General features: G+C 38.4%; 1 protein-coding gene across 1 annotated transcript; it reads left to right on the plus strand.

Annotated features, from left to right (window-relative positions):
* The first annotated feature begins 1703 nt into the window (after positions 1 to 1703).
* IPO8 (importin 8) lies at positions 1704 to 52836 on the plus strand. Its single transcript, XM_080578828.1, has 25 exons — positions 1704 to 1945; positions 9785 to 9866; positions 12053 to 12209; positions 14438 to 14596; positions 15531 to 15687; positions 16754 to 16843; positions 17672 to 17766; positions 18403 to 18487; positions 21114 to 21248; positions 22065 to 22164; positions 23811 to 23887; positions 24754 to 24870; positions 27777 to 27866; positions 28468 to 28633; positions 29246 to 29406; positions 29818 to 29943; positions 31810 to 31876; positions 32462 to 32587; positions 33065 to 33162; positions 34200 to 34295; positions 35564 to 35784; positions 43346 to 43551; positions 45017 to 45259; positions 45739 to 45855; positions 46553 to 52836. The coding sequence occupies exons 1-25, from the start codon at positions 1862 to 1864 to the stop codon at positions 46645 to 46647; spliced, it is 3150 nt and encodes a 1049-aa protein (XP_080434954.1). The 5' UTR covers positions 1704 to 1861; the 3' UTR covers positions 46648 to 52836.
* The last annotated feature ends 327 nt before the right edge of the window (positions 52837 to 53163 follow it).

The following is a 53163-nucleotide window of genomic DNA, read 5'->3' on the forward strand; positions in this document are numbered from 1 at the left end:
TTTAAATAGCTTATAAGCAGTAAGTGTAAAAAAAAATCTGAAAAATATTTTCAGATAATGTTAAAATAACGTTTGAGTATATTTTGTTCATTGGTATGTTTTACATTACCAGCTCCACAAGACTGAAGTCCTTTAAACATTTAAGTTCTTGTACCATGGACGAATACACAGAAACAGAATAAATCAGAACTACTTTTAAACTATTCATAACATGCCTATTTTGGAAAAGGAAGTAGAGCTGTAACATTCTAGTATTTCTTTTATTTTTTTTAGGATGATAAATGATTCAAGATCTCTAAAAGGAGCAGTTTTCATTGTAGTCTTATTTACTATCTTAAACAAAATGCCAAAATGATGAATAATTCCCATAGTTAATAATACATACTTTTTACAATCACATTGTTTTTGTTTGATATATTTTGTAATTACTGATCACACTCTCTCCTGCTTTGAAGAGGAAATGAGAAGCTTGAAAGTACCTACAATTTCTTGTTAGATGCTGTAGTTAGATGCATTACTGGAGAACAGAAAGTTCTTGAGCAACACCGATCAGGTGTTCTACACCACTTCACGTGAAGACTATCACAAGAGCACAGTGTCTGATGTCTATGAATGCTTGCTTAGTGTAACTCATTCTTACAGGTAGCTTCTTTTTTGATTCTAAGCAGATACTTTATGAAACTTTTTTTTTTCCTTTGAAATCCTTATAGTGTCAGATGTTTCAGCATTTTCCTTGTAACTAGTTTAGAACTTAAGTTATTTAGGGGCAGTAAAAGTGTTTTGGCAACTATTACCATATGGTAGACTTTGTTAGAGATTGGTATCTCCACTTTAACCAGCACTCCTGTGTATTCACCACTGTTAAGAGTGTTCTTTAGTGTGGGTCAGGTAGTACTTCCCCAACTGAGGGATGTACTGCTGCTTTCGTAACTGAGGAACAGTAATAAGAAATGACATTTTATGCTGTAATTGCAATGAACGAATGACATGCTGTCAAATTGTGTTCTTAAGGCATCTCTATGCTGCTATGGCAGGATCTTGTAATTGCCCTAGCATTTGACTCTTCCAAACCACAGGAAGCAGCCTTTCTGTTCTTTCCACCAGGTAACAGCACATCTCTGTCTTGTAAATGCCATGTAAAACTTCACCTGCAGAAGAAACTGAACGACTTGACTCAGTAAGACTGGATTAGTCATGAGGCTTGTTCAGCATGCTGTGGGGCTGGGAACTGCCCCTTCAGGAGCTATCTTACACCCGCCCAGATGTTTGCATCTTCCTTGGCTTCACCTGTTCTACGATTTAGGGGGAGAAACAGGAGGACAGAGGTGAAGAACCACAGAGGGCAAATGCTCCTAGTTAGTGTGGTTTGTATATTCCTGAGCGGTTTTACACACAAACCGCAGTAACACATGGCAAGCTGGGGCTCACCCGCTGACACAATGAGGACAGGGGCCAGAAGCACATAGCCGGGGGCACGGTTTGTACCCCAGCCGCACATTTTGGGAAGCCCCTTGCAGCAAACTGCCCCTGCAGAGGCTTTCCCGTGCAGCACCACGCACCTCGGCGACCGCACCGCAACATGGCCGCCCCTTGCGGGCTCCGCATCTGGCTTCCGTCCGTACAACAACATGGCGGCCCCCGCGCGAAGCCAGAAGGCGGCGCGGCGGCCGTAAAGCAGCGCCCGCTTCCCGATGCCCAGCTGTCGCAAACCGGTGAATGGCTGTGAGCGGCGGCGGGGGGCGGGGGACGCTAGCTCGGTCGCGGTCGCGGTCGCGGTGCGGGGGGGGCGGCGGCGGCGGCCCCGCTCCCTCCTCCCGCCCGCGGAGAAAGGGGCCGGGGGGGGGGCGAGCAGCGCGCCGACATGGACCCCAACAGGATCATCCAGGCGCTCAAGGGCACCATAGACCCCAAGCTGCGCATCGCGGCCGAGAACGAGCTCAACCAGGTGAGGGAGGGGCGGGCGGCACGGCTCGGCACGGCACGGCACGGCTCGGCTCGGTACCGCACGGCTCGGCACGGCACGGCACGGCCCCGGCCCGCCCCCGCCGCCGCCCCCCGGCCGCGGCTCCGCACGGGGCCGCCCGGCCCCGCCGCCAGGGGCAGGGACTGAGGGGGTCGGGGGCGCCCCCTCCTCGGCGGCCGGGGCCATCCCCGGGGTCCCTTCTCGGCTCCCCCCCCGGCCCGACCGCTGCCCCCCGGGGGCTGGCTCGGCCGGGGGAGGGAGGGCAAGCCCCCCGGAGGCGGTGGGGGTGGGTTTGGGCGGCGGTGCGGCCGTGCCGGGGGCTGTGGGTGCCCCCCGTGAGGTGCCTCAGCAGGACAGCGGGGGGCGGCTGGCAGGGCTGGCTGCTGCGGCACGGCGGCTCTCCTGGCTGAGGTCAGGGTTTGGGCAGCTGAGTGCAGGGTTTGGGCAACTCCGGGCTCCTCGGGAAGCCGCCAGTCCTCCCCGCAGCCCTAGGGCAGCTCGGTTAGCTGGTCAACGGGCGTCGGGGACGCTCGTGCCCGCAGCTAGATAAAACTGCAAAACTTCTTTCTTACTCGCCTGGTGGAGTTGCTGTAAAAAGCCCACAGCGCTTACTTTTGTCCCTACCGTAGAGGACTGGCAGGGGAATTAATGTCTGCCAGCAGCCTGTTGCACGGGGATCAAAACTAGGGGAATAAACCCCTGCGTGGCTGGCAGAGGTAGGACAAAGGAGCAGCTGTCTGCGTGCCTGGGTCCTGCTCCTAACGTTGCTGCTTTGCCATCGCTGTTTCCCACCGTGAAGCTCATCAAAAGTTAGAAAGTGTTCGTAGATTGCGATCCATAAAACCTTTCAATTACAAGCGATGGATAATGCAGTTCTCATGAAACACCCAGGTTTTACTTTTAGAGTTTATCAAGAATGGGTTGAAGTACAGATTTTCATTTAAAACAGCTGACACATTTCCTCTCTTCTGTTATAAAGAACAAGTCCTGAAATTCAGATGTGCCTATTGCTGCACAGGCTTCCTGTTGCTAAATGAAGCGTGATGTATGTGACTGATAAAGCGCACCGATGCGGTGTTGGGGTTGATACGACTCTTGGAGGAGTGGAACAAAAGTGCACCTGAGGAATGTTGCTAACGTGGGCCTTTGGCATCTTGAACCCTTTCAGTGCTTTTGAAGCAAGACTTCAAAGTGATCTGTCAGACTTCCACGTATATAATGATAGTGCTGACACGTAGCTGTGTTCCTGCGTGTACGGGAATCCAGGTGCTGGTCTAGTTTTTCTCTTGTTCTAGCAAAGAAACTAACCAACTAGCCAACCAAAAAACCCTCCCTCCAACAATAAGCACTCGAAGTAGTAATACAATGCTTGTCCAAAGAGAACAGGGGTCACCTTCATTCTGTGCAATAACGTGATGCTGCTCCTGATAAACGCTAAAGGATACTGAAGTAAACATCTTGTGCCACCCTGTCTGCAGTGTGCATTTGCCTTCAAGCTTGAGTCAAGGTAGTGACTGGAGTTTCCCACAGAACTGAAACCCTTCTGTTACTCTTCCACCAAAATAGTGTCTCAGTGTAGATGCTTCATTGCTTGTACTGATAGAGAGCCCTTTAGCAACGATCTCCTAATGGTCCTGACTCTGTAATTCACTTACGTGCAGAATGGAGTTAAAATGAATGAAAACTTGCGTACCTGTCAAAAGCCCTGGGATGCCTGAAAGTGCTTCTTTCTCTTCTGTGTGTTCCTGCACCTGTATAAAGACAGAGCTAAATCAATGAAGTTGCTCTCTGCCTTCTGGATTATCATCTAATTGCATTTAGAAATGAAATCAAGGCTACATTTAAAAGTTACTATTTTTTTTTGGCCTTTATTATTTTTACTGGAAGGCTGTTTGTGAGCTTTCTACCTCCAGGAGCTAGAAACAAATGTCAGTTTCCAGCCTAAACTAATTATGGCCCATTTAAGATCGATTTGTGTCAATGTTGGTTCTTAACTAGAACAGGTTTCTTGGTACCTACTCTGACATGTTTGTCAGTGCCTGACCCCTACCAGCTTGTTTTCCTTTGCCTCAACAAGCTGTATTTCCTTTGCCTTATCATAAAACTGGATTTTTGAAGTCTAATAACAAGAGAGCACAGCTCTTCTCTGTACTTCCCTTTGAAGTAATCTTTCTTGTGTAATCTGGTCATCTGTGTTTGCAGCGTGCCAGAAAGTCTCATGCTCAATGCCATTAATACCTCATTTTATACATCCTAAAGCTACAATTATCTTCATGATCAACACTTAACATCCCTCTTATCATGTAATATACCAAGGCCCTTTTATCCTGTGGTTGTTCCTCACTAACAAGCCTCAAGCTTTTAGGAGAAATTCCTATTATGCCTTAGTGCATGGCCGTGTACTTTGTCCTATTACTCCATTGCGTTTTTGTTGCAGCAGTTGTAAAGATAATTCAGTTCTTTGTAGGATTTTTCTGATCTTTCTCCTCTATTGATGTATGCTACTTCTGTGTCATCAGCAAATTCCATTTCTCTCGGTGCCCTGAGCGCAAATCTAAGTGTGAGACTGGTCTAAAATGTGATTCTGGATAAACTGGAGCAGTAATTTCCTGCCAGGTCAGTCATGTCTATCAAGTACCTACTGTCACTTCCCTGTTAACCTGTTATTTCCCTTAGTGTACACATCTCTCCAGCTCACTCTTTTTCTTTCTTTTTTATTTTCCATTTTTTTTTCCTTCAGCTCTGTCACGGCATAATTGGCCTGCACTTTAGGATCATATTTTTCAATCACCCTGTCAATTTTCACAGCAAAGAAAGATACTCAATTTCTACACACCATCTTGTTTGCAATGAGATTTTTTCATATCAGTTTTAGGCTCTTATTCTTTCTAGGTCTGTCTCATGAACTTTAGGGACTTTAATGACTAAATACTGCTTTCATGTGCCAGTTCTTGGTATAGCTACCTACAGGGGGCCTACAAGAAAGCTGGAGAGGGACTTCTTACCAGGGAATGTAGTGATAGGACAACTAAAAGAGGGGAGACTGAGACTAGATGTTAAGAGGAAATGCTTCACTCAGAGGATGGTGGGGCAGTGGCACAGGCTGCCCAGAGAAGCTGTGGCTGCCCCATCCCTGGAGGTGCTCAAGGCCAGGCTGGATGGGGCTTTGGGCAGCCTGGGCTGGTGGGAGGTGTCCCTGCCCGTGGCAGGGGGGTGGGACTGGGTGGGTTTTAAGGTCCCTTCCAACCCAAATCCTTCAGTGACTCTGATTCTATGTTGTGGAATAATGTTGTCTGGTTATATGAGCATGCAGTATCATTTCTGACTGATTCCTGTTTATATAAGATCACCAGTACAATTCTTATGCATTAAGCTTAATTGGCTCAATTTGCCGTAATACATTTATTTGGTCTGTGACAAAGTGGACAACATGAATAGAACTGCAGGCGTGCAAGTGCTTGTTTAAATATTGAGGAAGAGTTGCAGAATTTGACTTTGACAGGAACTGAGAAGCGGTGCAGGGGGAAGAGAAAGAAATGTGAGAAGATTGCCCAAAAGCAGAGGAGTCCTGACTAATGTTGGGCTTCCTTTTATTTCTTCCCTATCTTTGGTGAGTTGGCTGTCAAAGTATGCAGGGATCTTAAGGCAGTTGGCATTGAGTGCCGTGTTATCGAGGGAGGAATCTCAGGTATTTTTATTGAGGAGCAATTTGATGAGGAAGTTGACTTGCATGAAGGCACGAGCCTTTCTGTGGAAAGTGGCGTGTGGTTGACCCTGGATGAATTTGGCAGTGGGACCAGCAGAGGAAAGCAGCTCGGGTAGGTGTTCTTGTACGCGTTTATTTTCAATTTGTGTGGAGAACACTGTGTTTTCCCTTCCCTAAATGAGGGCTTTGCATGTAGGCAAGGAAAGAAGAAAGTGTCTTTTGAAGTTCTAGTTTGTTTTAACAACCTGTGACTGCCAGCATAAAAAAAAAACAAAAAGAAAGTACTGTTAGCAACAGCAAAAATATGCCCAAGTGTGACAAATACTGATGGAGTTTCTAAGTAACGCATTTTAAGTGCAGAGCAAACAAAAAATAAAGCTTAGATAACTGAGCATTCAAATCAGATGCGTGGAAGCCTTAAAATAATCTTTGCAAACAGTTAATTGCATACATATTCAAGCTACAATTTTTTTTCTGTGTGTTTATCTTGCGAACAAAGATGTAGTGCCTTGATTTCTCAGTTGAAGGGATGAAAAGCGATTATTTTGTGCCATACTTGCATTCAGAGGAGCTGAGAAGGACGTGCTGTTTGCCACTGGTGGAGTAGGACGGCTCGCCTTGCAGAACCCGAGGGAAGGCTTGGTTTCTCCATGTCTGTTGTTCCAGAGCATCCCCCTGTTGTTCTGCAGAGGAAGAAATACCTTCCCATGCCACTCTGCACTCAGCCACTCTGGCTGCTCTCAGTGCAGCAGGAAGATTTACTGAAAAATGTGGCTATTTCAAGCAAGACACAAGGGTGATGCTTATTGTAGTAAGTTTAATAACATGTAATGCACGATAACCTGGGGTCCCACGTGAAAGCTAGGTGTGAAGAGTACTTGCTTCAGTAGGATCCATTTGGGGAAATCTTAATGCATTTTTCCTGCTTATCTCTCCTTGTATTCTGGTTCTGTGAATGTAACTGTATTCATCTTGCTGTTTCTCAGTGGCTTTTCTGAGGCTTTCTTGGGTGCCTTCTGTTCTATACCTAATCAAAGGGATGAGGAAATAGGCAAGAAAGGATGTGTCCTCTGATGGTTTGAGGAGTGGAGCAGTGATGCTGAGGTGGGGAAGAAATGCATGTTAGGGCAAAGGAGAAAGGACAAACGGGGCAGGTGGATGTACAGTTGCAGCGCGTGGATCCCGAGACTGGGCTCAGGTGGAGCGAGGCACATGGGGACGTGCACATCTCCTTCCTTGGTCACTGCTGGAAGTTTACCCAGCTGTATCTTACCAGTGCTTAGCTGTATGCCTCTTCTGGTTGAGCTGCTAGCCCTGCACATCATTGTATCCTATCTTCTTAATCCCAATGGAAATGAAATGTGGGTAGCTGTTTGTGGTTTTTTTTTTTTTTTTTTATGGTGACCTGGGATTAATGCAAGGGCTGTCAGTATGTTTTACACAGCTTTAAAATAATCGTTGTTCTTTGTATTTAGTGAAAGTTTACTTTTCAAAAACTTCCTTTTACTTTACTCAGTTTGTAAAAGTTCACGTGCAGCTCTCACAAGTGTCTTGCTGAACCCGTCCAGCTCTGCGGACTCTTCATCTCCTTCCATTTACACGGAGCCCATCTAACAGTAGCTCTGCCCCAGCACACAGAGCACCTGCAGCTTTTCCTGCTGCTTCCAGGGGCCTGCTGGATGGTTTTCCAGAGCAAGGGAGCGAAAAGGATCGATCCCAAGATCACAATTAGCATGACAACGAAACCAATGGGAATGTGCTGGTATAGGAAAAATGTTGCTGTGTGCGGCTTTTTCAACAGTCCTCTGTTCCCAAAACTGCAAGCAGAGCATTGTTTTCCTGACCGGTTTGCTGCTGCGCAAGTGAGCAGCGTGGTATTTGAGCCTCACAAATGTAACACAAGCAGGTGCCTTGTTTCTAAAAGGGACACACAATCTCTGTTCATCTCTAACATGTTCGTGTCTCTGATACCAAAGAGAAGACGAAGCTGTGTAAAAATGTGAATTGTGGGGTGCAGTGAGGAAACGAGCGTTTTTAATAGTCGCAATATAAAGGTAATAGTATAGAACAGACGGATTTGGTGGGGACTGGATGCTGTGCTCCTGTGATCTCTGGGGGGTGTCAGTATTTTGGGCGGCAGGAAGCCCCACAGCATTGTGCCGGTGGGAGTGGGGCCTCCTCGGAGACCCTGCGCGGCCCGTCTGCGTAACGCGCCTCGTGTCACGCCCGGCGCTGCAGGCCGCTTGCCGCGCAGGCCAAATGACCCTATTTGTGGATATCCTGGCCCCGTTTCAAGGCTAGCGGTTGTGTGCCAGCATAAGTGGTACCAATAAAGCTTCCTGGAGTAGCTGCGACTTCGGTGTAAATTCAGCAAAAGCTGTTTATGCAGGGAAAGAGAAATAATTTGTGCTGTTATCACTGCGTCCATCCCAAATGTGATACCAGTGGGATTACTGCCGGAAAATGCAGCAACGACAACAAAACAACCCCCCAGAAGGCTGCATTCCTAGTCAATGTATTTTTAGTGGTACAAGCTGCATGTAGACTCCCTCTGAGGACAACATATCAGCACTATTTAGAGGAAAAAAGCCTCTCGGAGCTCGCACACGTTCTTGGTTTTCTGTGCTGCCGCGAGGCCTCGTGCTCTCCTCACATCCCTGGAGCCTCCCTCAGCCCCGCGGTCAGAGCTCCCCGGCGCTGTGAGGGGCTGTCTGCTGGCAGTTAAAGGCCAGCCTTTGGCCTCCGGTACACTTGATACAAAAGGTGATTTTTGGAATCTGGCGTGCTTCAACCAGTTGGCATTGAAAGCTGGCGTTTCAGCATGCCTGTAGGTAAATGGAGCTCCTGTGCTGCCTGTTAACAGCTTTTGCTTTACTTCGAGCGTTGCTTATGGGTAATTAAAGTTTACAGAGAAGGCGACTGCAGCAGAGTATGTTTCTGATTTGCCATTACTGCTTTTATCTGAGTGCTCAGATTGCTCTATAAACATCAAATGAGGCTCTGAACACAGAGTGGGTTAGAATTACGCTACAATTACAATAAGTAAAACGAGGGCCACAAAGTTAAGTGATTTGGCAAAATTGTTGAGTTGTGCTGCCGCTGTTACACTTAGGCATCGTGAAAGCACTGTAGTTTTACCTCATTATGGAGATGTTAGATCAAGAAATTGGGTACATGCACTGCAGAACGTACCACTTACTTCACAGCTTTCGAATGAGGCAAAGTTTCTGGGAGGTTGTAGTATACTTGCACTGAAAGCACTGCTCTGGAAATAACCACAGGACTGCCAGACATAATCTGGTTGGAAAGAAATACTATAAAAGGTAAAATAAGAAAGTGTATGTCATCTAGCCCCCAAGAAACATCTCTCTTTGAACATCAAACATGGATCTGAGTGATGAAAGATCAGACCTGCCAGTAACTACTGATGTTGCCAAGGCTTAGTGGTAACTGCACCATGCTGAGTCAACGATTCTTCACGTTGGAGGACCCCTGTCGAATGACAGCAATATAATGCTATCAGATTTTCACATCTTTTAAATCTGACGTGCTTTGCTCAGAAGTGCAGTGAGCATTGTTTTCTCTTTGAATTTTTTCAGCTGTGTGGCTGATGTAGTGTTTGAAAAGTTCCCGGGAAAGCTGTGGGTTTTGAAATGTTATCTGTCTACACTTGATTTTAATTAAAAATGGTTATTCCACCGTTTATCCTCAGTTGGTATTTTTCTGTTATGATGCACTATGCATCTAGTCTGTTAAAATATAGCTGTATAATAGATGGCTTGTTTGACTTATGAGTTAAGTTAAATAATTCACTAGATGTATAGAGATTCTCATGCATTCTCAGAATGATTTAAATATTCATTATCACTAATATCTGTTAGAGAGCCTTGTCACATTACTTATTCCTCCCATGTGCCATTATTTGCTCAGCTTTTTCAAGTAATTCTGTAGAACACTGCTGATTTGGGTAAATCCATGTGCTAAAACCTTTCATACTTCACGAGGAGAGTCAAAGATTTCTACAAAAACCTTGGTTTCTGTTCTTATTCAGCTTTCGGTAATACAGTCTTCTTTAAACATAGTGACTTGCTAACTGTGTTTTATATGTATTTCAGTCCTATAAGATCATCAATTTTGCTCCAAGTCTACTGCAAATCATAGTATCAGATCAAGTTGAATTTCCGGTGCGTCAAGCAGGTGAGATAAAATCCTTGTTTCATTTTCTTTCAATAGAAAGTTAGTCTGTTAGTTAGTCTGTTAGTTATTTCAACAGAGTATTGAGCTGCTGGTAAGTAAGAAAGTTCACATTTGTTCTGAACATGGAGATGGAAAAGTGCAGCAGGGAAACCTTTCTGTCTTTGCCACCTCTCTCCTGTATGAAGATCAGATAAAAGCATGGGTATAGGGTTGAGTCCTACTGTGGCTTCCCTGTGTTTATAGTGATCCCTACTGGAATGCTGGAATACTGATACTGAAAGAGAATGACTTTTGCTCAAAACTGAGTACCCAGGGAGCCTTAGATATTCTTTCTTCTGGTGGTGAAGAGATATCGAAGCCAAGACATGAAGATATTTGAACAAAAAAGGGGATCTCATTTGAGTAGTAGATTTGAATCCCTTTTCCTGGAAAAGTCAAAGTTTCTGAAAATGAAAACAGTTTGTAGGTCAAAGGTAGCCACATATGCTTATTTGGTATCTATGGTGTCCACTCACAAAAATAAATGTGAAGGAAGGTCACGTTACTGCTAAGTTATAAATTTGTAGTCTGAGCATGTCTAGAAGGATTGCTTAACTATATATGTAATTTTGGGTGCGGTGATGCAGTTAACTTTAGGGTATACATTTGTGTAAGATCAGTTTCTAAATTCTCATAATCTATTTTAACTACTCCTATACAATGTTTTCTTTTTTCTTTTTTTTTTTACAGAGTTGTAAAATACTCAGCTTTTTCCATAAATTGATGATTACTGTTTCATTCACTGCTCTGTTTCTATCGTATGGAACAGCATTTCCCATTGAAGCACAGTGGTGGTTTTTTTTTTTTTTTGTACAGATCCTATTAATCCCCTGAGTGTGTTGAAGCATGCTGACATATGCTGTTTGTCATGCTGGCGTGTATATTTTCAAAGATAATCCAACTTTGAATGGCATTGTTAAACCATTCTATGGTAAAGTTTGATGCTTAATCTAGGCTCCATAAGGTCATTTTCATAAATTAATCTCTCATTTTATTATCATTCAGGGAAAACAAAACAAAACAACAAAAAACCACAAGTATGTAGAGGTTTTTTTGGTTGTTGTTCCAGAATGGAGTTATAAAATAGAAAACATTTGAATTTAGTTTCTAAATCAACAGATTTCCCTGAAATTTCCCTGAGAATTTGTACACTCTTAAGACCTATGGACAAAGTAAATTGAAGTGTTTGGTCTTTCTGGACCTGTATTATATTTGAATGTTCTGGCGTTTCATAGTCAAATAATTGTTTTTCCTCTTGTTCCTATAAAATATTTTACAAACTGCATGTTTTCCTACTTTGTAACTTGTTATGACAAAAAAATTGTACCCAAGAATATCTTATTTATACTTTAAAACCCTAGTCAGTAATCAACCTAAATAATAAAGGGATAAGAGTCTATTAAGAACATTACTTTAACGTGTTACACCATATTTCCTATGTTTTCTAAAGAATGCCTACAGGCATTTCAATACTGAGGCATAAATGCTGCTTATTTTCAGTGGAAGATTAACTTTATTTTTCATGTTTTTCCGTGTGAGACAGAAGGGAACAATTCTGAGGGATTATGCGAAATCCTAGTAGTGAGATAAAGCTTAGGGAATTCACAACACACATTTCTGTCTGAATAGAAGGAAGGCCATATGCCAGTTTCATACTGGGCATTTCCCCAAGCAGAGGATTCTCTCTGCGTGCACAATGATTTGTTTACATGAGCCTTACAAAACTTCCCTTACTGAGCTTGAGTTGTTATTTTAGAGATGAGTAAAAATGAAGATAAGATGATGTTTGTTTGCTTGTTTAGAATGATAGCGTATTATGCCCATACACAAGACTGTTGTAGTAAAGAATGTACTCCAGTAGAAGTTGACTGAAATACTGTCCTGCTCGGTTTGGGACCAGACACTTGAGCCCAGTCTCGTCTGTTATGATTAAAAAAAATATATATATATATATATATATAAAAAAATGTTTTTTTGTTTCACCTGTGCTTAGTGCTTAAAATTGTTACAAACCCATGCAGGAGGTTTTAAGTTGTCCTTTCTGCTCTTCGTTGTGCTTTCAATTGTACTACATATTGAGCACAGAGTAATGTGAGGATACTTCAAAATTAAATTGAATTTATTATTTCCACATGGCTTATTCACAGCTGCCATTTACCTGAAGAACATGGTGACACAGTACTGGCCAGACCGTGAACCACCTCCGGGAGAAGCAGTATTTCCATTCAACATTCATGAAAATGATCGTCAGCAGATTCGTGATAACATTGTAGAAGGAATAATTCGCTCTCCTGACTTAGTGAGGTATTTTTCTGCTATGTAGAGATATTTCTATAGCTCACGTTTTTAGGTTTACCAGTCCAGATGTGTGAGAATCTCAGTTTCTTGGGAAATGAAGTGAGTACTTCTTTTGAAAATGTGATAATAATCAATTTTACCATATGTATGTGTACTTGTTTCTCAGAAATGTATTTACCTGGCTAAGAGCACTGTGATGTGATTTATTCTCTTACAGTGTAGTTTAAAGCATCTTCTAAAACTTGCTATAGTGACAGCCTGTCTATATGGCCGATTCAGGGCAGATATTATAGAGGGCTGTCTATAACACCGAATTACCTGTTGAGGCAAATACTTCCCCAAATCCATTTTTTTCTAATACCTCTTTTCTCAGTTACTTTTCCAATTTTTGTGCGTCATTCCAGCATTTAAATGCGTGTTGTTATTCTTGGTTGTAAGATGTTAAAAGAATGAAAAATGTTCTCTGTTTTTCTGGAAGAATAATTAAGTTTCACAGATTTATTACAATCTGTCATTGTTCATGGCTTTAATTAAAATGAATCTGGTAAGAGTAGGTTATGCTGTGGCGTATAGATGTGCATCTTTGAAAAACAGATGAAATTCTTCCTCTCCTCTCCTCCTTCTTTCAACTGGCTAGGTGCCCGAAGATGTGTTTTTGGCCAGTCATCCTACCAAGAAGAGTAGTGATTGACTATAGATTGAAATTATGGTTAGGGAAAACATTTGATTAAAACAAACAAATAAACACTCGAATACAGTAGGATGCTCTAGCATTGCTCTCAGTGAATATCTTGATGCATAGATCAGACAAACACTTGACAGGTATCCTAGTATCTTGTATCCTGCACCAGTACAAGCGAATGAACTAAAGCATTGTTTCCAGTTCAGCTTTTCTAAGTCTCTGACTTAGGTGATTAGAATCCCTCCTTAGAGAGCTCCTTGCAAGGGTTGTGCCACAGTGTAAGGAAGCTTATGTTGATTCTGTGATAGTGTAATAAGGGCGTGTAGTTGCCCACCTCATCATGTTGTAATTACCAAGGCTAGGTTTATACAAAAGAGCACAAAATAATGGAGCTTTGAGGAGTTTTTTTGCAAACTAGTTCAGGCATCTTTTCATAACATGATATTCAAAATATCTTGTCATTACAATGACCATGTACATCTAAAAGGACTGTTGAAAATCCTCAGTAAAACACCTCGAATAACATAGAGGGTTTCTAAATACTGACTAAGAACTTGTCTTTGACATTTTTAACCTTTGACAAATTTACATTTACTGGAACTTTACAGACTTTACTGGAACTAGTCTGATGCTGTGATACTGGTATTTTTCACTGTTTGCTTGTGAGAATAAGGGAGGAGAAGGAACCAAATCAGCAGCAAGGACAAACTTCAAGGGCTTGAGGGGGAAGGTAAATTTGTACAAAGGTCAAAATATCGAAGGATTGACAGCACCTTATTGAACTACTTGGTGATAGTGGCTCCTTAAGTATTGGACTGCAAGGAGCACCAAATATAAAAAGAAACAATATTTACTGCAGACTTTTTCTTTCATTCCTTAGCAGAGCCAAGAGCAATTACAGTTTCTAGTTTAGTGCCTCTCAATCTTTTTAGTCACACCTCACATCAGTCAGTTAACAATCCTGTCTTGCCACACCATTGTGAGTGGCTTCAAAGACTCTGTGGAGGGAGAGGAATGATACAACATTTTACCTCATTTGCTTTGCCATATGCTTCAGAGGTTGTGAAGTGCTGTTTGGGAAGATACCAGGAAAATTATCATGTGATGAGGACCCTCTGGCTTGGATCATAACACAAACCAGTTTTGTTTAATAAAAATGTACAAATTTGTTCTTTTGTGGTTGCTTTCAACCTTGTAAGTATTTAGAAGTATAACCACTCATTTTCAAAGTACAAAGCTAGCTGGTTTCATGAATAATTAATTGCTTTCAAATATTGTCTGATGGCTGTAGAGAGTGAGGAGGAGCAGAGGAAAGTAGTTAAAATATTCTGAAATTAGTTTCTTCCTTAAATACCATGAGATTTTTTTTCCTTGCTTTTCTTCTATCATCTTCCAGAACTCTTTCAATGTTACCAAAATATGTATGAAAGTTATGATGCAATATGCATATTGTAGCCATTAAACCAAGATTTGGGATCTGTCCTTTAATATTAAAGACCGTGCCATGACCTTATTTACTTTCTAAGGTGTTTCTTTTTCTCTCCTGCTATAGAGCCCAGCTGACGATGTGCCTCCGCGCTATCATTAAACATGACTTTCCTGGCCATTGGACAGCTGTTGTAGACAAGATAGGCTACTACTTGCAGTCTCAGAACAGTGGGAGTTGGCTCGGGAGCCTCCTGTGCCTATATCAGCTGGTGAAGACTTACGAGTAAGTCGACATCCAGAAGTAGACAAGGACTCAGTACTTTAGTTCTCAGTTGATTACTGAGAATGACCTTCTTAAGAGCACTGGCAGTTCTACAAGGAATTCAGCTAGAGGATGAGAATTAATAATTGTCGTATGCTTCCTTTGCTGTAAATAATTGAAAACTATTCATCATCTTTATATAATCAGTGAATTGAAAGCAGAGATTTCAGCAATAAATTGTATGAGTTTACTGATATTTTTTTTTGAGGCTTTGTACTTCTGATCTGATTTAACCCATCTGTGGAAAAAGTGCTTAGATGCTTGTAACTTCTTTTGTTTGAACATTCCCCAAATGCTGGAAATATGAATGTAAATTACTTTCTACTTTTATGTCATAATACAGTACCCTCTGTCACATACTCCTATTGCATATTGTTATCTGTACCGTCCTCCTGATCATCTAAATCCAGAAAGCATAAATTAGCAGAAGTGTAGTGAACTGTCTCATTTAGAAAAAAGTATCTGGTGTTAGGAATATATTTATAAACCACACAAAAGAAATGTAAATAGAAAAAGAGAGAATCTTACCAAAAGAATGGAGTTGCCTTTCCCTTTCAATGGCTGTTCACTCCTGTTTGTTCAGCATCCAACTTGGGTTTGGCATTGATACAAACGTCAGAGAAATCCAAGTCCCTGCTGTTGTGACCTTACAACTCAGTAGCAAAGAACATTTCTGTAAGATTCTATAACATTTGTTGTTTTTCACTTCTCTATTTATATATGTTAGAGATTTTCTGTAAATTATTGGAACTACAAGATGGGTGCTGGAGTAGGGACAGTGAATGAGTGAGTGCTGGATATTTTTCAGAGTACAGTAATTAAATCGCTGGTGAGGAGAAGGCATTAGAATCTCTAGTGTGTAGATCCTTGACCCACATTTTTGTTTCCTTTGCAGATACAAAAAAGCAGAGGAGCGAGATCCCCTCATAGCAGCAATGCAGATATTTTTGCCCCGGATTCAGCAGCAAATGATCCAGCTTCTGCCTGATAATTCCCATTACTCTGTACTTCTTCAGAAACAAATCTTAAAAATCTTCTATGCTCTTGTTCAGGTTGGCATTTGTGTACAAGAAAAACAGAATTTTTACATTGCTCAGCACAGCAGTCCCCTTCAGTGCACTCATGGGTGTAAACTCATTGAGTAAAAATACTAATTTGGTTGTGAAAAGTCATTTTCAATAAATAGCTTTTATAAAAATGTGATTTTTATAATCACATTAAGTAGATTTGTCTGCTTAAAAACTGGTCACATGATCCCCAGGATTACATTTTTAATGAACCTAAGTACTTCTGTGCATCCTGTATGTAAGCATGTTGGAGAAATATTTCTGTATTTATAAAGTCACACGTAGTTGATATAAACTGAGTATCCTAACTGTGCTGTTTAGCCTCTGAAAGTGGCAGTAGTGCATATTGTGGTATGGCTATCAAATAGTGCACTTCAGGTGGTGTTTCTCACTTTCTTTCTTCATCATTTGGCAGAAATTATTTGCATTTATTATGCATTTTCAGAGAATATGAGTTTGGTGAAGAAGTACTTTCAGAGAACGAGAAACAACTAAGATCCTACATTGTTACAGCCTGAAAGATCTTACTGAGCATTAAAAAGCTTGTTATTTTGTTATTAGACTGGGGGGGGAGAAGGAAAGGATAAAAAATGATCCCAAGATCCTATTTTATTTTTCAAAAAAGTGCCTGAATATTGTCACTTTGCTTTGGATTTTATAGAGAGGTAGGATTTACTAGATAGTTATTAAAAGTACATTTCTCTTACTAAAATGCTCTTGGTTTCCCCACATCCTCCAATATAGCCATTGTTGTGGTCTGTAAAACTCAGCTGGACTATTTTGAAAGAACAGGAGGAAACAAAAAGAATTAGCAAGTTCTCGAGCCAAGGAACTTTCCTCAAATAGTGTCCAATCAGAAGTTTCTCTGTCAATGATACCAAGAAGGTTGCAGTTTTAGTAGTAACGATATCTAACCTAATTTAAATTTTACTTAGAACCTCATCTTCCTGGGAGTGTAACAACTATAGAAACATCTTCTGCCTTCTTCAGGAAAAAAAAATAAATCAGTATTTAATGACCATGATGTTGTTGTTTTTTTTCCTTATTTCAGTACGCATTGCCACTCCAGTTGGTGAATAACCAGACTATGACCCAGTGGATGGAGGTCTTCCGTACCATCATTGATAGAAACGTGCCTCCTGTAAGGTTTACTAGTGTAAAGACCTCTGATATTTGTGTGTTGGCATCTGAGGAACAGTCAGCGTAAAGATTTTTCTCAGTGGTCTTTTTTTTTTTTTAATATGTCATCTCATCTATTTGAGATTCTTATCCTTAGAATAGGTGTTGTTCTGACAGAAATGCAGGAGAGTCTTGTAAGCTATCAGAGTTTTGCTGTCTGAGGTAGTATTAATATGTGAACTCCGATCTGAGATATTTTGGAAGTTTCCAAATATTTTAGCCATTTTCTCTCAAGAAGAAAAAGCTCATCACAAATCTATCATTTGTTTCCGTTTCTCTTTTTCTTTCTTCCATCTTCCACATCTCATGAAGAAAAGATGAAAAAAGTAATTAAGTATGTTTGCATGCATGGGTGTCTGTACAACAACAACTGGCATTTCTAAAATTTTTTGATATTTATTTCACAAGTGTAACATTGCAATGCAAAAGCTATTAAAAAATATGGTTATGTTATATAAATTTGGAGGCGTAGTGTTAATTTTGCTTAATTTTTAAGCAAAAGTGCACAGTACTGTGTGTTATCCAAGTATATATGGGAGTTTCATTTTTTTTAACATGCATAATTTTGAAAATTAAAGTACAGGCATAATACAGCTATTGCACATACACAGTTTATATTGACCAATTAAGGTATTTTTAAGTTTCTGATTGTTATATAACTGTTAACAGAACCAAAGCTTTAGTCAATGCTGTGAATTTGTATTAGCTTACTGGGTGAGGAATGTGTAAAACATTATTTTTCTCTCAACACTACACAGAGCTAATTCAAAATACATGTATTTATTTATAGGAGACTTTGCAAATTGATGAAGATGATAGACCAGAGTTGGTGTGGTGGAAATGCAAGAAGTGGGCATTACATATTGTAGCTCGTCTTTTTGAACGGTAACAAACTAATTAAAAATGGAGTTGGGTTTACAAATCTTGTTAACATTGCTTATGGTACTGTTAGACAAGACAGTGGAGTTGATTTAGCAATTGATTTAATGTGTTCACCAAAGAGATGTTTCTGCTGCTGTTCTCCACCTTGCACTGACACATCCAATGGTTTGAGGTTTTAGTGAGATGATTTGGCTTTCTAAGCCAGCGGGAAACTAGCCAGAAAAAGTATATACATATATATATATAAGTGTGTGTGTATAATATATATATATGTATATATATATATTGTTTTTGTACTGCGTTCAGCTACAACTGCATGTATTCTTGAATACAGAGGCAGAGAAAGATTTGAAAAGAAGTCCAAACACATGGAAGTTATAGAGCTTATGACAAGATGCATCTTTATTTACTTGACTATAATATTGTACCAGCTGAGAATCTAAGAAAAGAAAAGGGAAGTGAGGCATTATATGAGGAAGCATTAAGTGAGGAAATAATGACTTAGTAGGATATCTGTGGAAAAGGATTTGTTGAGGATGGGAGGCTACTCAGAGTCCTTGGTGATGTAGAAAGTACTGTGTTTTCTTGACACACAAGACTCTTCACAATGTAAGTGTCTGTCTTCTCCTTGTTTTAAAGGTATGGAAGTCCGGGAAATGTAACAAAAGAATACTTTGAATTCTCAGAGTTTTTTTTAAAAACATATGCTGTGGGCATACAACAGGTAAGCACAGTTCGTTTGTTTCTGAATTAGATCATTTTGGCTGAACACAAAGGTATTGCTTTTCAATAAACAGTGTGTTCACAACGAAGTTCAGGAAACAAAACTGAACAGAATAAGGCCAATTTTTCATTGTAGTGATTGAGAAATTCTTTAGAACTCTTCTTAGTGTCATCCTTAAATGAGGTATAATAACACAAATTTTCAGCAATTCAAAAAAACCCTGCAGGAAAACTTTCATAAAAGGTGAGTGCTTATAAAACAGTGTTATCATCATGTATAAATACTCTCTGTGTAACTGAGAGAAAAGAAATGATGCATGAGTTTCACATCACAAAGGGATGTATTTTCAGGTCGCTCTTTAGAAAGTGATTTTGCAGCAGACAGCTAAGGAACACTAGAGTCTGTCCTATTTTATGTTAGGAAGATGTAATCAGATTAGAAGGTGTCTGGAGAATATCAGTAGAAGTTATTTTATACCTGGTAAGCATATTTTATGAAAACAGGGCAAAAATTCACAGTTTACAAGAAAACTGTTTTTGTTGGGGAATGCTTAGTATTTGTATTTAATGTGGCTTTCTGGAGACAGTTCAGTTTTGGTAAAGTTGCACAGAAGAGAGGCAGTTCCTGTCAAGAGTTTTTGCAATTTTTTGCCAGCTTAATTGTGGGCATCTGGGAACATGGGCTTCCAGACTTCTAACATCTCCCTGGTTTGGTGGAATGGCTATAGCAATTGGGTGCTTGGAAGCCCCGAGTGTGGCAGTTCACAAGATCAGATGTTTCTGGTACAGCTCCTCCTGTTTCTCATCCAGCCTGCTATATACTGGATGACTGGGGGTGGTATTTCCCAGGCTTTCAACTTTTCAAATACATCTCTTGAGTGTCCAGGCATTTGGGTTACATATTCCAGACAGACTTCTAAGAAGTCTGGAGAGTGCAATACACTTTCCTGCTCATAGAACCATAGAATCTTTAAGGTTGGAAAAAAACTCCAAATGAGGAGGTATCGAAGACCTTACAAAAATCCGGAAAGACTACGTCCACCACCTTCTTTTTATCCACCGAAAGGTTGACTTCATCACAGAAGGAGATCAAATTACCAAGGCAAGATTCTCCCTTTATGAACCCATGTTGACTATGCCTGATAATCAAGTCAGATTTAAACTAGCTTTCAAAATACAAGGATTGTCTGTAAAACAAAATTACTTTTCTCAATCCAGTTTGATGGAAAAAAAAAAAACAACACAAACAAAACCAGCCAAACAAACAAAAACAAATAACAGTTTATCCATCAGTGTATCAATGCTGTATAAATATGTGAATGATAAGAACTAAAGGATGGTTTTGGTGAGACTGTAAATATTAAATAAAAAGGAGGGGGAAGCAATCTAATATAAATTCTAAGCTCTTTGCAATGATTAATTTCTGAGTGGAGAAATAGCTTTCCATGGGCAGCTGTCATTTGCGATAGTTAAAGCTTATGTTTGATGAAAGACTACGACATGTAGTAGAGAGCCGTTTAGCTTGAAAGATAAATGGTCTGGAAGATCTGCACATTTCTTCAATTTCTCTCTTAAATGCTGATTTGCCACATTCCACTGCATAGTTAGTCTGAATGCTATTGTGAATATTACATTACTTTGCTTTTGTTGCTTTTTTATCAGTTGTTCAGTTGTTAAATGTTTATATTGTGCTAGAGTCCATATGAAATATAGACAATCTTTGCCCAAAGAGATTATTGGGAAAAAAAAAAAAAAAGACTAAGGTCAGACTTAGTTCCCCTAAGGGAAGGAATTATGTTCAAAATAAGATTTATTGTAGTGTTGTTGTTGTAAAGAATTCTGAAGTCGAGTTGTCCTTCTGAAAATACGATTCAAATATTTTGTCATGCATTTTACTTGATTTTTATTGTTATTCATGTATGTGCCAAGTCTTTACACTTACTAACATTCAGTAGTTCATTTGCCATTAGTCCAGATTAGTGGCTTTGTACTGTAAGATTTTCTTCGTGGGTGAAGTCTTTATAACGAAGAAGCATTGTGTAATAGAGTTTGTAATAGCATGCGACGTGACGCTATCTGAGTGTTACAACGGGCAATTGAAGTTAACTTTTTTGCATCTCTTCCAATTAACAGATTTAGGTGTTAACCTAATTTTCTTTTCTTTGGTTTAGTATCTCTGTTCTTACCACTCTTCTTCTAAAGTCATTTGTCTTCTTCAGGGGCCTGTCTGTTACAAATGAACACAGACACCATTTGATTTAGAAGCCAAACAGTTTGAAACTCTCACTGTTCCTTTACTGTACCTATTCCAAATTTTGCTCAGGCCTGTGTAAACTGTGAGTCTGTGAATACTGAAGTATGTCTTTGGTTTACAGTCACAAGTGATCACATCTAATGACCTAGTCTAGTGGTAAAATGTACATAAATGCTTGCATGATCAGGCCCTTAATGTTTAAATGATTTCTGACTTTTGAGTAAAAGGCCTTACAGCAATTACTAACACTAGAACTTCTGTTGTAAAACTGTTCTGTCCATGCTGGAATTCACTGAAAAGGTGCTTTGCGTATCTGTGCAAGAGGGCTAATTTTCCGTCTGCATTTAAAAATATCAATTCATTATTTCCTTAGGTTCTCTTAAGAATCTTAGACCAATACAGACAAAAAGACTATGTTGCACCACGTGTTCTTCAGCAGACGTTAAATTATCTGAACCAAGGGGTGATACACTCTGTAACATGGAAGCAAATGAAGCCACACATACAGGTCAGTGCATAAAATCCAGTCATAAGCACTGCGTGTCATCAGGGTGATAAAAGTATATATTTTTCTCAATTTTAAACGTTTCATAAATCTTTCATGCAGCGATCAACCTCGATGAAAAATAGCATTCCTACACTAAAGCGGTTGTTTTTTACAGTATTATGACTAACTTTTATTGCAGATATTGTGAACTCAAAGATACTGTTCCGTGAGTTCTTATTTTGCTGAATTCTGCCAGAAAGTCTTAATGTTCTGGCTTTTATTTGTTATTAGTGTTCAGAAATGACTATAAGTTTGGAAATTAATAATTGATTGCAGTGCAAAGACAGTCACCAAAGAGAATATCAACTATGAGGAGCTGAACTCTGTTTTAAGAGCACGTTTTATAAATATATGTAAGAACATGTGAAAAGTGATTTTCATACTTTTTTTTTCATGTTGTAAGCTCCACTGTTGTAGTCAGTTAATCTCATGAACATTATGGGAAGGGTGCTGAAACCCAGTCTCACATTAAATGTTGCACTGGTGAGATCCTTCTGTAGAAATCAGTGCTCTGCTATTTACAGACTATGTCCTGAAGTATATTTTGTGTGGTGCTGGATTATTATAAAGCTAGATTATATAATTACTTCTGTCTTATGTCAGTTGCAAAAGGAAAGTACGTGTATTGTAAGTTTATTTTACTCTTTTATTTTGGTTAACAGAAAGAATTTTACTCTTCAGAAAAATAGGTCTATTAAGCTAGTGCACAATGGAGGGAAGCTATACTGGAATTTGATTTTCTATGTACTTATGTGTATTTGACTCCTCTAATATTAGAGTATAACAGAAGAAGTGATATTCTCCCTAATGTGCTACAAAGACGAGGATGAAGAGCTGTGGCAAGAGGATCCATATGAATATATCCGCATGAAATTTGGTAACTGTCTTTAGTTAGAATTTATTTTCTGCTTTCATCACAATTGTACACTATAGTCCCAAATATATCATGGCCACTATAATGTCTCTGTCTTCACCAGTGTCCTGAACACTAAGAAGAAGAGATTTTTTTTTTCTTAAATCCCATGAATCTATAACTAAGAGGAAGGCAGATCAAATGAGTTTTGGCCATTTGGCTGGTGCTCTTAAACTAATTCTCTTGACATCTTTTTCTACTTCAGATTTGCTCAGTGCAGCCCAGCAGATTGGCTTGCTCACCTTTTAATGCCAATTTCAGAATCCTGAATTGGAGATGTTGACATCTGTCTGCAAGTTCTTGCAGCTCACACTTTGACCAGAAGAGGCCTGACTTGCTCTTTTTTTACTGAAAATTGTTCTTGTTTTCAGTATCTTTTGCCAATTGTTATTACTAAATTGTAAAACAATTAGATACAAGTATTCTTTCAAAATAATTAGCGAAAAATCTTGTGAACTACACATTGGACCAAATTATGAGTAATAATTTGTATTAAAAGAGTCATCTCACGGAAAAAGGGAAGGGTGCTTAAAAATACAGCAGTTTTAGCTGGAAAATTCCAGTAAGACAAGCACCACAGGGACATTTAGCATTTGGAAATTTTTAATTAGTTGCCTTCTTGTTAGCATATCTAAAAACACAATATGAAAGATCCTAGAATACTTTAAAAAAATAAAATAAAATACACACAAAAAACTGGAAGAGTTATATAGAAAATGGACCGTGATATAGCGCTGATCACTGGGGTACAAATATGTAGCTGATTTTTGGTATCTAAATTCAGTTCTTTCTTTGTAAGCAGTGAAGCCTTTTTTAATCTGTGACTGAGAGTTAAATACAGTTTTGAATTGTATTGTGGAAGGTAGGAAAATAAAAGCATAAAAGTACATTTACTTTAAATTTTGTGAGAAGCATTTGCATTTGGAACAAGAATTCCGGTAGTCTGGTAGTATTTCTTAATCATGATTTATCTTTAAAATCTCAGGAAAGTTAATGTGTAATTTTAACCACATTTTAAGATTACTTTTCTAGACCTTCTACTTAATTCAATCTGTGTAGGGATGTTTGGATTAGAACATGTTTGGCAGCACAGATTTTTTTTTCAATATATAAATTATATTTTCAATATGATTAAAGGAGGTTTACTTGTAATGAAAGAAGTTAAAAAGCTTCAACTTTCAGCAGATTTAAAACTACTCCCAGATCCAAGTATTTTTTACATTCAAAGAGTTCCCATGAGGTTTTAATAAAATCAAGCCAAAATTGTGTACATATGGTATACAGATGGCACTGGAATGCATTGTTGTTCTTCCTATAGTGGTTTTAATTAAAAAAAAAAAAGCACAATTTCTCATCTCTTAAATACGTGGTCTCAAAAGAATTAATGAATAAATAATGCATTCTTAATAAAGAGAGTGGTGAGTGCTTAGTAGACTAGGAAGGCAAGAAGTAAATGACCTCATAGGTGACATGAGCTTGGGTCTGATTCTTTAACCATGAAGTGAAGACAGCCATGAACAGTTTTGTGTCCCACAAACTCTAACCACTTTATTAAAATTTAATTACTATGTTGTATTCAGGAAGTGAGTTTATTTATTTTTTAATATTAGATGTATTTGAAGATTATGCATCCACTACAACAGCAGCACAGAATCTTCTTTATACAGCAGCAAAGAAGAGAAAAGAGGTATGGTACTCGTGTTTTTTAATTTTTATTTGAAATTTTCTTACAAACGTTATTTTCCCTTAAAAATGAAGATGCTACAGGAAGCTAGTCTTGAAAAATCTACTTGCTGATGCATAATCAACCTCTTTCCTCACTGAGTGCTATGAATTTGGGGAAAATTAAAATATGTATGTATTAATAAACAATAAATAAATGATTTCCTCTTGCAGATATAAAATTAACCTGCTAGATAAAAACTGAGTCAGAGAATAGATGTAGTGATATTTTCTCAAGTTTATGAACAGCCTCTGTCATGGCTGTTAAGAGCTTCTCAAATTGTAGCACAAGGAGAAGTGAACCTGATCCTTACTAATTTTCACTGATGCAATTTAAAATCCTGTTGACAACAATGAAATCAGGAAGAATGAAATTAATTTCATACAGCTGCTCTTTAAATGAGGACATAACTTTTCTGTGGACACTTTCCTTTCTATACTTAACACTGACATATGCAAAAAAAAGGATTTAGCCTAGCCCTGGAAAGCATTCATGTTTGCTAAAACTACTGTGAAATACTGTTTGAGCCTCTTTTCTCCTCACCTTTTTTGATTTGCCTCAAGACAACAAAAATGCCTTATTTACTATTACTAATATGAAATTTCAAATAAACTAATTCCATTTTGTCAAGTTTGGGTGAAAAGCTGAACATGAACTTTCTAAATTTTAAATATGGAAAGATGCTACATGTAGTACCTCCCAGTTACTTTAGTCAGGATGAGATTTCTTCTTATAAAAGTCATAATTTTTTTAAACTTCAACAATGCTATTGAAATAATTTGATGTAGATACCTCACTGACAAAAGGAGATTGTTTTTTGTCTTGTGTAGGTATTACCAAAAATGATGGCATATTGCTACCAGATTCTGACAGAGCCAAACATTGATCCAAGAAAAAAAGATGGAGCTTTGCATGTTATAGGATCCCTAGCAGATATTTTACTGAAGGTAAGTGGGTAAGGAAGTAAAACAGGTTTACATTTGTAATTCTTATTATGAACTCCCTTTTCCAATGGAATATGTTAGCTTTTTAAAGTATGGTTAGTTCATAACCATATTAATGAAGTCCGAGAGATTGCATTGTGCAATAAGGTTTGTTTCTTTAAAAATATTAACATTCTTTCTTTTTTTTTTTAATATTCCCATTTTATATACTGATTTTTGTTCTCAAGTTTCTCCAAAGCTCTGCTTGTTTGCTGCTGCACCATCCTTTGTTCCTCTCATGCTTTACTAGTAAAATGGAAGAGCTTTAAAAAAAAAAAAAGTATACATTCCACCAGTAACGTTGCTTATGATTCTTCATCAAAATCCCCAACAGCTTGCACTACTGTGGGTTTCTGCTGGTTCCAGAAAAATGTTTACTAAATGTGTTGTAAGAATGTCTTGTCTAGCTTTATAGCCTTTAGACCCTAAAATACATTACTTTGTCTCATTTCATCAGCCCGGTGGGAGTTTTGCAAATAAGTGCAAAGAGTACAGGGTTTCTATCCTTCCTCCATGTTTTATGCACAGTATGTTTACAATTTGAAGTTTTTCTCCCGAATTTGAGTGCACATTTAACCCACGGTGTTGCAGTCTAATATAGTAGTTGTTACAGTTTCCCTTACATTTTGGTAGACTGTGGAGTCCAAGTACGCCCTCTCTCCATGTCAAAACTAACTGCCAAAAAGTTATAACTTTTAGAATGAAAATGGGGGTCTTGTGCTGGAGGCTTCCTTTTCAGGTATGCAAAAATATATTTTATGCAAGTTGTCTCTATGTGCAGGATGTTTCTTCATACATAGCCTTGCGTTCAACAAGGCTGAATGCTGGGTGCTGTACTTGGGTCATAACAACCACATACAGCAGTATAGGCTTGCAGGTGGAGGGGCTGGAAAGTTACGCAGCAAAAAGGGATCTGGAGGTGCTGGTCAGCAGCTGGCTGAACAAGAGCCTGCAGTGTGCCCGAGAAGGCCAATGGCATCCTGGCCTGCATCAGATATAGTGTGGCCAGCAGGGGTAGGGAAGTTATTGTCCCTCTGTACTCACCGCTGGTGAGACCGCACCTCAGATACTGTGCTTGGTTTTGGGACCCTCACTGCAGGAAGGTTATTGAGTTGCTGGAACATGTTCAGAGAAGACAGCAACAAAGCTGGTGAAGGGCCTAGAAAATAAGAACTCCAAGGAGCGGCTGAGGGAATTGGGGCAGTTTAGTCTGGAGAACAGGAGGCTGAGGGCAGACCTCGTCGCTCTCTAGAACTACCTGAAAGGAGGCTGTGGGGATATGGGGGTTGGTCTCTTTTCTCAGGTGTCAAGTGATAGGACATGAGGAAATGACCTCAAGTTGCACTTCGGGAGGTTTAGGTTGGATATCAGGAAGAATTTCTTCAGAGAAAGGGTTGTTAGGCATTGGAGCAGGCTGCCCAGGGAAGCGGTGGAGCCCCCATCCCTGGAGATATTTAAGAGATGTGTGTGGTGCTTAGGGACATGACTCGATAGTGTTAGGTGATGGTTGGGCTTGACAATCTTAAGGGTCTTTTCTAACGTAAATGGTTCTATGGTTCATGTTACAAGAAACATTTTATCAGCATACACCAATCTGATCCAAAATCCTGAAACATCAATAACTTTTGCAAAATTTTTGTAAATACAGTGTGTTATAAACACTCTCCCTCATGTTGGAATATAACAGTGAAAGAGGAGGATATTCTCTGTGTTGTGGAAAACCTTTCATATTGAATGGGGTTTCATTTATCTCTGTTCTGAGGAAGAAAATAAAGGATTTATTACACTATACTGCTAGTATTTGAAACTTTCAGTCATGAAACTTAAAGCTACAAGGTATTTTATAAAAGAGTAGTAATCCCCAAACACTGTAGTCTTCTCTCTACTCTGAATTTCTTGTGTTTGGCATTTAGCGGATGGAAAAATTCCATGAACTGTTTCTGCATAAAATACTTGATTTGTAAGTGTCTTCTGGCTGATGAGTTGACTGAGATGTAGATTGTAAGTAGCTAATAGACATGATGACCTTGACTTATCCACATGGATCTCCACAGACGCTCCAGTTCAGTGCATGCAAACCTCTGACCTGTGTACACAAGGGAAAATTCTTTTCCCTTCTCTGTGTTTTTTTCCTCTCCTTAGTTCTTCATCTGCCTCTCTGAAGGTTTGGGAAACTGTGTGGGGAAAAATGATGAATGGATTAGTGAAGTAGGAGTCTGATCAGTTAAGATATATTTTGTATTGTACATTCCCTTTCCCCACTTCTCACCTTAGCCACTCAACCATTCCTTTAGGTCGTAACACAGTCCCCAGTGTGTATCTTTTCTCATATGCTGGGATTATAGGTTGTAGGAAAGTCCCCAGTGTCCGTGCTGGTGGTTCTGGCTTTCTGTAAATGTCTTGTGATTTGCCAAATTTGGAATATTGAAGAACATTTTAAATTAAATCTCTCCTGCCAAAGAGATTTCTTTCATAAAAGACTTACCTTTTTCCATTGATAACAACATTATTAGCAGCAGGAGGTACAGGGTTCTTCATCCTAATTATTTTTTAGGAATACAAGTCAGCTGGAACTAGTGCTTTAGAAACAAAGAGAATTCCAGGTATAGTATTGTGAACAGTAGTGTAGAGTTGAATATTATATGTATGATTTTTTTTACTTAAATGGCTTTGAACTTGCAACACTCATTAGGTTTGCTGAGTTCAAGACACATGATTTAGATCTCTTCATGAGACAGAGTATATCTGTATTACTTGGACAAATAATTGCATTTTTCCATGGACTTCAAGGTAGTTAAAATGGATTGCTGGCTAAAATGAAGTATATAAAACGAATGGTCTCAAAAATTAATTTTTATTTTCACCAACAGAAGAGTGTATTCAAGGATCAAATGGAGCTGATGTTACAGAACCATGTATTTCCTTTGTTCATGTCTAACCTGGGGTACCTCAGAGCTAGAGTAAGTTCACCAATTATATCAATTTCAGTGTTTGGTATGATTCTTTCCTTTGCAGTTTAACTTCCTTCTGAATGTCAATGAAAGCAATAAAGCAAATATGTAGTAGAATTTGTAATAACTATCTTGTACAGTAATTTTTCAGCATTTTGATTTTAAAAATGATTTGTCACTTAAATGAATTGATGAAAGATCTCTGTTATGTTATTGTTTATTACCTCAATCAGACAGGGGAATTTGAGCAGTGGTTGTGACCATTTTTCATTAGCAGATCTCAGTAACTAGAGCTGTTGGACAGCTGTGAAGAATAGGTAGGATTTCCACAGAGTAGGTAATGAGACTTTGAATGTAGTGTGAACAAAATTCAAGCGCCCATATGAGTCATAAACAAACAGTTAATTTTCTTCAAATTCTTTTCTGATTTTTTTTTTGTCCCCAGGAGGACCAAAACTGTGAATACCGATTATGTACATACTGGATTTATTGGAATTTGAGAAAAGAAAATACAAAAATCTTGAGTGCAAAAACTGTGTCGTGTTACTGTATGAACACACTGTAATCAAGAAAAAAAATAGCCCTAAGTTGCTTTTTTTTTTTCATGCAGTCCTGTTGGGTACTTCATTCATTCAGTGCTTTGAAGTTTCACAATGAGCTGAACTTGAGGAATGCAGTAGAGTTGGCAAAGAAGAGCCTGATTGATGATAAGGAAATGCCTGTTAAAGTAGAAGCTGCCATAGCTCTTCAGATGTTAATAAGCAACCAGGAGCAAGGTATGCTACAGTGATTCATCAGTTGTATATACTGATTTATTTATTTATTGGTAGAGATGAGGAGGTTTGTGCAGATTTATCTGAACATTTCTGTCATTTAAAGACACAGATTTCAGAACACTTCATCTTTTGACAGCTTCACTCACTTATTAGATACTGTATACATCGCAGAATTCTGACTTCAAGCTTTAGAGAAGGTTTCTTGCACAAGAGTCAGTATCAACGTATTTCATTTAATAAAGTGCATAGTATCTGTCTTTCATTTTGTTTAATGAAGTGAAATAATGAATAGTGAAATAGTGAATAACTTAAAAATTAGTGCTGCCGATGTATGAGGGCATGTATTACCCTAAAACAGTGGATATTTTTTGTAAATTGCTTTTCGTTATTGGAATGAATGACATGGTGGTGAATGTACATTTGATTTACTTAGCCTACTAGTTGCAGGCTGTAAAAGTGCCGTGGGTAGGGTTTTTTGTGCATGTATACGTGAATTAAACTTTTAAAAAATATTTCATTCAAGAGTAGTCAGCTATCTAGTAGTTTTCAGCTATTATATATTTATGTTCAAGAATAGTTAATTCCACCTAATTTCAATATTATTTTTTTTAGCCAAGGAATATGTGAAGCCATATGTAAGGCCAGTTATGCAAGAGCTCTTGCACATTGTTAGAGAGACAGAAAATGATGATCTTACTAACGTAATCCAGAAGATGATCTGTGAATACAGTCAGGAAGTAGCTACCATTGCTGTTGACATGACACAACACCTGGTAAGAGACAATATTAAAATCACAGTCCAGTCACAAGCACATGTGTGGTTTGTTAAACATCTTAGGAACTTTACTTGAAGTGCACACGGTTTAAAATAGTCCCTACAGAATTCATCTATAGTGTTCATAATACTATATTTTTTTCAGTCTGAAGCATCTTTAAAACCTTTAAGCTTTTCTGAGATACTGAATTTTGTCAATGACTTTAATGAGTCAAGCTCTGACTATTTAACATTTCAAATGTCTTAACGTAACCAGACTTCACAAAAAAGCCTAGAAAGACCTCCAAACTTTCAAAACTAAGTAGCATATTTTTCATCAATGATGGCTCTTACAGATAGGGCAGATTGCTGTTTTTGCACTAGCTATCTTGGTTTTGCACGGAAAAATTAAAAATGTCTTTTTTCATAGGCAGAAATATTTGGTAAAGTACTTCAGAGTGAGGAGTATGAGGAAGTGGAGGACAAAACAGTTATGGCCATGGGCATCTTGCACACAATCGACACTATCCTGACAGTTGTGGAAGATCACAAGGAGGTGAGATTTTCTTACACACATCTTCTGCTTTCCCTAATGCCTTTCCTTCATGATGACAAGCAGTTCTATGTATGTGTTGCATCACTTGATGGACATGCGTGTGTATTTACTATAGCAGGTTGGTGAATTAGTACCAAGTGACCTCTGACAAATCTGAATTTAAAGCCCAGTTTACTTTTGTGATTTCTTAATTATTTAGCTCTTAAATTTGCAGGGTATTTCTATCATGAGGGTAAAATATTGAGCCCTTACTGTGGTGAACACTTCATTGGATAATTATTACAGACTATTAAAAGTAGATTTTGAGGAGTAATATTTTGTATAAGCATGATTTTTTTTTTATAATGGTGACTGTGTTTTGTTGTTCACCTAGCAGTTTCTTGGATAGAATTCCTAGGAACTGGTCTTTCTGTTGTAATGCAAGTTTACGTTTCACGTATTCAGAGAAAAAGAGATTCTTTCTGCTCACAGAACCTGAGCTGGCTGAGGTAGGAAGGAGTTCAGTGACTGAAAAAAGGGGCAAAGTCTGCCAGTAACTTTGAGCTCAGTTGACATAAAGCACAAAAATGCTTTGCCCTAGATGGCTTTGCTTCCTTTTGATTTACAATGAGAAGGTTTCATTGCAAAAGTGGAATCTTAATATTCTAATTAATGTATTCTAAAATTATAAGCTTCATAATATTTTCTTGTATGACCATTGTGTGTTTGAATTTGAAAACATCTTTCATTCCTTTATAAGAACCCCTTGCATCTTTTGAAAGCTAACATGATATCTGTTACCTCTCTTGATGCTCGGTTTAGCTTATCTGAAGTAGGTCTTCAGGTTTTACCCTTGGGGTTTGGGTTATTTTGGACATAAACTTAGTAGCTTGTTTTTCTGTTATGTGAAGCACAAACTAAAATACTGTGCAGAATACTCTTCATCTCAGAATCTTATGTGATTTTAGAAGTGATATAAATTATATACAAATGATATACGAGGCTGATAACTCCTTAGAAATTCCTTTCCTTTTCACCATTAACTAAGTAGAGCTTAGGGGATGATCAGTTTTAAGCCATGTGTCTGAATGTTTTGCTTGAGGGTACATGGATGAATCTGTGATCACATACTTAAGCCCTTTGCTGGAAGAAACCCAGGAAGCCTGACATCCTGCAAGACTTTGAGTTTAATGAATAACCAGTGGTAATAACGTGAAATGCCCGTGTTTGATGGTTTTACTTAGACTTGCAATGTGTCCATATAAGTCTCCTTGCAATTTGGTTTCCTTCATAAATGTCATCTCTCTGACCAACATCGCAAGGCTGAATAAATTATCCTCTCCCTTGCCCACCTCAACAGATAGCCACACAACAACTTTTGTCTGACTTTTTAGCACAGTTGTATTCTCCTAAATTCTACACGTGGTCTTCTTGCTGGGCCTGTTTTGGGAAGCTCTTCATAGATCTTAAGCAAAAGCATCTCTTCTTTCTTTCTTTCTTTCTTTCAACCCATGCTACTTCAGAGATTTTGTACTGAGGCCTTACCTCAAAGTACAGTGTTAGCATCTCCTTTTGCTTTATAACCAGACAGGACAACAGAAACAGTTTTTCACAGGATCTGCAGAATAACTCTGGAATAAGAATTTTTAAAATAAACAAAAATGCTGCAAGTGACATGTTTTAAAAAGCAATACTGTTTATTGAAAATTTGGATACTTAAATTGGTGAGACCTTATTTCATAATCTTGTGGTCATTAAATCAGAATTTAGAAAGTGATAAAAATACCTTTTTGCTTCGAAGAACTTAAACTGAATTAATCAAGTACATTGATCAAATTACTGTCTTTCTAAATTTTTAAATAAACTTCTTTGTGTTTTTAATTTCAGATAACTCAACAGCTGGAGAGCATCTGTTTACAGATCATCGGCCTTGTTTTGCAGAAACACGTTATAGGTATCTCTTGGAGCTAATTTTTAGAAAAACATTACAGGTTTTTGCATTAAAAATTCTTGAATTATTACAAACAGTACTGTCTTCTTGGACAGAACTTCATCTTCTGTTGTTGTTGTTCACTTCTTTAAGAATTAAAAACAGAGGATGCAGTTCCTTATAGTTCTAGCACTGTATTAAAGGACAAAATCTATATTTACTATTTTCTGGATTTGATGTGCAATTAAATTACCTCTTTATCAGTTTCCTTTATTAAAGAGCTGCACAGCTTTGTGCTAAGGCATTTTAAGAAAAAACAAAATTTGAGAAAGTAAAAATATTTTGCAGTAAGTCATTAGAAGCAATGCCTTTGATGCACAGGTAACGCATTTTTCCAGTGCGTGTTTATTATAAAAAGCAATGTATATTGTTGCAACTGTAGCCAACATAAGACCTTAAATAGTCTTTTCCAATTTGTATTATTTTTATTTATCTTGATATAATTAGTAATTGCCGTCTTCTAGTTGTTTTATAACTCAGGGCTTGAGTTTCAGATTTCAAGATACTTGCGATTTTTTTTTTTTAAACAAACTTGTTTCTTCTTTCCAGAGTTTTATGAAGAAATTCTTTCCTTGGCATACAGCTTGACATGCCAGATGATTTCACCTCAAATGTGGCAGCTTTTAGGTGTTCTGTATGAGGTTTTCCAGCAGGATTGCTTTGAATACTTTGCAGGTATTACCACTTCTATTCTCTTGATGTTTCAGCTGTTTGGGAATTCATCTCCAGAGCCCGCCTTACAAAGGTCACTTCCATTTAGTGTCTTGGTATAAAATGATCGTGTACTTTAGTCATGCCCTGACCATCTGGTTAGTGTGGGAGTGTAACAGGAACGTATTTAGCTAGAGAAGCATGTTCAAATCTGTCAGTATGATCAGTTATCATTGGAGGTCCTGAACTCAAAGAAAGTTGAAATATACAGAGTTAATGGGAAACTACAAATTCCTAAATTAAACTGTTGTTCTATTCTGTTTCTTCTCCTGAGAATGCATTGTGCATGGTGCACTTTATGAAGTAGACTTTTGCAAAGTTTCAATTTCTAACCATGTCCAGGAATCTGTGCTAATGAATCCCATTACAGGACTACAGCCTCACTGGATAGCACTTTAAGGATTGGTTTGCTTTTTTTCTCTTTATTTCTCTCCTCTGCAGATATGATGCCTCTCTTGCATAATTATGTGACCATTGACACTGATACTTTACTGTCTAATCCAAAGCATTTAGAAATCATTTATGCTATGTGTAAAAAGGTAAGCATTCTGATTCTTACTGTTATGCTTATCACGGGTACCTAACAAACACGTTAAAAGTGACCTGAACATGCCAGGTGGTAGCCAGTCATTGCAGAATGAAATGAAGTTTGGTCTCATCTCAGTTCCAAGTAGTCATAGCACCTTCACACTTTCAAGTGACATACTTTTTAAAAAAAACTGTGCACAAATGTGTGGGAGAAAGTTGCTGTGCCGTTGTTTGCCTTGACTCTCTTCTATGAACAGCTATTTTGGTAAGCAGAGGAATTAATGAAGCCTGATTTCCTTGGGTTGTATATCTTGTGGTTGGGTTCTTTAGTTCTCAGCTAAGGTGCAAACTCATTTGAAGTTCTTCCCACATTTTCCTGTTTCCCTTTTATACAGATTCTGTCACGTATAATAAAGGACAAGATCACACTGCAGCCTTTGTCTGATTTGGGGCATTATTAAGTCTTAGGAACCTATCTACTTGCTTATTTTTAAGAGACTTACGGGGATTTAATGTGTTTGTGAATTCTACTTCTTTGTCAAGTTTGATTGACGCTAGCTGTAGGGTTGAAACATACTGAGAAGAAACAGTCAGTTTCGTGCATATGTGCATGTACATAGAGTGATTACATACATCTCATTTTTAATCTGAAACTAGCCTAGAGATAGGACCTCACTTTGCCAGGCTGTTAATCTGCCAGTGCTTATTAGAATTGAAGTCAGAAAATGGAAACAGGATGTGAAAAACATCAATGATTCTTCCAAGTAACATTACCTTTGGAAAAGGGAAAGTGATAAAGGACGTATAGAGGATACTAACTTTAATAAAGAACAATAGCAATTTCTTCTGAATTTTTAGATTCATTGTTAGTCACCTGTCCTGATTTATATTCTGTAGAGATAAGTTTATCTTTCTTAATTCATCAGAAAATACAGCGGTAAGGGACTGAAAAAATGTAGAGTTTTGATGTATGCAGGTACAAGAGCACTTGCTTTCATAGTTGACAGTGATTAATACTGATAAATTAAATTGCCTTTTTGATTGTTAGGTATTAACAGGAGATGCAGGAGAAGATGCAGAGTGTCATGCAGCCAAACTCCTAGAAGTAATTGTTCTTCAGTGCAAAGGACGGGGTATTGACCAGGTGATACACACTTAACAGGTTTTCCCTTCTACAGGTTTCCAGTGCCATGTGTATGATTCATGAGAAAAGCAATTGGAATTGGAGAACCTGGGGGAAGATGCAAAATGTAGGAATGGGGAGAAATATAGAATTGTGGTTGAGAGGTTAATTACACAAACACAGCTGTTGAAGTTTTTTTCTCCAAGCCCTGTCCTTTTTATGAACTTGGTCCTTTTTGAACCACACAGTATACTTGTGAATGAAGAATTTATAAGTGTAGCTAGATTGTGATTGGCAGGAAAACCATAATTGCAGTTTTCTGTAATTGTATACAACACATTTGTAGAATGTGATTTTTTTCTCTTTTTTCTTTTTCCCCCCATATTAAAAGATAAATTCTGGTCTCACATTTTACATAATACTCCAGCCTCTAAATTACTTTGCTGTATCGTGTTTGATGTTTGCACAGTGCAATCCATGGACTTCAGTGAATAATTTTCAGTTAATTTCACTGAAACCAATATAACTTTACCATTGTAAATCTGAAGTAATTGAAGATAAAAGTGTTCCCTTCCAGATTTTATTTTAAAAAGGAATCTGGAAGGGATTAAAGTGAATTATATGCATTTACATTGAAATAAGGGTGTGGTGGAAGGCTGAAATGAGCACCACAACTCTGGGAATTAAAATAGTTGTACTCTGAACTGAAACTCATAAACGGAAACATTCATAATGCTCCCCAAATTAATATAAAGCATAAACCTGCATATTGAAATATATGCAGATGTTTATTTCATTGTGTAGAAATATGTGCATACTTTTTTTTTGAATAAACTCACTCATTGCAAACTTTCTTAAAGAAATTTATCACTTTACATTTATTAGGAAAAACTTTTTTTTTCTTGCAGATTTAGGTCCTCTCAGTTTTTAATACCTGTTAGTTTTTAAGTTATTGGATATCTTTATTCAAAGATGAGAAAGTCCTTGAGTTCTTTTCAAAACCTTTTATTCACACCAAAACAAATTCTGCCCAGCTAGCTCCAAATAATCTCCTCTGTGCTGAGAATAACATTGGCAATTTTTAGCTCATAGAATAGTTGTTTTGGGGAAGATTTGTAAGCATGTAAGCAGAGGCTTAAAATGCTTTTATATTAATCTAACGTATTCTTAGGATATACCTGGACTTCAGTTAGCTCCGGAGATCAGTTCTGATAAATGTGTTTTAAACCTGTGTATAATACGGTAACATGTATAATACTTGCTTTTTTTCTTCTTCATTATATGCCCAGTGTATTCCACTCTTTGTGGAGGCTGTTCTGGAGAGGTTAACAAGAGGAGTTAAAACAAGTGAACTTCGTACCATGTGTCTTCAGGTTGCCATTGCTGCACTCTACTACAATCCTGACCTACTTCTGCACACCTTAGAGAACATCAGGTTTCCACACAATCCTGAGCCCATCACTGCACAGTTCATAAACCAATGGATGAATGACACAGACTGTTTTCTTGGGTAAGTATTGTCTTTCAAAAGTCCCTGTTTTTTTCTTTTTCGCTTCTGATTGTATCCCTAGTCATGTTGAAGCAAGTGATTTCATTCCTTGGTTGTTCCATACAACAGTAATCCACACCACGTTTAATTGCAGTGATACTAATGAAGGTGGGTTATGTATATTTAATTTTTCTCGGTCTGTTAAGCTATATGCTGAGTCTTCTGTGTTGCAACAGTACAAGAGTACAATACATATCATATTTCAGAATGCTTTAGTTTTTTTAATCACAGACTATCAGAGTAGATATTAGCAAAAATACAGACTAGATATTAGGAAAAATATCTTTACCGTGTTGGTGGTCAAACACTGGAACAGGCTTCCTGATGAGGTGGTTGATGCCCTATGCATGTCAGCATTGAAGGTACTTGGATAATTCCCTTGCTAATATGCTTTAACTTTTGGTTAGCACTGAAGTGATCAGGTAGTTGGAATAGATGATCTTCGAAAGTCCCTTCCAATTGAATTATTCCATTCCCTTTCAAACTCTTTTCTTCTCCAAGAGATGGCACAGTTTGCACTGAGGGTAGTATTTGGAGCTGACCAGCAGGATTTCAGGGAGATGTTAACTTTTTTTCCTCAGATACAATGTGTACATATTTTCTGTTCTGTATTTTATAAAGTATTTAACTGCTTCATTTAATGTTCGAAAAACATTATTCTGTCCAATGAATCCCATACTTTGATTTTCATTTCTGTCAGTTATTCATGGTCAGCGTTGCTTATTTAACATTATACTACTGATGTACTCCTTAACTTAAACTTCATTCAGACCTGCCTGTAACATGCATGTACGCTACACTAGTGTGCACTAAGGCAGAAGCTGAACGTTTATAAATGAAGGTAAATGGAAGTGGACAAAGCCTGTCATCACATAACAAAGTATGCGCTTGATGCTGTGGGGATGTGAAGTTCAGTGCAAAACAGCCAGTGCTTGCCTCTCAGCTGAGATGTGGTGTCTGGCTGTGAGATTCAGATCCACTTACGGGCAGAGCAGACGCTCAGATGTAGTTAACAACTACTGCTCACCTTCCTGCTGTGAGTTACGTTTTGTCATTGAAGGCATGACTTCTGACTGCAGATGTACAGATAGGATTAGAACATGTCTTCTCTGTGCATAATATGTGCCAACAGACTAAGTGAAGTATCAATGTGCTAGGAGTCATGCAAAAAATGAGCACAGGACCAAGGCAGGCAGCTCGTGACCCATAGATACATACTTTATCTTCAGGTTGTCATTCTTTTTCTACCTGTTTTTTGGTACAGTCTTGTCTTTCTAATTCTAAAGAGGTTAAAGTCTTTAGAGTTGGTCTTATAAGATGCTTTCTGCACTCCCCAATCATCCATGCAACTTTTCTTCATGCCAGTTCTTATTTGAGTTTACCTTTATTGAGCAGAATTATATGCCATGTTGGTATAGCTGCATTATTGCCTCATTGTTCATCCTGTATTTATATTGTGGTACATTGTAGCACTGCATCAACTTTTTAATAACTGTAATAAAATATAATGACTTAGTCAATCAGCGACCACCTAATATATGTGGGATTTGCTCTCAGCATGTCCTTTGTAGTATTTTTAAAACCCATACCAAATGTACGTGATAAAAACTGTTCTCCTTCCTCTTCTGTCCTAATTACACAGTTTAGCAGGATTAGGATGAAAGGGCATTGGTTTAAAATCATAGAATCATTCAAGTTGGAAAAGACCCTCAAGTTTGCAGACTTGCAGCACAAACTACCTTATTTCTGGTCTACATGTTAATTCTATCTGTTTGACTAAAATAAAAACCACTTGGAGGTGCAAGAGAAATTTCCTTCTTTTGATATATGTAGGCTCTGTGCATATTCCCATTCATGTCTGTATTTGATGGCATTACCATAGTAGTCTCTCTTTAAAGATTAAAAAAAACAAACCTGACAGCCTTCAAGAGGCATTTGGACAATGCCCTCATTAATATGCTTTAACTTCCGGTTAGCCCTGAAGTGGTCAGGGAGTTGAACTGGATGACCTTTGTAGGGATGTTCCAACTGAACGGACTTCCAACTGTTCTGTTCTAATACATTAAACAGATAAATGTGGGGGAAAAAAAATCTCTTCTTCCTTATAACAAATCCAGTTTATTATCACAAGCACTCTGACCTTTTCTGCCTGATATGTATAGGAAATGTCTACAGCACATCCTATATTATGTATTAACATAAATACACACATTATCATTTAGAGGGGTTACTTGAGTTAGTGACAAAGTAGGCATAAAGTACCCAGTGTCCCTCATTTTTTATGGAGTCCCAGTGGCTGAAAAATGGCACCTTGAAGTTTACACCTCCCACATCTTGTGGTAATACTACTATTAATTTTTAAATTATTTTAGTTTCTACAGACTTTTTACTAATTTTTTATGGCTGAAGAAAAGTTCTTGATATTCAGCTCTTTGTGCTGTCATTTTTTCTATTGCATATCAAATGCTGAAAGCATGCAGGGCATTACAAAAGAACATATTCCCTATAGGTGGTAAACTTGTCGTTCTTTTTAGAAGAAATAAAAAATGAAAGAGATTTATAGCCTTAAACAGTTCATCCTGGAGCATTCAGTGAGAAACTAGTCAGGTCCAAAGAAGAAAAATACTGCCAACCTGAATAGGATCCAACCTCAAGTACTTCTGTAAGCTACAGCTTAACTTTCAGTTCTTTTGTGTTGCTTTTCAAAAAGCATCAGCTTCTGCAACTACTGCTCGACTAAGTGCTTTTTCAGGGCTGAGAAAAAAGTTGACAAAGCCTATGAAAATGAAACACAGAGATCATCAGGCTAGATTCTGCTCAGGCTATGCACTTGAACAGCAGCTGAAGATTAAAATGTCTCTCTTTGATGTGCTGCTATGAGCAGTGAAATAAATAACTGTAATGTTGCTTAAATCTAAAAATTGCTTTTCCTTCACTGTTGTCTTCTCAGTATGTGGCTTCCAGGCATAGGGCTTTTGCTATAGTACTGCTTGTCAGGCACTGTGATATGTTTTAAATGACTTCCTCCCTTTCCTTCCTTCCTCCCTTCCTCGGAAGGACAGGACTGCTTCTATAAGACCACTTCATTTTAGTAAGGGTCGTCATCTGAAGAGGCCTTAAACGAACAGGATAAGGCAGTTGGAAACAAAATCTGGCTTCTTTGCTACCTTTCCTCAGGCCCACTTCTGCAGACTTCTTTTGATCAGTGAAGACACTAGTGGGTGCCCCGATCTGTACAGTTCTTCTCACCTGCTGTCATTCAGTGCTGCTTCAGTTCAGAGTTAGGTGGCTTTCCAGCAAGAGGCAGTTTTAGGTCTAAATTCGAGTCAGTTGGTGTGCTCACAGATCCTAGAGAAACTGGAGAAGAACGAAGGAGATCCACCTCCAGGTGTGAATCTCACTGCCATTTTTTCGTTAGCCCTGCAGACAGTCTGTGCTTTGCTGGTAACAGTGACTGTTCAAGCTACTTCCCCCACATGATTCTCATGTCCCTCTGCCCTTCTGCTGCTGTGAAGTCCTAGTGCCCAGAGATCCTGCTCTGCCAGAAGGGCTGAGGGGCAGGGGCTTGTGTGCTGGTATGTTCTTATGCTGGAGCCAACGGTGTTTGCCAAAAGAATGCAGTATTTCTTCAGCAGTACTTGTGAACTCTTGGAATGAAATCCATGGGAATAATACATCTTGCGAGGCGAGGGGTGGGAGGGGGGAAGTGGCTGGGGTACAGTAGGTAGCTGTTTTTCCCTGTTATTAAAAATATGGAAACTATTTAAAACTGTTTAGAAATTTGGAATGTTAAAAATAATCAAGGCAAGGAGAGCTCAGAACTCACTGCAAGGCTGCATAAATCCAGTATGTCTTCGTGGATATTACACATCTGTGGATGTTCGCCTGTATACCACAGTATACTATACTTATTTCTAAACATGTTTTCTGCAATTACTTCAAACTGAATAAGGGTAAGGGACTGAAAAAAAACACAGTTGTAGAAACATTTGTTCTTTGCTGCTTTACACCTTCTCTCTGACAGCCTGACGTTTGGGTGAGACTTTGCACGACTTATGCTTACTCTTACGCTAAAAATTCTTCTGTGGCAATTGGGGTGAAATGAAAACCTAACTTGCTTCAAAAAAAAAAAGTTGTGGGGAAAAGAAGTTTTTTTGGACTAGGAGGATTTATTTGATAGGAGTGTAAATAGTTAGAAATCCTAGTATATAAAATCCTAATCTTATACAGGAAAACAAGGTTGGTTCCAACTTTGCAACTAGAAGGAAATGGCTAATTATTTGCAGTTTGCCCAGGAAGTGGATTAGTGTAATAGAAAGCAACTTGATCCTAACATAAAAGGAGCACAGCACACCAATAAAGGAAAGGCTTAGCCATTTTCCTTTGAAATACTTTCAACCTGGTTTAAAATACAAAAGATCCTTAAGTCTTTTCATCTTGTGTTGGAAGAAGTGTATTAGCTACAAAAGGTCCCGCAGATTGTGAAGAACACAGAGCGTGTTAGAAACAGCCTTGCCTAGAAGTTGTGCGTTGCACTGCCATGCGAGGCTGGCTTTGTATGTTTAGCACGCCAGGCTTCGTATGCCTTTGAGGAAGCAAGCAGAGCGCGTGATTGCTGGGGAGGACTATTGTGTGCTGCTGGGCAGACAAGTAAAGATCTTGAAGGACAAAGCAGTAAGGAGAATTGTGTCCAGGCAGCTTTGTGCAGACAGAAGAGTGCTGAAGTAACAAGCCTTTTGATAGCAAAGGAATAGTCCTGAAACCATTCTTTGCCATTACAAAAATATGTAAATGACGTAAAACGCTTGTTTTCGTTGTTCAGTCCTGCTGGTGTTTGATACAGCTGTGGCACTGAGTGCTGAACTTCAGGCTTGTCCTGCTGTTTGTGCTGACAGGTGGAAGAAACAAGCTTCCTTCTGTCCCAGGTTCACTAAAGATAGCTTGATGCTGGATTTCTGCTGTCCTGCTGGGCCGTCTACTAACGTGTATTCCAAAGGCATGTGCTCATTCTTACAGCTTCTCTCATAGATGCTTGAAAATGAAGTGTGACAAATATACTGTAATTTTTGGCTATTTGGGCTACTTCCTAATGATGATTCCCTTCTATGTAACAATGTCTGAGTCTTCCATTTTCATTCGCTGTCCAGAAAAGATAATTCAATATGAAGCTAAGCCACTAATTGCTGTATTTTTTCACTATTTTTGTGATACATTTTGCAATTGGCGTTATGTAACAGTAGCTTTTTCAACTCTATAATAAAAGGTAGTACCAAGTGTCATTAATGACCCCATTGCACCTACACTGGAATTGTTTTGTTATACATTATGGGCCTAAAGAAATTTCATGGCTTCCCCATGTCAAGATGCAGGTTAGAAATCTTGTGCATGGATTATAGAGCTTTGGTAAAGCCCACGTGAAGGTGCTGGCAGAGAGTTCTTTCCTTTTGTACTTGCAGTAAGAACAACTCTTCCTCCAAAAGCAGTGCTCAGTTCATAGATGGCATCGTCTGTAGGTAGAATTTATGCTTCGCAGCGTTGGCATGTGAGCAAATGGTGATGGGTTCGTTTTCAAGACAGGTAAAATGGGAGGTAGTCCTCCCAGTTTTAGTAAAGGGTGGGGTTAATTTTTTTCATGTAATGAAGGTGAAAGCAGACTCTGTTCCGCTGACTCTTGGTTAATTTGTATGCCCTCTTTTGTATCCATTTCCTTCTGAAAAGGAAGCATTGCGGTTTGCGGTGATGGAAGGACACTCTTTGCCCACTTGCATTTTGGTACATTTTTCAACACACATAATGGAGCAGCCAAAGCCAACATGACAGTGCGTCATTTGATATGCTAGTTGACTTCATATTTCTTGGCAGGTCTTCTGTGATCATAGTGCTAGGCATGGCTGTATTTAATTTATTGTTCTTGTCAACTACTCTGAGAATGGAATCACTTTGCTACGTCCTAACACAACTAACAAAGCAGGAGCTATTATGAAATCCCTCCAGATCCACAGCCTTGTTTAAACATACAGAGTTCAGGAAGCCATAAGGCATGATCACTTGTATTACTTGAAGAATATTATGGCTTAGTAGCATATTATATGGGATCTTTGGTAATGAAATTGTGATTATTTTTAGAATTATATTACTATATTAATTTTTGAAGCGATGGATTAAACTGGCTGTTCACCTGTAAGCTTTATTGTAATCGCTGGTGCACATCTTGTTAGTTTCTTCTCTCTCAACTTGCATCCTCTTCATTCTAAAGTAAAACCAGTTCTGTAACAGAATTATCTACAGGGAATCTGGAGGATGGACGTTTTCTCCCAGTTGGAAATATTAAAAAATGCTGAAAGAGAATAGCTTTGGTGTTTATCCCTGCTGCAGCTGTGCTAGTAATGCCATGCTACTGCATAGATAAAAGACTGTGTGGGATCACCTGATGCACAGCCGCAGGGAAAGAAGAGCCTGCACAGTAGCCAGCTCTAGAGATTTGCTTTGTTTCTGTAGGTCTTGCTGAAACTTTTTGCTGGAGCTACTTGCCCTGAAGAAAGTTTGGACAGAAAATGCCAGCATCAAATTGAATAGTTCAAACAAAATGAGCTTTTCTCACACCCGTGATTGAAAAATATCATAACGTTAGAGAAAAGCTGACTACTACTAGTCTTTCCAGTAAAGAAGGACAAAAGACTTTCTGTAGAAGCAGTTCAAGATTTTTCCCTGTATTATTTGAAAATGATTTCAATTTCTGGAAGTGAAAATAAATTATTTCTTTTAAGAGCATAGGTTCTTACCTAGTTTCATAGGCTGGGAGCACACACAAGTCTTTCTGATGTTAATTCCATGTTTTTACTTCCCTTTAATTACCTATAGTTTGTTTTCCTGGAAGTCTACTCATTTGCAGGTTCTCTGTTTAAATGTACTGCTTGCAATTCTTGATGTACAGCTATTTCCCTGCTTTCTCCGGAGTTAGCAATGTGCCTCAAGTTAGTGTTGGAAATGGAATGTATATTACAGCTGTTCTGATGGACTCTTAAAAAACGTGCTTAAATACAGCTAGCCCTGTGGCACTCCATAAAAGCACCCTGCAGTTCAGTGTGTTTCTGCTTGCCATTATTCTTTACTAATAGTATTTTCTCTAATTTCAGTGCCTGCCACAGTACTCCTATCTAAGCCAAGGGAAATTAATTTTCCACTCTATTGAATGATGATAATGTTTATCAAATGGTTTATTAAAGACAAGACATTCTACGTAATTATTAAACTATTTTTTTAGCATTACAAACTTTGCATTTGGTAATCAGAAACAGTTCTTCCAGGAATTTGGTCATTGCTTGAAATATACTTAATTGTTTTTGGTCAAGTACTTTCCAATGGGAAACTCACATTCAGAACAAAAGAAATACGTGTTTAGGATCCTATAACATAGACTTTAAACATTGTGTTCTGCCATGTCAAGCACCAGGACTTTGCTCTCTACGTATCCTTGCAGTGAAAATATGTTTTTCTGTCTAATGATTGTGTGTTGTTTTAGACTCCATGACAGAAAGATGTGTATAATAGGACTGAGCATCTTAATGGAATTGCAGAACCGTCCGCCTGCAGTGGATGCTGTGGCCGCTCAGATTGTCCCTTCAATCCTCCTCCTCTTCCTGGGCTTAAAACAAGTTTGCGCCTCGCGAGAACTCACAGAACATGAGGACCATGCTAAAGATGACAAACACGTTGCAGAAGATAATGGTAAAATCTCCCCTTTTCACATTGTGGATTTTGTCTGGATTTAATTTAAAGGGGGTAAGAAATTGCAGTTCGTTTCTAAGACTCATTAGTCTGCTGAAAATAGCTAGGCTTATTGGGTGCTTGAAGGATCACCTTAGGAATTGATTTTTACTCCCAAAATGTAATCAAAGTGTTTCAATGTATAATAGGTAATACTTTGTGAAAGGGAAGTTAGGAAGTAACAATAAAACTTGCAAGTCCACTCTTGTGAATGTACTCCGTGTTCTCCATAAGCAGCAGGTGTTTTCCCTGACTCCACTGGCTTTATTCTTGATTCGTGGAAAGAAGCTGTTCGTAGTACCCAGCTATTTAAAAGACCTATTCTAGTGAAATTTAAAGGAAACCCTTGCAAGTCGTCTTTGTCCAAATGGAAAATGGCATGCAGTGATTTTCAAAGTGGAGTTTGAGGCAGATAAGGATCCTGGAGTAGAAAGACTTCTTATTGCTGTGGCTGGCAGAAGAGAGAAAAAACTGAAAAATACGTTGCAGTGGGAACTGTGGGAAGTGAATTTTGAACAGTGTTGCAGGCAGATACGTGTGGCTGTTACTTGACTTGGAAGAGGAAATAGATGGTTTGAGGCCTGAAAATTAGAATGGGTCTAAGCAGAGTATGTAATCCATAAAAATTTCACAGAGTTGTTCTGTAATGTATTTAGACATTTTTTTTCTCAGTGCATAGGAGTACACTATGGAATCAGCACTGTAATTTGAAATCTCTGTGCTATGAGTCAGTCCTTCTGCTTGCTGCAGATATGGTCACTTCATTCTTTTTATCCTACTAACACAGAAAGAGCTGAAGGTTTGGAACTGGAGGGGATTTAAAAAAAAAAAATATATCAGTTAAGAGTCAAAAATATTTTTCCTTAAGTGAGAAATAGCAATGTTTAGAATTGCGTGTTGGAATTGCATTTAATTCAGGTTATAATTATTGTTTCATAAACAGAGTGGAAGGTAAAACTAAGCAAAAGATAATATTTTAACTTCCTTCAAATAAAGGAGCACTCTGAAGAATAGCAGACAGACATTAGGCATACACCTGTTTTTCTCTTTGTTTTGTGTCAATTTGAGAAGCCTGTGCCGGTTTTTTTGTTCATAATTTAAAAAGCATAGTGATGGGACACTTTGTGAAAGACAAATTTGCTCAGAATTTTTGGATCCTATAATTATGCAATGATAGCGTTCATGAAAGAAGAAAAAAGCTTTACATTCCCCAGGTGTTCTTAGAAACAAAAGTTTAACTGATCTTGAGTGTAGAAAACATTTTAATAGCTTCATTTTTCCAGTTCTTCCGAGTTTTTGAGGGAAGGATGTTAACAGAGGATCATCTTTTCAACCAGAAATTAGATTGATTCATTATTCTTAATTTGAAAGCCACTTTTTCCAAATACTTTTAAATGTTTTACAAAACACATCAATGCTTTTGCAGAAGAGATACCAAGTGATGAGGAGGAAACAAATGAAGTGAGCCAGGCAATGCAAGAGAACCATGGTGGAGGAGGTGGAGGTGGTGGCGGCGGCAGTGGAGGTGGAGAAGAAGAGGATGATGACGACGACGATGATGACTGGGATGAAGATGCATTGGAAGAGACTGCTCTCGAAGGATTCAGCACACCTCTTGACCTTGAAAACGGTGTTGATGAATACCAGTTTTTTACGCAAGCACTTTTAGGTATGTGTGTGCTAGTGGACAGAATGCTATGAAATAGTTTGGAGATGGTTCTGAGATGGTTTGGAGTGAGGGTTGGTCACTAGAGGGACTCCTATATATAAAAATGTTTGTCATTTTCTAGATGTTAAAATCATAGTGGAAAAAATGTTTTTCCGTTTCCTGTTTGACTAATCCCGTTGCTTTTAGTTTTGATATGAATATTCAGTTAAAAGATTCACTTCATTGTTGTCCATGGATAATTGGCCACATTGTTAACTTTCTGTTTCATAAAGCAGAGGATGTACTGAAGTTCTCCCAAAATGGGTTGTTTACAGGGGGGATTCTGTACTGAGAAACTGACAGGAATTCCAAATCTGTTTTGCAGTGCAAATTCTGTGTGTTTGTTTGTTTTAACCAAACCAGGGATTTAATTTTTTTTGTCTAAAATTAACTTGGAATGTAAGCTGATAATCACTTTCCATCCATTCCCGTTCTGACAGCGGTGCAGAGCCGAGATGCTGCCTGGTACCATTCGCTGACAGCACCGCTGAGTGAGGATCAGAAGAAACAGCTGCAGGAAATTTATACATTAGCAGAACACCGGCGAAATGCTGCAGGTAAGTCACTTCTCCGGGGCCACTTTATTTATTCAGGGATGTTGGAACCACATCTAATCTGTAACAACAGACAACAAATCTCTGTGCTAATTAACATAAGTCTTACAGGAGGCCTGAGAAGCGTGAGTAGGATATTGTGCTGTGTTATTGCTTGCCTGGAAGTGTGTGTTATTCAGATTACTGTTATTAAAATTAATTGCCCTCTCATTGACATATGCTGCTGTTAGAGCAAGCTATGAACTGGTTTTGCACAACCTGACATTTGAAATGAAGAGCAAATTAAGGCAATATCTAGCTGTCAGCCAGTCATCTGATGGAATTTACTATAGATCATTATGTGTCTAACAGCATTATGTGTTGAACTGCTAACGTTGCCTTCACAGATGGTGTGAGGTTTTGGGCATTTAGGACACTGGCATCATGGAAAATAAATTCAGATTTAATCCAGAAGCGAGCAGAATAATGTAGCAAACAATTGTTCTGTAGAGGATTAATTTCTCCATTTTGTTGTAGAGGTGTGTTGTGCTTATTCGTTTAAAGAAAATATGAGTGTGATTTATTACTGTCACTGCATATAGGGAATGAGAGTTTTTTCCACAACTTTGCTTTCTTAGCTGAATGGTATTATGGTATTATCTCTGGCAAAAGTGTTCTCTACAGGCTATTTTTCATATTCTTTCCCTTCTTTGAATTCTAGAGACTAAGACAATAGAACAACAAAGTGGCTACACATTTGATAACAAAGGACTGGTCACAGCATTTAACTTTGGAAGTACTCCTGGTGGAAACTGAAGGATCATCTACGAAGGTCAATGGGAAGGGTTTCATCATTACTTTTTCTTAAAATCATCATGACTTCTGAGTGATAGGGGAGGGTAATTCAATGCTGCTGAAGGTTTTCTGAAATGTAGCAGTGTGCTTCCCCCACCAGAATGCTTTTTCTAACCAGCTACTGTAATGTACAAATTCTTGTGGTGTTTTTATAATTTGATGGACTGAAAAGGAAACATTTGTCCTCAAGGAACCTGAATGACTGGGAGGGGCCAGGCTGCATCTAATTGAGTTGCACTTCTCAGGTTTTTGCTGTGCAGAATTGATAGATTCATATGGATAACAGTGCCTTCTGTTGTACATGGATTGCCTGAACAAATGGATTTTGGAGTGCATTATAATTTTTTTAAGTGTAAGGACATTTCTTGATACACTGTAAGCCTTGGTTCCATGTTTTCCTGTCATCTGCTTTTTACTACATGGTTTAATTGTTTGTTGGTTGCATAGATATTGCTGGATTCAGAATACTATCTCATCTTCCCTATTTGGTGCAGACCAAATGTGTATAGGGAAGTGTCTGCTGGAGTTGCAAAAGCATACACTGGTTGTGTCAGAGTGTCTTAACAAAATTGCAGATTTTCCCTTGATGTAGTAGTCTTAAATTATTTCTCTTAGTCATGAAATCAGCTCACTTGAGTTACAATGGCACATGTGGCAGGTGGATATCCTAAATCTGTATTGACGTTACCTCCTGCCTGCACAAGTGGCATGGCCTTCAGATGTAGATGTTCTACACGACAGCTTTTTATTTCCACTATTTTTGCTGAATATTGGATTTTACTTGGGTTCCTATAGCCCGCCTTTCTGTTTTTATTCATTCATTACCATTCCAGTGGTAGTACTGAATAAAGTGGTACAAAGTATTTACAATATTTTATTTATCTTGATAGAAGAAAAACAGCTCTGAACTTGTTTCTTCTTACTGTTACTCTTCGGTGATTGAATTTCTGGTCTGCATTCCATTTGGCTGTTCTCGTTCCGTACTGAAATTTTGTTATCTGACAGATTTTTTTTTCCTGAATTTCAAAGACTTGTTTCTCATAAATTGGAACATATATATAACAGGTTTTTAGTGAATACGTTTGTTTAGTGAGAAACTTGCCATTATGAGAAACTGATAGCAATACTAATTTGAATAGGTGCCCTTTCTCTCGATCTTTTGGGATCTCAGTGATGTAGCCAAAATAAGTTGGGGTGCTTTAGAATGTGAAGTTTGAATTGGAGATAAAACATTTAGTCCAGATTTTGTCTCTGTGTTAATTTCTTTAAGACGTAAAAATATTTACCAAGCGGTTTAAAGCACATACGGATTATATATTTCTGTAGAGCAGTGCCCCAGCTAGAAAATCAAAGCCCTTCCCATGCCCTATCAGATTTTCAAGGATTGTAGATAATTACAAATTGCTGGCCCCTTCAGTGTCCTGAAGCGCTGGTTTTTTTTTTTGTTTTTTTTTTTTTTTTAAATATGTAAGAGTCATAGTTCAGTCTGATAAATCGGAAGCTCTCTGTGCCTTGGCATCTGGAAGAGGCCATAGTGTTGCTGCCTATTCCTTGCCCCATATGCTGGAACTTTCTCAGTCTTGCAGTCATGGGGCAGAAGGTTCCCCACCATTTTTCTTGTTTCTGCACCTTTGTGTGGGACTCACTCCAGCACTGCTGATGCCTTTCTTTTTTCTTCCCCCACAGCAGATGCAGAGTAAAATTGATTCATGCAGGTTTTTCACTGCTCTTATTCACATAGTAGCAATGGTGAAAATTTCCCACTTTTAGCTCTGGTTTTCCATATGGGAAACTGGGAGAATTCCACGGATTGCATTTTCAAAAATGAAAAATACTGCATTAGACATTTTCTTACAGATCAAATAACAGAGGGCAGAGAGGCCATGAAAATCATAGGTCACTTTTGCTAATTTAGGCCTGGGGATGTGTTTACTGAAACAGCAGGAAAGTATTACATCCAGTTTGTTGGTGAGTTTCTCAGAAGCCGTAGAAGTTTTTGAAATAATTACAAATTTAAGAATTTTTTTTTTGAAGTTTAAGGATATGAATGACTTCTCTGATAATTGAGGTTAAGTATTAGTCAGGTAAACTGTTTAAGATTTCTATTATTTTATTAAAAAAAAAAAAAGATTGAGTGGGATTTCTTTCAAAGCCCATCTTCCTCCTGTACACTGGCATGCAGAGTAGAAGGGGGATTTATTTTTCTTCTGCTAATAAGGTTGCTTGCACAATCACAAGTTAATATTCAGGAGATAATGTGTTCAAGGAAAAATCTGCTTTTGCATAGCATCATCTTTGTGTTGCTCAGCTGAACTGTGGCTGCTCCCTAGTTCTGCTGCTTCTATACTTTTCAAGTCAACTGCCAAGAAAATTTCATCCAGATGTTTCTTACAAGGGGTTTAATCAGCAGCATGGAGTCGGGAATCTTTGTTGTCTGCTTTGCAGTGGGAGTCGGAGATATCTGAGGGGATGGCATGTAAAAAGGTTAAATGCCCTTCTCTTCCCAGGAGATTCATGAGCAAATGTTTCTACTGGCAAAAACAAATGTTAATTATTTCATTTCTTTTTTTGAAAAGGGATTCCATCCAAAAAGATTTATTGGGCTCTAGCCTCCACTTTAACATATGGTTCTCTTTTAACATGATAAATATGCGTTTGTACATGATCATAAATAGGTAATGGATTTTAGGGATTTCTTTCTGAGTTGTGTCCAGCTTTGTACTGCATTAAAAGGAGAGTAACACAAACATGGATTACTGTCTGACTTGGAGGCCAAGGTAATCATGGGGTATCACATACCGGCATTGGCCGTCCAAGCACGATGTATTTGCCACTGGAAGTACAGAGAATCGTGAATGTATTGTAAAATAAAACAAAGGCTGATAACCGGTGACCTGTGTTACCCCATGCCCATGTTCCCAAAGTGTGAAGGTGACTCATGGGCACCATGAGGGCTTTACGTATGAAATTAGCATTGTGTTGGTTATAATAATGTCAAATGTTAACTTAAATGATAAGTTTATTTTCTAGATTAAATTAACCCATGCTGGGTATTGAATCGCATATACTGTTTGGTCACTCTTAAGAGGAAAATAAGGATGACCACGTGTTTTGGCTGCTTCTTTTTTGCTTTCTTTCTTTCAAAGTTGAAGTATTTGTTTTGCTTTTGTAACAAAGCAAAATCCTTCAACAAAATGGCCAGCTCTGGGAAGAGAACAGAATATCAAACGAAGAAAAAAATCCTAAAAAACAACAAGCAAAAAAACCAAACCCCCTTATGCACACAGTCAGTTTGAAGTAGATGTGCTTTGTGATTGTAAGTCAAAATATGTAAAGAATGTTACACAAAATGATATCGTGAGATCCTTTATTTTAAGGGGAAAGGGTGCCTGCAGGGTGTCAAGGAGACATGAAATGAAATGCTTTTTGGCTATGAAGTCCAGGCAGCTTGTGACTCTGGATTCCATTATACATTGAGGAAAGACGGTAGGACAGTAGATGACTTTTCTTTTTTCTCCTGTAAAGCAGGAGTCTATCTTGAGACTTGTAAGCCAAAGGAATTGTAGACAGCATGAATGATTAACTGTGCTTTGTTTCCACAATACTTCTTAGTCTTTTTTCTTCCCTCCTTTCCTTCCCTTTGACAACCACTGTTACTAGGTATTACAGGGGTACTCAGAATATCTGAAAAAATAAAGCTTAAACAAAATTTGTTAAATCCCATTGTTTCTGAAGCAGTGGAGCCTATCCATTGCAGTTTTATCTATAGAAGAAAGTCTCATTTAACATGTGCATGTGATGCAAAACTACAAAACCCCTTTGCTTGTGTCTGCAGTTTGAGAAGAACCTTTCTGTGATTTACTGCTTCAAATGGGTAGATCCCAAAATGGTACTTGAAATCCCTGCACCTTGTACTTAAATTTGCTCAAAGGGTAGGCAAAAATACAATGTATAATTGGGGTACTTAGTCCTAGTTCTTATACGTGCCATAGTCAGTCTTTTGATATGTGAGTTCCTCGAGGATCTCCAGCTCTGAATGAGGATGTTATTCAAGTCCAAGAGTCTTTGCATCTTTGCAGCTGGACAGAGAATCATGTTTCCCTCACCACAGCAAAGCATACAGCTGGTATGGCTACCAATGTCTTGACAGTGTGAGTGAAAATAGCACTCTTCTTCTCTCAGTTGTCGTATCTTAACCCAAATGGATGGGATACAGTAAAGATGGATGTTCTGAGTTTGCTAGAGAAAGCCAGACACTGTGCCAGGTAGTAGAAAGTCTTAGCATAAAACCATATCATGAAGGGGATGTATGAACAGGCCAAGCTGCTTTCCTTTGACATCTCTTCCACTGCTGGTACTTCTGTAAACAAATAAACAAAAAAGCCCCACCCCATAAAACAAAAAATAAAACAACAGTGTAATATGAATGAGAACTAAAGCAGTGCTTGTGCATTTCTCTGGTCTGCAGATCTAATCACTACTCAATTCAAATGCGCGGAGATACTTTTAAATATGCAACATCTGTCCAGATGTCAGTAACCTGAATCTGACAGCTATTAATATGAGGTAAAGATTTTGTGGGATTTTCTCTAGCAGAGAAAAGATGCATCCCTTTAAAAAGTCTGAGAACATCTTGTCTTGGCTGAAGTGCAATCACCACTGGGAGAAGCTCAGTGGGATTACAGCTTTTCTTAAAAGTTGTCAACATACATCCTACCAAACTGCTGTGTCAAAGGAGCTAACTGACCAACTATTCCCTGACTAATGAATTTTGTTTTGCAGTTCAAAGAGAATCTGCAGGCATATGCAATTGCAACGGTGCAGGAATCAAGAAAGCACCCATTTAAATTGAGTTGATGTGTTTGATATGATCCTGCACTGTTCGAGTGTTCAAGAATTTGAGAGAAAGGCATAGAACAAGAATGGGCTTGACTTCTTGGGCAGACCCAGATTTGGTGTAATGCTGTGAACTCAGGATCTGAAAGCAATCTTGATTACAAATGGGTAATTGTGCATACCAGGAAAAAAAAAAGAGGCGGAAGTGGTAAGTTAATGCTAGGATTCTCTTCACAGGCTGTACGGAGGCTCACAGGTTTAAGTGCTTGGCTATGTGCATGGTGGGGTGGGAGATGTACTTTCAGATGGATTGATTTCTCCAATGTGAACGGAACTGTATCAGCTCCAGGGTTCACCTGAGGTGAATGGAGAAGGTTGGTCAGAAGTTGCCTACTGGCCCATCCTGGATTATGTTATACAAAACGAAGTGCAAAATCTGAAAAATGATTTACCAGTTGAAGCTGCTGAGCAACAAAAACTAGTGTTTTCTTGAAAGGAGATTTTAATATGTTCAGTTATGTTTCAGTTTTTTTGCCCTCACTCAAAATGCAGAATTACTGCCTGATGTGTAGGCCTATCGGTATTTCACAGGGCTGTTTACTGTTCAAGGTGATTTTCCAAGAAGTTTTCCTCATTCTTTTTGACATGTTTGTGTGAGTAAAGTTGCACGTATCCCTCTCTCACTACTTTCTACGCACAGAGATCTTGGCAATGGACCTCAGAGGAAGAACAGTGCTTTGAAAGGACAAGACTGTACATAAGCAGGTTATTTTTAGAAAACGGAAGAACTATGGCCTCTGAACAAAGTATGAAACAATAAATATTTATACAAAAGTGCATGAGGTAAAGAAATTTATATTAAACAATATAAGTGAGATTCTCTTCTTTGATCATGGCTGTAATGTTTTTTGTCATTGCCAAACTTTGTGTGAAAACTGCTTTGAATTGCATGTGTTGCTGGTAATATGCTTAACACAAATCACCTGAAATATTTTTTGGATCAAAAAGAGACCAAAGAGGCCATGCAGATTTCTTTTGATTATTAAATGCAAAGATATGAGCCCATGACTGCAATGACTAGAGGGAGACCACTCTGTGTAACATTTTCAGATTGGATTGCAGGATCATCACCTTTGTAAGAAACCTAAAGTACTGCACTGTGGGTTGGCTTTGAGGGCAAGAATTGACAAATGCAAAACACGCATTGATGACGAGAAGAATCTCTTTCTAACTTGAAGAATTCTGTACAGTGTTCTAGTAAGCTGTGCTGAATTTGCTTTAAAAATAGTAATAAATCTTATTGCTTAGGTCAAATGTTACATCTGTTGTGCATTTATATGGGAGGAATAATATTTCTTAAAAAAATGTAACATGCCACCTACCAAGGAGCCCAATCTCAGTTTATAGCCTCTCTTCATACAGCCATAAAACTTATTTACAAGAACACCCCAGAATTAATTTTAAACAAATGTGCGTGTTATCCAGAGTTAATGTGCGTTTGTGTAGCAGTTCGTGTTTGTTAATCTCAGGCTTGCAAAGTCCACTATTCATATGAATGGTTTGCATGCAAACGAACATAACTGATGTTTGATGTAGATGAGATCATTATGGATCGTCCCAATACAATTACCAAAAATGTCA

The sequence above is a fragment of the Anser brachyrhynchus genome, assembly GCF_964034855.1.
Source record: "Anser brachyrhynchus genome assembly, chromosome: 1".
Classification (NCBI taxonomy): Eukaryota; Metazoa; Chordata; class Aves; order Anseriformes; family Anatidae; genus Anser; species Anser brachyrhynchus.

Coding starts and splice junctions, on each gene's coding strand:
- IPO8 (XM_080578828.1), top strand. CDS start 1,862: ATGGACCCCAACAGGATCATCCAGGCGCTCAAGGGCACCATAGACCCC. Junction 23,888..24,753: donor CAGCAAAGAAGAGAAAAGAG/GTATGGTACTCG, acceptor TGTCTTGTGTAG/GTATTACCAAAAATGATGGC. Junction 28,634..29,245: donor AATAAGCAACCAGGAGCAAG/GTATGCTACAGT, acceptor TATTTTTTTTAG/CCAAGGAATATGTGAAGCCA.